Raw genomic sequence first — 71,266 nt, forward strand, 5'->3', positions numbered from 1 at the left:
GGAAGGACACACAGTGTGTCTCGTGTGACTAGTAGGAGGCAGAGGGCAGTTGAGATGGAGAGACTGGACCAGGCTTACTGAAGGGCGGGGTGAGCGGTTGGTCTGTTGGAATGTGGGGGAGGGAAAAATCTAGGAGGCAGTTGGGGGTGGCTGTAAGCAGAGAGGACCGTTGGAGTGAGGAGACAGTTGGAGAGAGATCGGCCAAGGGATGTGACTGATAGTGCTGTGAGCAGACCAAGGGTCATTGGGAGGGGATGCCAGGTGGAGAAAGAAGTAAGTCCTATATCTGCTGTGTTCGGGTCTGTGAGAGACACAGTTCAGATTCCTGCTCTCCAGAATCCCACAGTCCAGGGCCGGACTTCTGGATAGAAGGAACTTAGTGCCCTAATGGAGGGAGTAGGGATGAACCGCCCAAGGCTCGGGTTAGACTCGGGGTCCAGAGATTGGGGCTGGTTGAGTTTTGGGGAAAGACAGACATCCGTATGGACCTAGCCCACTGACCTTTGGAAATGTGGGTCTGTTGATCAATAGAGAAGACTTGGAACAAAAACTTGGCATTTGCTCCCACAACTGTCTGAGAATGGATTCTGGAGGGGAGAATGTGGCCTGAGGGTCATGGAGTGGACACAGGAGAGTCTTGGGTAGGGTCACACTGGAAGCCATTGGAGGAGAGAGACACTTGAGCCAGTCACCTGATTCACACTCCTCTTGGGCTCCAGTACAAGAGGATTCCTGCATCCTATTCCTCCATTATTATGCCGTGTCTAATCCAGGATAGAACCAATCCTAGAAGGTCTCCAGCCCAGACTCCTCTCCAGTTCCAACATTTTCCATGGATCCCTGTGGCCTCCAGCCCAGGGTGTGAATCAGATGTCCCTGGCCAAAGTTCTCTGCCTGATTTCAGGGCCTTGTTTGTGCTTTGAGCCCCCCACCCCCACCCCAGCTTTGTCTCCTCCTACTTTCCAACCTGTCCCTGGTGCCCTGGCCATGCAGATCCCTTTCCTTTCTTTTAATACCCTTCATCCATCTTTTTCTTTTGGTTCAAAATGAGGCCCGTCCCTCCACCAGGGGTATTCTAACCCACCCTCCTGCACAAGCCCCACCTGCAGGAATTCTCCCCAGCCATGAATCCACACTGATGCTCTCCTCCCTTCTGTTTTCCTAGGTTTAGAGATGATTCCACAGCACGGCTCAAGGTGAGGGGCTGCACTTGGCTGAGACCATGTATGTCTGTCCTAAGTTATAAATAACAGAAACTCCTTGAGCCAGGGCCGGGATCATAGCTATCCCTGGGATCGATACAGGCCACGCACTGACTGCTCTGGGGAGATTCCAAGACGCTGCCAAGCTCCCGTCACCATTTGATACCATCTTGTGCCCAAGTCCAGTTCTGGGGTTGGAGGGGCAGAAGTGGTGTGGGAGAAAGAGCACTGGACTGGGAGTCAGGGTCTTGAGTCTTCCATTACATAGACAATGGCCATCAGCAAATGGATTCCTCTGGGTTTTGATCTCTGCATTCATACAGTGTAGACGTGGTATTGGACCAGACTGTCCTGACTTCCTCTTCAGTGACTAGGACCAGAAGTTTCTCAAACTTGAATGTGCACACTGTTAAAATGCAGATTCTGGTTAGTGCATTTGGCATGGGTCCTAGGAGTTTGCATTTCTAACTGAATCCTGGGTGAGGTGATGTTGGTTGCCTGGGAACTGAACTTGGAGTTAACAAAGGTCTAGCTCAGTGGTTCTCAGCCCTAGCTGAATATTAGAATGGTCTGAGGAGTAGCTCCTTCCCCTCCCCTTCTCCATTTCTAAAGAAAAGTTCACCTGGAGGAGACTGTAAGGAACCTGATGTTAGGGTTGCATCCAAGGCACATTTAATCTGAATTTGCTGACAGAGAATTGAAGACCAATTAGTTGTTTTCAAGGAGAACGGTTTTTTTGTCTCTGTTGCCCCCTTGTGGTCACCTTGTGCACACATTTAAAACAAAAAGTTCATTTTCCATTAGAGACAAGAATATCAAAACAATAAAGAAAATAATGCTGCTGCCCATGGTGAATGGGCTTCCTCGTGACCCCTGGACCCACCTTGCCACGCATGAGTGCCTCCTCTGCACTGGAACTGAATATAATTCTTTAAAAGAGCTTCAGTCCTGTTTTCCTGGGATGTCGCAAATGAGTGAGGAAAATTCCATCATGTACAGGGATGATCCAGGAAAAAAGGGGCCTTGGAAGGGTGGCTGGCTGGACTCCAGACCCCAGCATCCACACTGTCCAGGGCCAGACGGGTCTGTTTCAGTTTTGAATCTCATCCTGAAGCCTGTGGAGTTGACCACAGCGTTGACTTGAGGGGCTGGGGTGGCTGTCAGAGGCCTTTGGAGACTGAGAAAAAAGTCTTTCTAAAAAGTCCTTTAATGGATGAGCGTGAAGTCATGGTGAAGACCCAGCCCCTGGACCCATGATTCTCCATTGCTGCTGCCCTTTTTTTGAAGCTGTGAGTTCATTCTCAGGAGCCCTGATGAAGTTCCCTGGGGCCTTGGGTCAGCAGGCTCTGTCTGCCTGCTCACCTGCAGGGGGGCGGAGGGGGGAGGAGTTCTGCCTAAAGAACTAGTGAGCCCTAAGAGCAGGGGAGGTGAGCCCAGCTGGGAGGGGCCCCCCAGAAGCCATGGTGCCGGGGCTACCCTGGCCACCCCTTCTTGCCCTTGGTTGGTTGATACCAGACACCACAGAGGAGCAGAGACAATTTTGCTCCAGGAGTGTCTATAAGAACACTTAAATTCTTTTTAAAATCACATCCCTGTCCTGTTCTCAGTCTTGACTTCGCCATTAATGGGAGCGCCCCAACCCTCCTCCCATCCTGATCACACCTACTGTGTACTGTCCCACAGACAGTGCTGAGCCTCCTGCTCCAAACCTTTGCTCTAAATACTCCTTCCCATCCCACTGAGGCAAATCCAATGCCATTGCCTATGGGCTTTTTTCTCCCCACCCCCATCTCCTCTTGCCATAATGGCACAGAATGAACTTGCTCTGTCCCCTGGATCCCCCCAGGCAACTTCACCAGTTACAACCCCTTTGCACTGTTTCTTCCCCCACCCCTACCTCCAGAGACAATTTCTCTTTCTTAGGGGGAAAGGGTGGTTTAGAGTTTGCTGAGTCCCCTGAAGCTGGTGCATAAGATGTTTCCCATGTGTTGAATTCTCAAATGTCCAGACTGGGGACAGCCTTATGTAGGATCCAGGAAACCAAGAAGTGTTTTTTGGCAGGATGAAGATATGAGTGCTGTTGGGTGCACTTCTGTAATCCCAGCGACTCTGAAGGCTGAGGCAGGAGGATTGCAAGTTGGAGACCAACTACAGCAACTTAGCAAGGCCCTAAGCAATTTAGTGAGACCCTGTCTCAAAAAGGCGGGGTGCTGGGGATGTGGCTCAGTGATTAAGTGACCCTGGGTTCAATACCTGGCACAAAAAAAAAAAAAATGAGTGCTGAGGGAATCATAGGAATCCCACCAGATGTGGACCTGGCCAGAGGGAGGTCTGGTATGGTGAGACAGTCACGTTCTCAAGGTGGAGAGGTGCTGTGGCTCACGGTGAGTTAGGAAGTGGGGAAGAGGAAGCAGCTGGGACAAGGGGGAAAGTGAAATGCCTTCTCTCTTCTGCACCTGCCTCAGCCCTGCCCGTTGCACTCATTTCCATCAAACCTTTGCCTTGAGGTTTCTTGGGCCATCAGCCTCATTCAGGAAACCTCTCGGGGGCCTGAACAGTGTCTGCTCATTTCTGGTCCCCAAACTGCAGGTCCCAGTGGTTGGTATGCAGAAAGCCATAATCGGTGATGCTGAGTAGATAAGTTTGGGGAGGCAGTAGGGGGAGCATGCCTGGCTTGTGGCGGGAGTCCCAGGGAGTCCTAAGGGGTGATGTGGAGTGGAAGGAAAGAATATGCCTGGAGCCCAACCCACAGCTCTCCTGAGCAGCATCCACAGAAATCTTAACACACCTAAGGTATGGGTCACTCAGCAATTAGCCAGCAGAGGGCACTCTGGTGCCACCTGCCTTGGCTTTCCTAGCCATCCCACAAGTCCTGATGATAGGATGTGGAATTCTGGAAGCCAGCTGGCTCCTCTCTGCACAGGGTGCAGGGACAGGCAGATGCCTCTCTGTGCAACCTGCCCTCCATGGGATGAGGATCTGGAAGGGTCTGATATGAGGTAAAGTGGCATGGGCCAAGAGAACTAGCTAGTCCCCACCTCAGTGCCTCTGCCCCTGCCTATCGCCCACGCCCGCCTGCTTCTCTCCCATCAAAGGGTGGGGCTTATCTATTCCAGCCTGTTTTGGGATGCAGAGTGACCTCAGTCATCCTGGGCTGTGGTGCTGCTGTCAGGCAATGGGATGCAGGTGTTGGACCTGTGCATTTGGAGGCCCATGTTGCCCTGAAAGGGACCAGAATCAAGAGGATCAACCTTCTTTCACTATTGGGCCTGGTCCCAAGTTAAGCATTTCCCATCCCCCTCTCCAAAAGTCACCTGTGCTCAACTGTAGGGATGAGGTTCCCAGTCCCAATAAAGCGCTAGGGTCCTCCTAAGAGACACCCGAAAGCAGACCTCTTCTGCTAGGTATCAGAATTGCACCAGGCAGCACGACAAACTGGTTTTGATGACATGACTGCTCCCTAACAGTAAAAAATACCCAAAGAAGGAATGAACGTCAGCCGTGGGTGCTGATAGGAGGAGCAGGGTGCTGGGAGTTTGACTTCACAATACTGTTTTACCCATTTTAAAAAGTCGGTTTAGCAAATGGGGGACATCTATAAAGCTGACTGGCTGTTGTTTTCTTAAAAAGATTTGAACATGTGTGTTTTCAAACTATTTTTAAAAAGCACCTCTGAACACAGTTTGGTTGAATGCAGTTTCTTGATTGTCACAGGCCTCTGACAGATGTGACGGCGTCTTTCCCAGGCCATCAGGGTGCAAAGAAAGAGGATGGGCCTCTGGGGCTCGGATTCCCACGCCTAGGGTCAGTCTCAGGCCGCAGTGTCCAGCCAGAGGAAAATCAGGTTGGTTCTTGCATGAGTATGATCCTGTCTGGCCCATGAGTAGTCACTTACTAGGAAACAAGTGCAGAGACAGAGGGGAACCAAGAGAAGATTTAATGGAGGAAAAATACTGAAACCTCAGGGATTCATCATGAATTACTCTCATTCATTTCCAGGTGTTTTCAGATTGCTGATCTGTCTGAGGAGCACAGAAAGCCCCCTGGCAGGCTCTGAGTAGGCAGGTTGGTGATGGTAAATACACCAGGTGGGTCTCGGAGCTGATTCGCTCACCATGAATCGACCACCGGTGTGCTGGTCACTTTCACCTGTGAGTATGTTTGGGGATGAGAAGGAGCTGACCGGGGACCTTGAGGCTTCCTACCAGGAGCTGTGAGCCAGCTCTGCACCTGGGGACACCTGCACCTGTGAGAGATTCAGAGCAGTGATCAGCTTCCCGCAAAGCCCTGAGGCCCGTGGAGGGTGCTGCCTCTGCTGGGCGCCTGCTCTCGTCCACGTTCATGTCCATCTCTCCATGTCTGCCTGGGGGAGCAGCTGTAGCTGGTAGCTGTGCGGCAGGATGTGAGGACCGACCAGGTATCTTCAGTGATCCTCCGGGCTCAGCCTTGCATTTCACTGTGTGAGCTGGATGGAAAGCCAAGTGTTGTGTGGGGGGTGGGCAGGGGGCGGGCAGGGCACTCCCAGGGTGGCCGCCCAGTGGGTTTCACGAATGTCTCAGAACCTGGAATACTGGAGCCATTCCTGCAGCCCTGCCAGTCACTAGCAGTGTCACCTTGGAAAGGTTGCCTTAACGTCTCTGTAACCCCCTTCTTCTCTGTCACATGGTGATCATAATAGTCGCAACTCAGTTGGATGGCTGTGAGGTTTAAATGAGGTAATATGTGCAAACAGCTCTTTTGAACAGGGTCCCTTTTATTTATAAAGATTAAAAAAAAATAGTTGGCATACTTCCTTTGAAAAGTACCTGACCTCAATATCTTTGAGTGTTGGAGATTGAGAGGTGTTCATGACTGCTCATAAGAAACTGTTGAATCCACCCACACCCAAAAGCTCCTCTCAATGTATGATGTACGGTACACATATTTCCCCCCTAGGGACGAAGTCTCAGCTTAACTAAGATACTCAGAGGGGTTATGACTCAAGATTGGATGTCCAGGGGATCTCAAGGGCCTGCCTTTCTCAGCCTTGGCACTATTGACATTAGGGGCCCTATTATTTTTTGGTGTAGGGAAATGTCCTGTGCATTGTAGGATGATTGGCAGTATCCCTCTCTTTTATCACCTCCCCCCCTCTCCTTCCCTAGTTTTGACAATGAGAACTGTCTCTCGACCTTGCTGAATGTTCCCAGGTAGGGGTGAGGGGGACAAAGTCACCCTGATGGAGAACTGCCGCTTTACCACGTTGCCCGTGTGCTGCGCTCTCTGTGAGCGGTTACGGGTGCTGTGTTGAAGTTTAGTGGGATTTCTTTTCTGAACTTGTTGATCTCTGCTTACTTCTATGCACTGACTGAGCGGCTCACTGCAGTCCCAGGAAATGGGTTTTTCAAAGTTGAAGGACTACAGACTTTGCAAACCCCAGCCCTGTTTGAAATAAAGTACTGGTTCCTACACCGGGCTGGGCAGCTGAGTCAACTGAAACCAAGGTCTTCTATTTCTTGTTGTGCAAACCTGAAGGTTTTTTACAGCCATAAATGCAACATAAAACTTGCAGTCCTTTACTGTTGGGTAAGATAAGAGCTAATGATTAAAATGAACCCGTGAATTCTGTGGGGAAGAAGATCTTGAGGTAATTTTCTTTTGTGGTGAATACATTTTTGTTTAATCGCACACCAGCGCGTTGGTGGACCCGGATTCAGACAGACACCAAAGGTGGGTCCTAAGGAGAAGTCTTCACAGGATACAGGTGGAAGCCTTTGATGTCCCCACTCTGTAGGAGGGGGCCTAAATGCTCTGGGTGGGAGGGCTGGGCATCATTTGGGGGCATCACATGATGAGTATCTCTGCAATTTCTGTTGTTATGCTTAGTCAACCTCCATAGACAAATGTGGCTCAGCTCTTCTTCTCTTGTTTGACTTCTTAAACATCAGCTCTAAGATCTCCACGTAGTTTCCATCTCAAGGATGTGTTGCTGCTCAGGAATGAAGAGTGTCTCCCCAGACTTGGGAAGCTTTTTTCCTGAATCCCTCATGGAGCTTGCTCCGGGGTGGTCCTCTTGCTGTGGGCTTGCCAGCACATTGGTTCCTCATTGTTGGGTTTGCCTCTGGTGCCTGGCACAGGGCAATGGAAGCAAGCTTTGGACATGCTGTTGGTGCAACAAGAAGCACCACTAGATCCTAGCATAAGGGGACCAAGTACTAGTTTTTGTCTTGAGTTGGTTGATGACCCGAGGTGTAAAAATCAACATGGAGAGAAGCTCTCAAAGGTATGCTTCAATAATGAGCATGATCATTTGAGCCTCCTTTTTGATCCTGTAGACCTGGGTCATCATTTGTGCAGTTGATCCTGAGTCCTTGGTGCTTAGGATTCCAACTAGCACCTTGCAATGGTTGTGCCCCAGCAGATATAGTGGATGCTGAGCATCTAGAGTTGGGTTAGGCATGTGCCCCTCAGCAGTGCTGCCTGCAAGGCTCTCTGCAGAGCAGGTGTGGCTGTTAACCTGGGACTCCCTTTGCAACGATGCTAGGAGGTTGAGTGCTGCACAATGCAGACTGGTGTTGCGGGTCATCGTTGACGTGTGGTATTGGAGATTCTGGCTTCCCATCTGAGCATGGTAGCCACAGGGCTTGGATATCAGGTTTGGAATTCATTGCAAATGACATCTCTTGAGACTACATCTCTTAAAATTGTGCTCACACCCCCGAGGATCGCTGTGGTCTAAATTTGAACAGTGTGCAGTCTCTTGCTTGCTGTGTCTTCAGCAGGAAAACATCTCATCCTCTGTGGGTGAGGCCCCAATCTCATGATTCTCACTTAGGGGAGTCAGGGGCAGATGCGGAGGACCTGAGGGAGTTGATGGTCAGATTGGCCCCAGATCTGCCATTTTTTTGGGAACAGAGTTGGTTCCTCTGTGACACTTTGGCACAGAGGTTCTTCTGCACTTACCTGCAGAGGTGAAGGGTTTCAGCAAAGCACAGATATGAGGTCAGGAGAGACAGCCCTGGGACAGGGTGTCAGGCTTGCTCAGCAGGCGCCAGACTCAGTCTAGGCTAAGCTCCCAGTGAGGGTTGAGGACACTGCATCTTGACTGGTCAGCAGCAGAAAGCAGTAGTTTTATTGTGTGTGTGTGTGTGGGGGGGCGGTCCTTATACTGGTCAAAACAGTGATTTGGAACCCCAGACCTTAGACTATGGTCTGCCTTGTACCCTCTTGAGAAACAGAAGTTCTTATTTAGGGAAAGACTGTGATTTCTCAAAGGGTCTACGGGAACAGCAGGTGGAAGGAAGGGGAGGCACAGGATGTCCTCCTGATATCAGGGGTGGTGGTCTCCCTGGTGGGGTGATCATGGAACTCGTGGAAAGGATGGGCAGCCTGTGATGTCTAGCTCTGTAGAAGAGAAGGGTTTCTTGCCCCTGTGGTGGGGTCTCTGCTGAGCCCTAGGAAGTGGTGTTGGGGCCTCCAGCCTAGACAGGGTTCCTCCAGCAGGAAGAGAGATTCCACAGTTCAGGCAGTGGGTGGTGGTGGGGAGTTGGGCCTGGAGAATGCTCTGCAGATGGAGGGCATCTCCCAGGAAGTCTCTGGTGGCTGCTGTTTCTGGGAGCTGCTATGAGGGGCATGGCTTGTGGAAATGTCTTGGTTTTTCCTACAAGATGCCTCAGGTGGGCAGTTCTGAGTAGCCAGAGCTCTTTCACCCTCCTGAGCCATGAAGGAGGGTCTGCGGGTGTTCCTTGTAGACAGGACTGTGCATTCTACAAGACCTTTCTGTTGCTCTCGATTTTATCCAGGTCTGGGATTCGATGTTTGTGCATTTTCACTTCCTCAAGCAGCTTCTTCTCTTTCTCCTTCCTGACCAACTGTCCACCAACATGACGTGCTGCCTGTGGCCTCGGGGGGCCTCATGGTTTTACCTTCATTTTCCAGATGAGCACTGACCAGCAGCAAGCCGCGCCGGGCCTCTTCCTCGCCTTCCTCCCTCCTCCATCAATTGCCTGCTCCGACCCCTCTCATTGGGGACGGAAGGCTGCATCTTTTTCCAACCACTCTCTTTCTTCTTGACTTTGTTTGTGTTGCAGAGCCATGACTTGCTGCTGATGGCCTTCTGAAGGCTTGTTGTGAGGTTCCTCTTGATTTTTTGATAGAACATTGGCTGCCCGCCTTCCTTTTTCTTCCTTGATGGCACAGTGAGAGCTCTTCTCTCCACTGGGAAGGGAACGGGGCTGCCCATTTTGAAACGTGGCAGACAGTATTTTGTCCTGGGATCATGATATGACTTGTCAGACTTCGAATTTTGTCACCCTGGTGTTCAATTGCTTTCTGACTTGTGGCGCATTGGATGCTAGGGGAAGGTGTGTAAGTGGGTGGTGGATGGACCTCCCCCCCTCCAGTCTCTCTTTGGTTGAGGGGTGCCCTGGGTGGGGGTTAGCTCCCCGGAACTTGTGGCCTAGGGCCTGTTGGGCCATTTCTTTCCCTGTCTACACTTTTGCCTATGCCTCCTCAGCATGAACCAGTTGTGGCTTTAACTGCTCAGTCTCTGATGAGACTTCCTATCTTGGGAGGGGAGTCTGCTGACTTCACTATGAAACCAGAGCCTGAGAAAGGTCACACTGGGAAGGGAGTCCAGAGCAGTCCCCTTCCTTTGAGGACTTAACAGGGGTCTCCTCTGCTGCCTCCCTGGGAGCTCGCATCCTCTTGGCTTCTCCTTTCTGTCTGTTGACAGGAAGCCTCGGGTGACATCCACCAAGTCCCCACAGTCCCCATCTCAGAGGAGCAGCAAGAAGGGGGTTCTGTACCTTCAGAGCCATCCTAGCTGCAGTGAACCCCTGGAGGGGGGATTTTTGGTCAGGAAGGACTCTTCAAAACTTTAAAACTAATATTCAGAAACCTTGCTTTTCCTTAACTCTAAGTTCAGTTTGCGATTTTCTGCTCTGTCAAATTGTATTCTTCCCCTTGAAGGGAGGTGGTGAGATTCTGGGTCACTTTCAGAGCAGTTGGTGATGAGAGTCCCCACGCTTGCTCATGATATGCTGACAGCCACAGGCTGACTCGGCCTTCGGCTGACTGTTGATAAGTTCATTTCTTCCTTTATATTCAAAAGGGGCAGGGCCTGCTGGAGGACCCTGTGTCCCATGCACATGGCCTTAGGCTTGGCTTAATGCTCTGTGGCTGCCATCTTGAGATTGGGGGTTTTCGAAGCAGTGGGCTCTGTGTCTTTTAGCCCTGGGCCCTACAAATCAATTTCTGGATCTGAAGAGGAGCCGCATCAGTGGGAAGTGTGCTCTTAGAAGATTACTGAGGGCAGTGAGGGGAAGAACAGCTGGTGTCCAAGAGAACCAGTGGTCCAAAAAGGCCGGAGTGGAGGGGAGAGTGGAGCCCGCAGGAACGGAAAGACTCGGGGGTTTTCTTACTAAACAGGAGGAGCAGGGCGAGAGGACGGGCATTTCATTTGGGATTCAAGAAGTCAAGAATGCTGGCACATGACCTGTCAATCTGCCAGATAGGACCGTGCTAGCCCTCAGTGTGCGTGGAACACGGTGCATGGCCTGTTAGCAATGCTCCAATAAATAAGTTGCTAAACAGCCACACCTTCACATCGGGACCAAATGAGTTTCTGGTCAAGGGCACGGGTTAAGCAAAAACCCGTGGGTCATGTGGTGTTGGAGATAGTTTCTTCTAAGTGACGGAGCCTGCCTGCACCTAAGAGCAGTAGGTTGGGATCTGGTGGCTCTCACCTCTGGGTTAACTCTGTGCTTGTGGAAGAGCTTTCTTCTCTCGGTTTCTGGCCCCCAACTCTGCAGTCTTTGGGACCCTGTCAAGTCCCATTTTCCTCCATCTTCCGCACCATGGGCTCTGTGGCTTGCCCACTGTTGGCACCTTTAAAATGTCCCCTGAACAGAGAGAGCACTGCTGGTGCAGCCCACCGCTTCTTGCTTTTTCCCTATTTTTCATTACCTACGATGCTCCGCACCCTGCTAGCATTCCTGCCCTGTCCCCACAACTGAACAAATGTGTAGGTGGTCTGTAAATGACCAACCTGCCTTCCTGGGGTGCTGCTCCCCGTGGGGCTGACCCTCATCCTTGGTGCCTCACTCTGTGTGACTTGCTGGAGAAAATCCTCCAGGCTGAGGCACCTTTGGGAAGGCGGTGATGCTGGGAGCCCTGGACAGGGACTCTTAACAGTGGCAACTCTGGCCTGGGCAACGTTGCAGGGTGGCCAGTGAAATTTTCCTTTGGAGAAGGTGTGCCCCGAGGGGTGAGCTCAGCATGCTCCATGGGTCCCGGCAGATCACCACTGATGGTCCAGGTAGGGTCTCTCTCCTCTTATTCCCTTCAAGCTGGGTTCCTCATTCTCTTGCCGCTGTGGGCGACCGTTGAGGTATGTCAGTGGTGCTTTTCTTGAGTGACCTAACAAACAGCATTGTTTGTTTAGGTGCTTGTGATTCACATAGATGGCATTATTTTACCAGTTCTTATTCTCTTTTCTTTCTCAGCATTGTGTTTTAAGATTTGCCCCTCCCCTCTGCACACTGAAAACTTATTGAGATTGCCCAAAGAGCTTTTGTTTATGTGGGTTAAAACTATTGATATTTGCTGCATTAGACATTAAAACGGAAACACTTAAAAATACTTCCCCATTCATTTGAATATAGCAACGATGGTAACATTGCAAGCGAAGGTAAATAATAATTTAGCATTATTATGAAAATAGTTTTTACCTTGCAGATTCCCTGTCCCAGTTAGGTGGCTTTTTGTTCCACAATATGAAAGGGCACCATGAAGGACTAAACTTAGAAAGTAAATTTAATTTGTGTTGCTTTATAATACCTGTGTCAAGAAGCTATGAAATGCATTCGATTGTAGCAAAATCTGCTCAGGTTTGGTGGAATTGCCTCTTTGGTTATTGATACTGTTGCCTATAATATGAAAGGTCATTCTGGATGGCAGAGATTCTGTTTCTTACCAGAATACTTTTTGGTGCTTTATGTGGAATTTATAATGTCCTAGAACAGATTACTTAACATCTAGAAGAAAAAAATCTTCACATATGAGCAAACTATATGTATAAGTTCTCTACTAAGTTTACTTATTTTGCGGTCCATGTATCCATAGGCCTTTATTTTTAAGACTATTATTTTCCGTTTGGAAGAGTCAGTGGTTTTTAGTGTATTGTTGGGCTGTGAAAACATTACCACTATCTAATTTTAATTCCAGAACATTTTCCAAAATGAAATCTTCATGCTCCCTTCCCTCCTCGGCCTGTGGCATCCCCGAATCTACTTTGTCTTTTATGGGTTTGCCTATTCTGAACATTTCATATAAGTGGAATTGTGCACCACGTGGCCTTTTATGCCACAGATTTTATGCAGTATGTGGTTCCTCTTAGCATAATGTTTTCGAGGTTCGTCTATGTCAGTGCATGCATCAGCACTTTGTTCCATTTATGGATGAATAATATTCCATTGTATGGATATACCATGTTGTATTTCTCCATCAGTTGATGCACATTTGGGTTGTTTCCACTTTTTCTGCCTCCTTTTAAGAATGCTATGAACATTTGTGTGCAAGTTGTTATGTGGACACGTATCTTCAATCCCCTTGAGTCTGTTTCTTTTGACATGTTTTGTTATCAACCAAATGGGTAACCGAGGCCCATTTCCCAGGCAGCCATGACAGCTCTTCAGATGCTGCCTTCTCAAATCAGAAAGAAATGAAGGGGAAACAACAGGGTATCTTTTTACACTGGCAATGATCTTTGGGATTTCCCAGTGGGGTCTTGGAAAATCACAAAGATTTGTTCTTTCAGTTTAGAAGCAATCAGGTTTGTTCAGTATATTCCTGTGGTAAGATCTGCATGAGAAGAGTTGTCAAAAGAAATGCTCAGCCTGCCCAAGGTTACATTTACACAGACAAAACGTGATCCATAATATTAAAGTGTTTTAGAAATTGTATATTTTGCGGGAAATCCTTGGAGATTGGTTGAGGCCCTGACTGCCCATAATATTGTTACTCTCAGGGGACACACTGAGAGGGGGATTTGCTGTGCTCCACTCTGATAAGGCTCTGCTGAGCTACGGCTGCAGCCTGTGTCTTCAGTAATAAATGACTGGAGTCTCATGGTAAACGGGTGCCAGGGGCACCTCAAACTGACCCATTTGAACAGACTTGTGGGTACAGGCTCCTGAGATGGTGCCACTTCAGCGGATGGAGTCGGGGCCCTTTTTAATCCAGAAGAGGACAGCTTCCCGAGCACAGACTGCTCACCCAAGATCCCATGGAACAGCCCTCCAGGCTGCAGGAAGGGGTGTGGGAATGCCGTGTGGTTATTGGTTTAAACTTTTGTTAATGTTGTTCAATGTTCTATTTTTAGGCTCTCTTCTTCAGCTCCTTGTAACCCACAGTGATTTAGTGGACTCTGCTTTGGTAAATGGAAATAAAACATGTAAAAATGCCACTTTGACTGGTGTGCGGGGATATTTTGACTGGTGTGGGGGGGTATCCCGGTTGCCTCTTACTCTCCTCTTTCCTTTGGGCCTGAGGTGGTAACACTGTAACACTGTCCCTCCCGGTTCACCCACGTGTTTGTCAAAGACCTTTGTGAACAGATCCTCCTTGAATGATCATTTGAAGTTGCCGTCTGTTTTCTACCGGGACCTGGACTGATTAGTAATTGGCACTAGAGATGGCCTTAGGAAACAGAGCCTGGATATTCTGGGATTGGGTTGATCCATTATTCAAGCGGGGTTGAGACAGCCTTCTCATCAGAGGGAAAATGGAACATGGATTCTCCATAGCAGGCGGTGACATCCCAAATCCTAGAGAATTATCTGTGGTAGCGATAGGGATGATAGGCAGGTAGAGGGTAAAGCACTGAGATTTCAAATGTTTGTGGCACTTGGTTTCTATGGCAATAAGAGGGGATTTAAAGATTTTGGAGTTGCCTGGATTCTATAGAAAGCACGCAGGGAAAAGAATCACAAAACCACAAACATACACTTGAGAGTGCGTGAACCAGATCTCTGGGGTGCTCTTGGAGAGTCATCTCCAGTGGTGAAGGACAAATGTGGTGGAGGACCAACCCCAGGTGACATGACATGTGCTGCATGCCTGCAGAGGTGAGTGTCTAACACGTGGACCTGAGACGGGGTGGCAGTGTCTCGACAGATGTGGGTAAGACAGAGGTTTGAAGCCTCCGTTTGTCCTGAACCTTCCTACTTTACTCCCAGAGGAAGCCCCTTCCCTGTCCAGTTTTCCTGGCCACTGTCCCCTGTGTAGGAACCTGCCCTCCTTGAAGTGGCTGCACGTGAGTCATTGGATCATGGGCTGATGACCCCTGGGCATGGTACCACCTTCTTTGTCCTCACTCCTCATTCACACCTTGACAGTTCCCCTGTCAACAAGCCCACCTCGAATTATCCCAGGACCATTGTGCCACCCGTTTCCTGTTAGCATCCCAATGGAGACGGCATGTTCAAAATCTGAATTCCCCGCCCAGCCTCTTCTAGGAATCATCCCACCTTGGCCTTAGGTTCCAGAGGATGCAACTAACTCCAGCTTACCGAGTCAAGGTTCTGTGGACTGTCTTCCTCATCAGCACTGGGCACTTCTATATTTCTGCCGTTCTCTGTGTTAGAAGCTGAGACAGTTGATGGGGTTGCCTGAAGAAAGCTTTAATCTATTTTCTGTTGCTATAATTGCATACCACAGACTGGGAAATTTTATAAAGAACAGAGGTTTATTTAACTTATGGTTCTGAAGGCAGAAAGGACCATGCACAAGATGCTGGCGTCTGGCAAGGGCTTTCTTTCTGAATCATAAGATGAGCATCAGATGGTGAGGTACAGCAAGCATGCTAGCTTGGGTCTCTTACCATCTTATAATGCTACTATTGCAATCATGGAGGCCCTGCCCTCATGGGCTCATCTAACCCTAATTACCTCCCAAAGAATCTACTTCCAAATACCATTGACATATGACTTTGGGGGTTGTGTTTCCAACACATGTATCCCAAACCACAGCCAAGGGTAACCTCTTAAAAAAATGTCAAAGAACCTTTGTGCCCTGGGGTCTGGACCATTCCTGTGGTGGGCCAAGACATTGGGGCTCCACTCCAAAATATAGGATTATAAGGATTTGTGCCTGGATTTCAATAATCTTCCAACCAAAAGGAAATTGAGTGAATCTAGAATGTGCCTGGAGGTATCGCCTTTAGCTACTGTAGCTGTTTAGTTTTGGTATAGTTTCCAAGCTTCTATTTGGAGTGGGAAATGTTGGGATCCTGGCCTCTCAAGGGATAGGAGCTGGATGAGGATTTTCCTCCAAAGGGTTGTGCTTGGAGTTAAGGAACAGATAAGCCTGTGCCCCAGCTCCTAGGGCATCTGAGAGAGATGAACCGTGCCACCCATGCTCCCCGCCACCTCAGTCCTTGTCCTCTTAGTGTGGAGAGAGTCTGTAGACCACTAACTACAGACCACTAGTTTGTAGATGGCACCATGGTGACCTGTGGGTTTGTTCCTCTGTCCCTTTGTCCTGATGTGTGTGTGCTCAGAATTAGCCAAATGGCTCATTTAAAAAGACCGTTTCTTCCTAAGAGCATGAGTTTCCCCTCCTCTGAAGGGAAAAGCATGCTGGGAGGTGGGCACCAGCAAAACTGCATCCCAGAGGTACAACAGGCAGACCCAGCTCTGCACCCACCATGGAAATGCCTTACCCTTCTTCCCCCCTCCAGGGAGCACTGGCTGAAGACCAGGGAGCCTGGATTCTGTCCGACGGCTCCCCTACCCACTCCTTCTATGTTCCAGTCTCTTTCTCTTCTCCTCTTCCTCCTCTTTTTTTCTCTCTGGCTTTTGGCTTCCCACCAGTGTTTCTCCTACATATCTTCTCCACTATTGTCTGGCTGGCTCCCTCTTCCCAGGGTCTGTATTTCTGTCCTTCCTAGCATCCAGATCCAAGCATTGGCTAGCCATATCACTACCTCTAGTCTCCAAGCTACGTTTCCACCAAATTTGAACCCCACACCTCTTGCCTGACAGTCCAGGCCTCAACCACACCCCATCTAGGATCATATATCTACTCTTGCCCAGTCAGTGGTGGGCGGGCGGGCAGGCTAGGCAGGCAGGCAAAGGTCATGGCCCACTGGGCTGTACCATCTAGCCCATGAGTAGACTGGGATCTTTCAGAAACTGGTGTGGCTGGGAAAGAAATAGGGATTAAATCTGATTCAGGGGCCAGGATCCTTGGTGGTTTCTTGGTGGGTTCCAGGATATCAAATCAAGTGACATTCCCACAGGTGACTTTGGAATCACACCAGCCCATATTTGAAGCCTAGTTATGTCACTTAGGAGTTACAGTACCTTGAACAAGTTAATGGTTTTTTGAGCCTTAGTTTCTTCATCTGAAAATAGTATCTATCTGTTGGGGACCACAAATCAAGTCAAGATGGCGCCTGGCAGTTTGCCAGGAGGAGTGGTTTGTGAGGCGACGCCACCGAGCCATTAAGATGATAGGGATTCCTTATTGGCTGACTGCTGTATCTAGATGATGCTAATTGAGTCAAGCTGTGTGTAATCAGGTATTTATACCTCTGCTGTTCTGCAATAAAGCGGCTCCCGCTACCTTGGGTGCAGGCTGAGTTCCCGCTGACACAATAAAGCAGTTCCGGCTTCAACCTTCACAAGTTGCTTGTCACCTCCCGGTTAATTTGTGCAGCCGGACTGCGGCATCTATCTCATGGAATTGTTGTGAAATCAAATGAGGTAATTCTGTCAAAATGCATCTTGTGGACAATAAGTGAGTATTTAAAAAATATCAGTTATTTTTCTATTCTAGGATCTTAAATAGCTCTGTGAACTCAAAGCTCAACCTGGCCCTAAACCAAGGAGCTTCTGATCAGGTGTTACTGGATTATCTGCACATGGAACTCCTGGCTAGCAGTTCCCTGTGTTTGCGGTTGATCAATTAGTCCCAGCACGGCCACATCCCCTTGGTATCCCTACTACAAAGGGAGGCGATGGTTTAGAAACTGGATTCCGTCTGCTGGATTCATAGTCTGGCCTGTCCCCAGCTGGCCATAGCTCAACCTTTGTACAAAATCTTCAGTTTCCTTGACTGTGCTGAGAACAGTCAAGGTAAGTCTTAAATGGTTGAGACCAGCAGCCAGGCCAGCTGTTCGGCATAAAACCCGGACTTAATCAGCTTTCAGCGAACTGGTGGCTGCTGTCACCTGAGATGTCAAAACAAACGGGGAACAAAGAAGTGACTCAGGTTGGCGCAGGGACAGGCAGGGCATGGCGAGTGGCGGCCGTGAACCTTGGGTCCTGCCTGCCGGTTCGGTGGTCCCGGGGCCTTGCCCACCCGCTGGAGAGCAGCCCCCCGCCCTTGGCAGAGGAGAGCGGCTGAGAGGCGGTGACCCCTCGGCAGGACACGAGCTCCCACCGCAGAATGTTTGCACTTTATTGTCTGTAAACTCTTCTTTGGTAAACAGAAGACCAGAAACCCAAGAGAAAGGGAGCACGCACGTATAGGAGGCGAGGAGAGGGCAGAGGCCCTCCGCAGCGGGAGCTCCGGGAGACAGCGACCCCAATACCGAGGCGGTGGGCGGAGCCGGAGCCGGGGTGGGCGTGGCCCAGGGAAAGGCGGGGCAGCGAGAGGGGGAGGGGCGCGCGCTCCGTTGGACCGAGAAGCCTAAATCGTACAGCGAATGAGCTCATGCATCACAGCAGAGAGAACGAGGGAAGCTCCACCCCGGCCCCCACCCACCTTCCATGCAGTTGGCGATCCGCGAGGGCAGCGCTCTGTGCCTGGCCGGGCTCAAAGAGGCCCCTGGCCGCCCGCCCGGCCTCCATCTCTCCTGTCCTGCTCTGCAGGCTGGTGGTGTGCAGGTTGCAGGGGTGGGGGAGGGGCGCTCACAATCTCTGGGTCTGGGGAGAAGGATCAGGACAGCAGGGGCAGGGTTTGCGGGAGGTGGGGAATCAGCCCCTGCCTCCCCTTTACATGGGGGGTTCGCTGCAGAGCACAATCTCCAGGTCCTTTCGGTAGAGCTTCCCCGCCTCGGCCAAGGACATGACGCTCTTTCTGTAGTTAGTGAGTTGTTGGATGTTCATTTCCTAGGAGATGGAAGGAGAGGGTGAGAGCAGGCTCGGTGAAGGGCCCCACCCCAAGGAGCCCTCCTGCGCATTCATAAACACACTGGCCTGAGACTTTCTTCCCATCCCAGGGCAAGTGGCTCACAGGGACACAAAGCCCAGGCTTTGGATCCAGACAGACCTGGGTTAAAACCCTCTCACTCACTGGCTGCATTCCTTTGGGGAGAGTCAGATTTTTCTGAGGCTCAGCTGCTTCACCTGTGAAGTGGGTGCCTCATTGAGGTGTTAGATGATTAGAGGGAGGAGAGAACGTGAACACTTGGTACAGAACCTGTGCCACGCACTTCAAAAAAGGGTATCCATCACGATGCTGGTTGCTATCTGTGCATAACTTGTAAACATCCCTCCATCTCACGGGGCTGCATTTACTCAGAACAAATCTCGGTCCCCACAGGTGATGGAGGGATGGCCAGGAAAGCTCCCTGGTCTATTTCCAGGTGGTCTGGACCATAATTCCCTAAGTCTCCCCCATGTCTCCACCACAAACAAAACTCACCATCCCACTTCTTGTTCACTGGCTTCTTGTGGGCCTCTAAGGTGATCCATGAACATACACTCATGGAAAACGGAGACCAAAATTAAACAATACTACACCTGAAATGCCTTATGTTGAATGTATGGTGTGTGAAATAATTGCTTTGAATACAAACAACCAGTGGGTCTGAAATATAGCAAAGTCACCATCAACACTGGAAATATCACTTAAACTCGATTTCCCTTCCTTCCTTTTTACTACCTTTACTCTTCCTTCCTGATCCTGCCTCCCTTCTCTTTCTGGTATTTCTCTCTCTCTCTCTCTCTCTCTCTCTCTCTCTCTCTCTCTCTCTCTCTTTTTCCGTATTGAAAACATTGGCAGATACATAAAACAAACAAACAAACAAAAAAACCCTCTCTCCATTCTGCTATAAGAAAACGGAGGCATAAAGACTAAGATACTCACTAAAAGGTTGGACCAGCTTGTCATAAATATCCTTAGTTTGTCTTCTGAGCCCTGAAGTCTACCTAATTATTTACCTGGCTTACCTGTCCTTGATCACCTCTTTTTCAGTTCCCAAAGTTCAGTCTTATTCATTGTTGTTTAGGGACATCCCCCCACATAACTGATTTCTGGTTTTGTACCACCACCCCGTCCAAGGGCACTTTGCAAGCATCTCTAGTCTGGGGGACATCTTTCCTAAAGTTGTAAAGTCCCTGGAAATGTCACCTGATTCATAACACTGGAGTGTGCCTTGGCTATCTGCCACTCAGGAACTAAGGAAGGGACCCTGCATTATCAACCCCATGCTTGAGAAAACTCCCATGGTGAAATGTGGCAGTGGAGAGACCTTGTGTCCTAGAGGGAGGGGCTGCTTACTTTCTATGTCTCAAAGTTTTGCTTGACACTGGGGAAGACGTTAGTGAGTTGCCATGGCCTTAGGTATGCTAAAAAATACTGAAGTCCAATCCCATCAGCCTGTCCCTTTAGGAGCCTCCAACATTAATCAGCTCAGAAACTTTATCATAGTCTGTGCAGGCACCATCAAAATGGAATTGCGTATACCATGTGAGCTCACCACAAATGGCCTTTCCTTTCCCAACTCAGGTGCTGTTCCGTTAGTCATGCAGCTTGCTCTACTGATTCATTCTCTCCATCCCCAGGTGCCAAATCTAGGGCCTGGTCCAGGTGGAAGGCTCTCAGGTAAACAGCTTCATTAATATCCCATCCTCTAACCTTCAGAGTTGTTTCTGAATCCTGACACCCAAATATTTGTCTTTGTTTCATATGTGGGGTCTGTGCAAGTCTATGCATGGTTCTTAGTCAAGAAAAAGCCTAGCAAGTTGATGACCAGGAAATTCAGGTCACTCTGAAATGTAATGCATGCCTCAGGGTTTATCAACCTCAGGTGTCAGACAGGGCCTTATGAAGAATAATTGTGCCTCATTAATTCAATTATAGTTAAAGACATTTTCCATTAAGGTGCCAGCATTCCTTGGACACCTAGGGTGTGCCTAATTTTCTACTGGGTTATGGTACCAGTTCACATACCTGGTAAGGATTTCCTTCTTCCTAGGAAGTCTTTGATTCCTTATATTTTCTGCCTCTTTCTAAAAGGACTTGTAGGACACACACACACACACACACACTGCAATATGAAATAAATGAAGGATGATATTCAAGATGAAGATAAAGAGATCAGAAAGCACTTGGAAAGACAGATAGACTCAAAGGCTGCAGCAAAAATTTTTTTCCTGAAATTGAGCATTAAATTTAGCTCTTGCTTGGCAGCCAAGGCAGTCAGACAACTCAAGGAATTATAGAGCTTGCAACGTCTAATTAAGGAAAGCAAAAAAACCATTTGCTCTGTGAAAGACATTTTCCAGGGGGTGAAGAAAGACAACTGCAAAGGCCTGGTCTCCTAGTTGCAGTTTTCTCTGATCCCTCAACCAGGGCACCAGGGTGAGCCCACTGGGGGTGTCTGCAGGATGCCCAAGAGCCAACCCCAGGCAAAAGAGTGAACTTCACTTCTCAGCCTTTTCTTTGAGATGAACAAACTCCTCGGTGGCTCCTTTTAACTCCTTCCCCAGCTCTGGATTCTGTACTGAATCAATTCCGAATAGCTGCTCCCTCCTTCCCAGTGGCCCCTGCCCTCCAAAATTTCTATGTCAAAAGTCTTTTTTTTGTGTGTGTGGGGGCAATTTGGCTAACACTGCCACAAGCTGGGCTGTGTCAAAACTGTCATTGCTTTGTAGCATTATTGGTGAGAGCCCACAAATGGAAGCAAGTGTCATAGGTGAGAAATGGACAGACTAAATGTAGTTTCCATACGCAAAAGGACGGAGATTCTGACACACTACAACACGAATGAACCTTGAGGACATTACCCTGAGTGAAATAAGTGAGTCACAGAGGGATTGCATGATCTCCCTTCTATGAGGTACCTTCCCCAGGGCACCTGGCCCAGGCCTCTGGTTCACTTGCTTACCTTCTTGTTCTTCTCATACAGATCCTTCAAAAGGGCGTCCAGCTCATTCTCATCAATGTAGCCACTTCCATCCTGGAGGTGGCAGCAGAGAGTCAGCTCAGAGCTCTGAAACCCAAGCCCCTGCACCCGGCCTTGCCTTTTGCTTCCCGCAGCCCGGATCCATTCCAGGGGTCTATCCCGAGGATCTATCCTTCCTGTTACTTTGTACAAAAGAGGCATTCAGACCATGTAATGATAGAATAATGTGTCACTCTGTCCACCAGCCAGTGAAGGAACCAGGCAGTTCAGGACAAGCCTTTTCTCATGAATACATATAAATGAGGTTCCAGAAGCATCTAATTAGCTCCTTGAGTCTGGGGGCTATTTCAAGTCAATTTCCTAGGCTGGGTATGTAGCTTAGTGGCAGAGTGCTTGCCTACCATGTGCAAGGGCCTGGGTTCCATCCCAGGCACTGCAAACATAAATAAATGAAGTCTACCTCCGACCCTTTGGTCATGGATAAGACCACAGAGTCACATGGGCGTGGTGTGGGGTGTGTGTGGAGGAGGTCATCACAATCCCAGCACTGATTCTAGTGCAGCCAACTGGCTCTGTCTCCAACGTGATCACATTTAGCTTCACCAGCCTCTTCTAACTATTCTTTGCTGCACTTTAAAGAAGCCAAACCCTTGGGCTCCTCAGGCCATGGATAGAGGAGGACACTTGTGTAATCACAGAGCAGAAGATGCTGCAGGAAGGAACCACATGGCCCAGTGCCCCTCTGGAGAGCTGATCTCTTCCCACAGATGAAATTGAGCCCTTCTGGCCAGGGCTTGGGGGTGGGGTGGGGGGAGGTTAGGGGCAGGGGTAGGGCCCTGCTTTTCCATCCTGTGTGGATTTGCTTCTCTCACCTTGTCATAGAATGTGAAGATGGCATTGAACTCCTCTGAGGTCAGCTTCATGCCCTGTAAGGACCAAGGTATTAAAGACAGGAGCCGAAGCCCTGGAGGGTGTGAACACGAGCATGCGCGTGAGGCGTGAGGTATGAGGTGTGTGTTGGATCGGGGCAAAGGAGGGTGGAAGGCCCCGGAGCTCAGAGAGATGAGGGGCAGGAAGGAAAGGAAGAAAGGAAAAGTGGCTCTTTTTACCTGAAATTTAAGCAGAAAGTTTTCCTGGACAGGCAAGAGTCTGCAAGGAAAATGTCAGAGCAGAGATTAGGAGATGAAACGCAGGGAAGGACCATGCAGACAGGGGCAGCAGTGGAAATGATGTCTGAGCACCTTGTAATTAGGAGTTGATGAAAAATTGAAGAGGGAGAGGGACAAGGTGAGTTTTGGCTTTGTTTTGGGCTTCATGATACCTGGACCTGCCACTCTTTCCACCCCGCCATCTTGGCAATGGGAATGGAAGACAGGAAGTCTTGTTCAAGGTGTCACAGTGGTGAGGGTAGGCACTTACCGGGACATCTCTGAGAGGCCCAGTTTGCCATCCCCATTCAAGTCAAACATCCGTAGCTGTTGGGGACAGAAAGAGGGGCTGGCGTTATTTGCTTTGACCTTCTCTCATATGGGGCCTTGACCTGCCACCTCCTTCCACTGAAGAGGGGGAGGAAGGCAGAGTGTGCTCATGCCTCCTCTCAGGTCACCTGGAGGCTAGGGACCAACATGGTCTCAACCAGTGACTGGAAAGGACAGCAGGGCCTTGGTTCCTGCTCTTCTCTCCCCTTCTCAGGGAGAGGGGTGGTGGAGGGATACCGGCCAACACCAAAGGCCCAACCTCTCCAGGTTTATCCTCTCCTGGGCCTCAGGGCTTGTCAGGGAAACAGATTGCTCCCACCCCAACCCCTCCAGCTCACACTGGCCCAGAAGTCAGCTTAGTGGGGATCTTGAAGGATGTGTGGGGCATGAACTCACATCCCTATTGACAGCTGCCACTGTGAGTTGCTTCACCCAGGCCAGAAGAACCAGCAAACAAAAGACCCTGCACACCAGGATTCTAGTGGCCTTCACCCCTGGGAGGGGGGACACTTCTGTTCACTCACTATGGTTTGGGTGTATTCCTGGAGCTTGGGTTCATCATACGGCCGGTTGGCCTTCTTCAGCAGGTCCGACAGGAATCCCTGGAACACAAAAGGCCTCTTCAGAGCTTGACTCACTATTCTAGTCCCTCATTCAGACAGTTCACATTGTTCTTTGAGGTCTACCAGTTATGTAGCTTATGTCCCTCATAATTTCTTGATCTTTAACACTTGTGCAGTGAACTTAAAGACCTTAGGTAGCTTTTGGCTGCAACCTTTTCCCATGCAATAGGTGGTAGAGACTGGCTCTGTCACACAGGGCTCACCAGTGCCCCAAGATCAGTGGTTGCCCAGAGGAATTTAGGGATGGATGTACCCTCCACTACATGGCAGAAGACCAATCTTTCTGGAATTGCCTCCAGGATGCCTGTCCTGGGTTCCAGGGTGGAGAGGAGCATGGGGTGGTTGAACTCTGTGGCCCTACAGCTCCACGTTACTGATTTTACAGGGCTTCTCCGAACAAGTCCAACAATCCAGTGCCAAGCTCAAGTACTCCTAAGCAGGCCATGAATCCATGCTCTTGGTCCAACGTCCCCGCCCTTCCCAGGTTCCTTAAACCCATGGCCACTCTAGCCTCTGGCTCATTCTCCACATTCTCCATACCTTCCCCAAGGCTCATCCTACCTTGAGCTCATTGGCTTCGATGTAGCCACTTCTGTCGGTGTCATACTTCCGCCAAGCCTGCAAGGGGAATGTCAGCCTGTTCATAACAATGTATCAAACCTACATGCCTCCTTCCATTTCTCCTTAATGGACCAGGCAGGATCTTATTGAAGGAGTAGAATGAGGACATAGGGATGGTCTAGCCCAGTTACAAAGGAGGAAATGAGGGGAAGTGTCTTAGTCAAGGTCACACAGAGAAGGAGAAAACTGCTTGAACAAGGTCACCCTACTCTAACTTGATGCAGGACTGGGTCCTTCTTTGGATCAACTTGTAACTGGTGTTGATGTTTTCTAAGGTGTTAAACCAAGTGGCTTCTACCAGGTCTAGAATGGGGATCTAGTGGATCTTATTTTTGTTCTGGGCACGTGGGTATCTTTTTTCTGCTCTGAAAGCTTCCCATACCAGGTGGAGGCTGGAAGTAAGGGGAAGAGCCCCCTGGTAAGGGAATGAACGGGCTCACTGTGCCCCCTCCTCCATCCCTCCACCACATGGCAGCCGTATCTGATGGTGAAGCAGAATTGGTAATCAGTTTCTTTTGTATGACTAAAGTCACTCCCCTACCTTATGATTAAAAACATCCTTTTAAAATAGGAAACCCCCTATCAATCCATATGGTTCAGGGAGGTTGACCCCATGTCCACAAGTGGGCATGTGACAAATGCCTGCCCAGTCAGATGCCCCCCTGGATGGATCCCATCCCACACTGATTGTGGGTTCTGATCTGAGTCTCAATTTGGTGTCTATTGGAACCAGGCACAACTTTCTGAACACAGAAACTGTAGTCTTCAGAGAGGCAGCAGTGACATGGGTTTGACTGCCTCTCTGTTCTGTCCGCTGGAGCAGGAACAGACATTACGCAGGAGACACAAACACAGTAGCCATGGTCTTAAGATATTCAGAGTTCTTTACCTCCCTTCCAAAGGTAGAACCCAGTTCTCCTTCCTTGGCTGTAGAGTGGATTGAGTGACTCACCTCTAATGAATAGAATATGGCAGATAAGAGAGTGTGTAACTTCTGGGACTAGGTCATAAAAGGTAGGTATGGCGGCTTCCTTCTCTCACTCTCTTGGGTCACTTGCTCTGGAGGAAGCCAGCTGCAGTGTCATGAGGATATTCAGCACTATAGAAAGGCCCAAGTAGTAAGTAACCAAGCCTTCCTGCCAATAGTCCTGTGAAGGAGCCTCTGTGGAGATGTCATATTTCCTAATCCCAGTCAAGTCTTCAGGGGACTTCAGCACAGCTGACATCCTGACCAGCAGTTTGTGAGAGACTCTGGGCCAGAGCCACCCAGCTAAGTTGTCCCTAAATTTCCCAACATAGAAACTGTGAGATAATAAATGCTTATTTAAGGGTGCTTTGGGGGATAATTTGTTACGCAGCAATAGATGACTAACACAATATCCTAGGAAAGTCTGGTCCTGTATGCACATGCACTGAGACCCCAGCCTTTTACCGAAGTCCTCTGGTGGAGAAGAGTGAATGTCTTGAGATGGAGGTTCAGGGCAGAAGGTGCTACCCATGTCTGGCCAAGAGGCCCAGAGAGCTCTGTTCCCCTAAATCTTGGGATTAGGTTGGTGTCTTGGATTTCTTATTTCTTAGATTCTCTTTCAAGTTTTGTTCTCTTGACTTTTCTTCCCTCTATCCCCTCTTGGCTCCAAATTGCACACCTGAATACTGGCTAGATTTGGTTTTCTGACAGCCATCAATCCTGTTTCCTGAACTTTATCTCTGGCTTCCCCCACTTCTCCACATACCCTCCCTGTGTTGACAGGAGTGTCAGCATTTATGGATAATTTAAAGTCTTTCTTTTACATCAAACAAGGTGGTGTGATTTTCATGGTGCATCAGCGCCAGGGCTCAGGAAATTTGGTCCTGATTTTTCAAAGCTAGGAAACAGGAACAAATTCCAGCAAAAGAGTTGATGTGCTGTAGACAACTTTGGTAGATGGTATTTGATTAGGCAAATTTGTTTTCTCTGAAGAAAAAAAAAATACCTTGGGTTCCACCAAAACATGCCTTCCTGTGCCCAGAAAACCCACCCTTGAAAAGGCACTAAGAGATATGTGCAGGCTTCCAAGTATGACTTCACCAACCACCTGCAGGTATTTAGAGCATTAGAAGTTAGCTCCTTAGTGAAGTCTTGACTGAGAAATGAAGCAGACAAACTCCAAGATACTGAAAAGGCAGGTGACCTGCGGGGACCCCAATCCTCCACAGAACAGAGCATCCCCAGACTGCTTTTCTGATTGATCCTGTCAGCAGGCCTGACCTCCCTCCCCAGACCCACCCCCACCGCAGCTGGCTGTGGGCTCTCACTCTTGACTTCTCTTCCCTGCCAGCGCCTGGTGCCCATCCATCAGGGTGTCCTTATTCTCTTCTCATTCAAGGAAAAGAGTTCAAGAGACCCGGGCTTTGTGAAATCTCAAAGAAGTCCTGAGGTGTCCCTAAAATTAGAAGTCAAAATGTTGTGCTGAGCAGCGGGTCAGGAGCTGAGAGCACAAGGCTTTTGGGGCTCTGGAAGGACCATTTCCTGTTTCTGGCTGATAAAAACAGAAAGAATAGATACCCCAAAAGGGATTGGTACTGCAGGAAGGTGGGGTCCCAGGAGGTGTGGCGGTGGAGGGTGCTTGTTCTACAGTTATGCTGGGGCTTAGAAGAATAAAAGTGTGTAAGAATATGGAATCATGCCAACTACACAGAGATAAAATACTAATAATCTTGAGGAGGGAGGGGGAGAGAAGCTTTTTGCTCCTCTGAAAGCATCTCTGCTCCCTGAAAGCTATCCTCATCCCTATTCGGACCAGAGATGGAGGAGAGGTCAATTTTTGTCCACTTCTCTACAGGGAAAGGAGGGGTCAGACACAGTAGTCCCTTCTCTTTGGACAGAAAAATGGACACTCATAAAAACAGGACCCCCCCAATTAGAAGAATAAGCTGTACTTATCTCCCCCAAAGTCAAAAGAACAACCAAGACAGAATCCAGGATATCAATTACCAGCTTATGGGATCTTTCCATCTCAGAAAAACTGGAGAGAATCCTTTAAAGCACCATAAAATTAAACCCATATCTGATGCTTAGGCAAACTGCTCTAAAAATGACTCTCCGCCTTGAGAATTGGTTCTTTCTCACCGACTTTGTATCCTTTCGGGGAGGTGGCTGCTGTGTGGGTTTTTGGGCTGGCTCTGCTGTTGTTCTCAGCAGTAAATCATGGGGAAGGGATTCCTGGTGACTGGGAATGGATTTTACCTAGTGAATGGCAACTCTGAGTCTCGTTGAAGATGGTCGTTGAGTATCAGAACACATAGTTTTCACTGTGGGAACAGGTTGGATTTCACTCTGAGAGACATACGTTATGAATGGCTTGGGTGCGAAGTCCCAGAAAAATGGTAAAAAATAATTGGTAATTGGCTGGATATCAGGATTAGTAATATGGATTGAACCATCCAGAACTTCCAATTTTTACATGTCAAAAAGCAGTTCAATATCAGCAGTTTTATGTGGTTCCATCTATCCTTGAATGTTATTCAAAAGACATTTGAGTTTTGTGTGCAATTCTTATTGCAAAGGGGCAATGCTCATTTTTAAGGGGGTTGCTGGAGCCCAGACCACAGTCAAAGATCAAATCCAGAAGACACTGGAAACTGGCGTTCTCACTGGGGGTTTCCAGCTTTAGACCGGCACATAAGTCTGTCCTTCCCAAACCTTGGAACTCTGACTTCCACTCTGACTAACAGGAAGGGTAGCGGTGGTAGGATGAGTTAGAGCCAGGCTGAATGAAACAAGAGTCTTCAGTCTGATGTCATTTGCAAATGCCACCATACATCCCCAAAGGGGAGATGCAGGTACATAGCACGCCCCAGTTGTCTTTGACCCAAACTTTTCATCTCGATCCCCACACTTTAGCAGGCACACGCCACCTGGGGATCTTGTTCAAATGTCAGCTCTGATTCAGCGGCGCAGGGAGTCTGCCTTTGTGACAAGCACCCAGGTGACAAGCACCCAGGTGGTACTAATGCTGCGGGGCCAGGCCATGGACCACACCCCGAGGGGCAGAATTCTAAGGGGTTTAGCATCTCCCAGGGACCCTTCGTGGGCATGAATGTGGGCCTGGCTTTGAACACGGGAGGAAGGCTGGTCCCAATACCTGGAGAGAAAGTCTCACCTCCATAAACTCAGCGCTGGAGCCCACGTGCTGTCTGAAGCACAGGAGGAAATTCTCTTCGGTTGGCAGGATCTGCGCCAGCTGGAGACACACAGAGCAACACCAACATTAAGGGGGGACCTCAGGAGGGAAGCAGAGTTTCCACAGGAAGGATGGAAGGGGCCAGTGGAGGGGCAGTGTGGAGGCCACGTTTTTACTGGCTGCCCTTCAAAGGGGAAGAAGATTGTTCTTTTACTGTAATCCTTAGGATAGGAGCAATGGGACAGACAGAAAGTGACACTCCTTTAACATGCAAGCACCCAGAACTGGGCAGTTTGGTGGTTGCCTGGGGTGAGATGGCCTGCTTCAGGTAGGAGGAACATTTGTGGGTGACAGAATGACTGTATCTTTTTTTTTAAATAAGTTAATATTCTGGTATAGATGGTCTATTGATGGACTGAAGATTAAAGACCTATATATCCATAAATTATTTTTTAAACATTATCATTTTTATCATCATTTTAGCAAAATCACTTATTACATTGCTATTTTTTTTTTAAATTTTTATTGTTGGTTGTTCAAAACATTACATAGTTCTTGATATATCATATTTCACACTTTGATTCAAGTGGGTTATGAACTCCCATTTTTACCCCGTATACAGATTGCAGAATCACATCAGTTACACATCCATTGATTTACATAGAATGACTGTATCTTGATCCATTGAGATGGTGATCTCATGGTCTAAAATCTAAACTCAAGAATTTTAACACTCTAAATGGATGCAATTTATTGTATGTAAAATAATACCTCAACAATTTGATTCTCAAAAGTTGTAAGTACGTTCATGCAGTAAACACTGCCAGCTGCCCACCAACTGGCCTTCCCCCTCTGCTCCCAGCCTCCTGTGGATACTAGCAAATCATCTAAGTCAGATAAATGTGATAATTCCACTCCCTCTGCCTGTGATTGGCTTACGGATAGGCCTGTGACCCAGTTCTGGCCAATAAAATGTGAGGGGAGGACTGCTGAGGGGACTGGGAAAGGTTTCTTTGCACCCAAGAGGGGCCCTTTCTGCTGGACATGGTGGGATCTGGATGTGGTACCTGGATCTGCTGCAGCCATCCTGCTGCCAGTTGAGGAGGAAGGTGTTTTGGAGGCAGAGAACTGCAGAGAAGCGGAGCTGCAGCCCTGGCCTCCTTTTCAGAGCACCAACCCTGCCCATGACCTTTGTCATTAGGAGCTTCTCTTGGTTTAAACTAGGAGTCAGTAAACTCTGACCCCTGGACCAAAGACGGCCCAAGGCTTGTTTGTAAAGTTTCACTGGAACATTCATTTGCATTTTGTCTGTGGTTGCTTTTCGGCTGTGGTAGAGTTGGAGAGTTTTGGACAAAGGCTGCATGGACCATAAACCCTAAAGCATTTTACAATAATTTGTATTTTGTACAAAGTCTGCTGATCCTGGTTTAAGCCCTTGTGACTGAGGATTTTCTGACTGCAGCACAGACGTCCCCAGCAGCTGTTCTGGTGCCCCTCCTGGTGCGTCAGGAAAGGGCAGAGAGGGGGCTAAGTGGGCAGGTGGTGTCTGCCAGAGCCCAGCCTCAGCCTACCTCATGCTGCTCTGCAGGCTGCAGCACCATCCCTCAGCGGCCCTGAAGTTTGCTAGCTCACTGCTCCTAGCTGCCCCCTGCACGAAAGCAGCCCTCAGACAAACCAGAGCTGCCCACCCAGGGAGGTTCCTGGTCTCCTCATTCCCCAGAAAGGGGCAGCTTGCTTCCAAGGACTGACCAACATGGTGGCCTCCAGGTGGGACCCACTCTGTGGCACAATCCACACCCTAGAGCTCCCCATGAGGTAGCAAGTTTGGCTCTGGCAGGCACCACCTGCCTACTCAGCCCGCTCTCTGCCCTTTCCTGATTCCCTTTCTTCCCTTCTCTTAAAAGAGTTCTTCTGCAAAGAATCACATCCACTTGAACTGGTGTCACAGACTTGGCTTCTAGGACACCGGGCTCTAGAGCAGCACCTGAAACAATTTACCTGGGGGAAGCTATGCCCTCATTCACGTACCACCATCTGACCCCTTGACCATGAACGGCACACTGATCACCAGAGTTTTCCACAGACATGTTTGTATATAAGCATATGCATGTATATGTATGTATGCATGGATGAATGAACACATGTAAGTATACAAATTATGCATAGTATATAAATTATGCTTATATGTGTAATTTATATATGTGTGAATTATGTATCTATATAAATCTTTCATAGTTGTGCCTTTGGATGCCTTGAGGTGGGTGGGGCATGAGCTCTCCTGTCCACCTGTCTTCCTCTCCCTACTCCCTTTAGTTGTGCTTGTCCCACACTTGTGCATTGACCCTGAGAGCCCAGTCCCATCACATGTTGGCTGGGCCTGGAGAATGAGTAGAGTCTCCTCTTTCCCTGGGTGGAAAATGTGTAAAGGGCGTCAGCTCTGGTTTGTCTGAGGGCTGCTCTCCTGCAGGGGGCAGCTGCCCTTGTTCTCTTTGGTCAGCCCCAAGCGCTGAGGGTGGATATCTTTAGGGCCTCATTGGTGGATATTGTTATACCCTCATTTGGGTGCCCAGCAGGAGGCATGTGGCCAGGAGAGGCACAGGGGTCAGACAGCCCTTCCTTCGCTGGGTCCCTGCACTCACCTCCGCCATCTCGATTTTCCCATCCGAGTTCTTGTCATATTTCTGCATAAACTCCTTCATCTTCTCCCCAAAGTTGTCACTCTTTGACATCTGTGGAAAGAGCAAGGGCTGATTTTGCTGCCACCTCGCATGGGAGCTGCGGATCTCAGTGCAGCAGTGTCGGGAGTCATCCTGTGTCCTGACTGGCACAGAGCTGGTACAGCCAGTGCTCTGAGGGATCTGGGCCGTGACCTTTTCCTTGTCACCATCCCTCCCAATCAAGTCGTTTCTTATTCAAGTCTCCGTCGCATAATTTTCAAAGTGGGACAGCACATGCTCTGTACCAGGTTGTTCACTACCTTCAAAATGGATTCAACCACAACTCCATCAGAAGGGTTCAGAGTTTCCCATTAGTCAGATGGGAGAACTGAGGCCCCAACATTTTAAAATTTTATTTCCCCACATTCTTATTGGTGCATTATAGTTGTACATAATGGTGGGATTTGTTGTTTGTACATGCACACGATATAACAGTATAATTTAGCCAATATCACTCCCCAGGACTTCCCTCTCCCTTCCCACCTCTCAACCTTTGGTCCCTTCCCTCTATTCTACTGATCTCCCTTTGATTTTCATGAGATGCCCCCTAAACCTTTCTTTTTTCCTCTCCAGCTTCTGCATATGAGAGAAAACATGTGATGCGACCCTTGACTTTCTGAGTTTGGCTTTTTTTCCTTAACATAATGGTCTCAAGTTCCACCCATTTTCCTGCAAATGACATAATTTCATTTTTCTTTATGACTGAATAAAACTTCAGTGTGTGTGTGTGTGTGTGTGTGTGTGTGTGTGCGCGCGCGCACGTGTGTGACATTTTCTTCATCTACTCATCCATTGATGGACACAAAGGCTGGTTCCAGATTTTGACTATTGTGAATGGTGCTGCTATAAACATAGGTATGCACGTATCACTGTAGTAAGATGACTTTAATTTTTAAGGATAAATACCAAGGAGTGCTATGGCTGGGTCATATGGTGGTTCCATGCCTAGCCTTTTGAGGAACCTCTGTGCTGATTTCCATAGTGGTTGTACCAATTTATAATCTCACCAACAGGTGTAAAAGTGTTCCTTTTCCTCTAAATCTTCTCCAGCATTTATTATCACTTGTATTCTTGATGGTTTGCCATTCTGACTAGTATGACATGAAATCCAAGTGTACTTTTGATTTGCATTTCCCTAATTGCTAATGTTGTTGAACATATTTTCATATATTTTTGGAGGCTCCAACATTTTACCAAGACAGGTTGTAATAGAACCTAAATTAATCCAGTGCCCCTGCCCAATATTTAATTGTTCATTTCTCTCTTTGAAGACTAACTAGCAATTCCACAATATTTCTTACTCTGGTTTTATGCCAGGAGGAATATGAGATGTCATTACATGGTGAGGGACAATTTAAATAGTGCATTCAATTATTCTGACTATAGAAAAACAACTTAAGTTCCTTTAGCCCATTACTTCCTGTCTTTAATGTAAGGCTATCCTGGGCGGGGGCTGTAGCTCAGTAGTAGAGCGCTCACCTAGCATGTGTGAGGCACTGGGTTTGATTCTCAGCACCGCATATAAATAAATAAAATAAAGATCCATCAACAGCTAAAGAAAAATATTTTTAAAAAATGTAAGACTGTCCTGAAGCTTTTACATCTTCCCCTGGTTTGGGATGCTGTGGATTATTTGCACCAAGGAGATCTTCCTCATCCCTATCAGTAATGAATCCATCGTGGGCACCTGATGCCTTTGCTTCACTTATCTGTCGATTTCCTGGGTTTCAGATTCCTAGTGAAATTCTACCTATTCCAAGGACCTTTTCTAAATCTCTTCTACCACCTTTACCTTTGGAACTAGTCTCAATTTGCCAATCTTTATGTGTTGGTCAATATTTATGTATTTATATTTACACCTGTGCATGGTGTGATGTTATGTATTTATCACAAATGTGGTCAAACCTTTTGAGTTTTACCATGGCCCCTTTGAGGTTAGTGGACTCTCCTTCTTAGACTCTAAGAAATGACTTCTCTCAAGGTCAACCAGTTAAGGATAGCCAGAATTTGAACTCATGGCTCCTGCTTCCAGGACTGATATTCTTCCTACCATTTAACAAATTGTTCTGAGACTCAGTCATGGGTGACAGCAATTGGGATTGTTGCTGGCAGACTTGAAAATCACCCTGAAGCTATCTGAGGAAGGGAATGACTAAGAGAAAAATTTCAGATTTGAAACATTCCATTAAAACACATTCCTCTGCCTAGTCCATGATCCTGGTGTCAGTTTTGAAGCCCTGATTTCTGTAATCCAAGCTTCATTATTGTAGTAATGAGGGTCGATGAGACAACTATTGATAAACCAGCCCATGAATCATCTCCGACCCTGCAAGCCCAGGGTTGCTCTTCTCACTGGGGTGCTCTGCTCAGCTTTGAACCAGGAGCTCCTGGGTGATTGTGACTCATCTGTGAACTGCTTCCCGAAGAGTCGTGAATAAGCAGTGGGTAGGACAGTAGACGTGCAGCAAGGGAGAGGAGAGAGACCCTCAAAAGACCTGAAGGAGCTGGTGGGAGGGAGTGGGCTCCATCTTTCTAGAACCAGTCATGGGAGTCACAAGAGACTGATTCCAATCACCTCAACTATTCAATATCACAGACCTTCACACAGAAATGACATTCCTTTGACTAAAGGGGCCTGGCTGTGATCTGGAGTCTCTGAGTTCAGGCTCAGAAGTTCAAGACACCTCCATGCACAAGGCTGGCCAGCACTGCTTCAGAACAATCCTCCATTTTCCTCCAGCTCCATGCTGAGGATCCCAGCCTCTGTTGGTCTACAAGGGTGGTTCTCTACTGGGGACCATTCTGTCCCCACCTAGGGGAATTCGAAGGAGGCCTCTCCTGGGTAGAACTAGGCACACTGCTGGACATCCTACAACACACAGGACACCCCTGCAACAAAACTAGCCCCAAATATCAATAGCGCTGAGACTGAGAAACTGATCTAGAATGCAGACACTGAAGACCCCTGAGCATCCAGTCTCAAGTCCTACCCCTCTGAAGCATCTTAGGGAGGCTGTGAACTCTGTCCCAAGGAAAAAAAATGTTTCATGCATACACAGAAATACAGCTATGTAGTTTTTTGGGGGAATATTGACCCTGGGCCCATTATGTCACCTCTCAATCCCAGACATCCAAGATATGGAGATAAGGTGCTCTTAGGGAGTGTTCTAATAATTTTTATTTTTATCCTTAGGATTAAAAGAAAAACTTGAAGCATCAAGGCCAGATGCCTCAGGAGCAGACCATGCTCAAGGCCACATGGGTCAGGGCACAGACAACCTGAAATGATGGGAAAGGGGCTGGGCTTACCATGCCAGAGCCTTTTCTTGCCTTCTCCAACTCTTGGAAAAAGTTTTCTAGCTCTTTACCTTCAATATATCCATTTCCTGTAAAGACAGAAAAAAGAAAAAAATAATAAGTGCCTTCAGCTAAATAGTAAGACTAAAGGGGGAGTGTGTTGGTATAACAGGAGTGCGGCAGGAAAGCGGGGGGATTCATGTAGAACTTCTCCCCACCAATCCCCCAACAGGGGTCTTAGCCAGCAGTGTGAGGGATATGGGTTCCGCCCTCAGGGCATTTCCATGCATAGATTGACAGGGGTCCTTGGGATATTCAGCCAGAGAACAGTGGGGAAACTAGCATCTGACTCAAGCTGGCAGAAGTGGATGGAAGCTGGGAGCTGCCACCTCAGCCTGTGACCTTCAGGGAAAGTACTAGGGGGCTCAGTGGGAGTCAGTCAACTGCATCAGGGTTTGTTAGCAGGTGGAGGGCTCTGGTCGGAGGCAGAAGTCAGGCCCCTGGGATTGGAAAGGTATATAGAGTTGAAGGGTGATCTCCCAGAATCCACCTTTACCTGGAATCTCAGAATGTGATTTTATTTGAAAGTAGGCTCTTTGCAGATGTCATTAGTTATCATGAGACCAAGCTGGGCTAGGGTGGGCTCTAAGCCCAGTGACTGGCATCCTTATAAGAAGGCCATGTGAAGACACACAGACACAGGGAAGAGGGTCATGTGACGATGGAGGCAGAGATTTAAATGCTGCATCTACAAGCCAAGAAAAGCAGCAGATCGCCAACAAATCAGAGGCTTGGAGAGAGACTTGCAATGGCCCTTCCTCAGGGCCCCTAGGAAGAACCAGCCCTGCAGACACACACCTCAATTTCAGACCTCCAGCCTCCAGAACTGTGAGAGAACACATTTCCGTGGTGTAGGTCATCTAGTTTGTGGTCCTTTTTATGACAATCCTCAGAAACGAATACAGAAGGACACGGTGAAAGGAAATTATCGAACCCATCTCATCTGCAGGATGGATTATTATCATGAAATGGGATTTCATATGTAAATCACACAGTCCATTATGAGTGTGCAAAAATGTTGGTATTGCTTGCATTCAATTACCAGAACCCGTGTGCAAGCAAACTGATCAGAACCAGGCAGCAAGGTCAAAGCCTGACTTGCTAGAAGATCACAAGTGGTGAGAGGTCCTGTTGGGTCTTACACCTTGAGCCCAGATGGCCCAGGCACCAGGGGCTATGGCCATGGTTAGCATGCTATGTTGGAGTGGAGGCATTTGTGGGAGGGAAATCAGGACTAAAACAAGCCTTCCTAGGCACTACTACTGCAGATTGGATTCTCCTGGGGATCTTTAAAAAACATGGTGTCTGACTCTCACCTCCAGACATTCTTATGTAATTGGCTTGGGGTGTGAACTAAGCATTGTGATTTTTTTTTTTTTTTTAACTCCTAGATGATTTTCATGGGCAGCAAAGTTAGGAAACCACTGGATCAAGTCAAGTTCCAAATCTGATCTAAAGCCAGTGAGCAAGGTTCCCACAGATGAGTTTCAACCTGAACAGGAAAGGGGCGATCTGCTTCTTCAAGAGAGATTGGAATTGCAGACATAACAAAAAAATAACCTAACTGAGGGCATTCGTTCTGGCCTCTGGATGGGGTGGGAGGTTAGGCTCAGCCTCTCCTCCTAGTGCCACCTGAGAACTTAAATTCCAAATAAATAACAGAGGCACCCTCTAGTGAAAATGCTACAGTAAACACTGTATGACATGTTACATGAGATAAATCATGCATTTTTGTCTGATTGCAATGTATGGAGGGAAAGACTTGAGTCCCCTCCCAGGACTGGGTGGTCATCTTTCTTCCTCTGCAGAAATTTTTGGGAAAGTTGGAATTTCACAAAAGGGTAATAGCTTAATGGCCTATGAGGCCTGCCAGAGTTGGGGAGGGAGAAAGAAAGGGGAGGAAAAGGGGCTTTCTGAGCAAAAGGGCAGCTATCCAGTTGATGATGTGCTGCGGGCTGGAGGAAGAAGTCACTTGGTCTCCTTGGTCACTCCCTGCAGTGACCAGGCCTTTCTCCCATAGCTTTGGTGCAGCTTCCTCCGGACTGAGAGGGCCAAGTCGTGTCCTTGTTCTCCAAGGCTTTGCAGAGTCAGACAGGGAGGTAGAAAGCTGAGCTGGGCTCTGGGTCCATCTGCAGCTTCCAGAAGCCTGAGGCTGTGGTGGGAGGTGCAGGGGGCTTGGAGCTGGCACCAAGAATGTGTATCCTGGTTCAATGAAGCAGAGGCCACAGGACCTGGACCCTGAGCCATGTGGGTGAGGGTGTGTCTGTTTGGGGAGTGTATCTGGAGGGCTCTTCAGAGCCGACAAAATGGGTCATGCTGCCGGGCACGGTGGCACATGCCTGTAATCTCAGGGGCTCGCGAGGCTGAGACAGGAGGATCACAAGTTCAAAGTCAGCCTCAGCAACAGCAAGGCGCTAAGCAAGTCAGTGAGACCCTGTCTCTAAATAAAATACAAATTTTGGGCTGGAGATGTGGCTCAGTTTTCAAGTGCCCCTGAGTTCAGTCCCTGGTACTGCCCCCTGCAATGTGTCATGCTGCTCTGTGGGGCTGCCCCTCCTTCTAGCTACCCCCTCCTACTCGATGCTCTGCTGTTTCTCCTCCAGCCCCTTCACCTACTAGGTCAGGGGTTGGCAAAGTTCCTGACCCTTCCTGTCAAGGTCCCTCGTTCTTCTCCTACCTCTATCATACCTCAGTTTCTTTAATTATAAAATATGGCTCATATGGCTGCTGTGAAGCTTCAGTGGGACCATAATAAACAATGCGCCTAAATTGCTGGCCCAAAGTGAGCCTCAAGAACGCCTGCAGCCATCATCGCCATTGCGGCTGGAGTCTCAGCCAGCCACTGGCTCAGGGAAGGCTTGGCCTTGGGCCGCTTGCTTCAGGCTGGGAAGATTGGCAGGGGCCGAGGGAGGCAGAGCGGGCTCCTCTGACCAATTCCAACCCCAAAGAGAAAAGTAGAAAGGCACAGACCAAGAGAAGTCACCTTCTCCTCAGGGGTTTTCTGGACCTTGTTACAACTTACAATAAGCATTTATTTTTACTCCATCTCCTTTGAAGGCTGGGAGGAGGTTCAATGACCTCAAGGAACTCCAGCAGCCAGTGCAGCAAAGTACCGCAGGACACTTCTGAATGCCCACAACCCCGGTACGGCAACAAAGTCTTTCATTTTTCAGAGCACTTTTGACTTCCTTCTTTGCTTCAAGCAGACAATGTGAGGCCTGACTATGTGTATGGCCTGTGTGGGTTGCCATGGGGACCATGGGGATGTACAGAGTTGTCCCTGCCTTCACACCACAGCATCTTCCTGGTGACAGAAGAAATCGAGGCACAGAGGAGGTACGTAACTTGCTCAGGATCACACAGTGAGGCAGGACCAGAACTGGAGTGTCCTAACTCCTGCTTGGGGATTCCTTCCTTCCTTCAATCCTTACTCAGCATCTATGGAGCATGCGTTTGTGCAGGCCATATGCTAGGTGCTGGAAGGGCAAAGGCAAGCCAGAGTGGTCCTGCCATCCTGAAGCTTATTTCTGACTGGGTGGGGTGGCAGAAAGGCCGACCCTCAGCAAGGAAAGGAATTTACACCTGGTACTTGAGAGCATGTGGAGTGCAGTGAAGGCTGGTGATGTCCCAGAGGTGACTCCCAGGCCTGCTTGGGCAGATTGGGCCAGTGCAGTCCTCTCTGAGCAGCCCCAGGCCCTGGGAAGAGGGAAGGAAAGGTGAGGAGCGAACTTAGAGGCAGGGTGAGGGGACCGGGGGCTGGGTTGGTGGCATGGCAGAAGGTTCCAGATGAGCCCCTCGCTCCAAGCTGGGACCACGCACCTGCAGCCCCCGATTTCCGAGTGCCCCAGCCAAGGCATGGAAATGCAGTTTGGCACAACATTTTCTGTTTTTTCTGGGACCTCTTACAGGGGGGGTTGGGGTGACTGGCCACCAAGCAAATCTCACAAGGATGAGCATTGATAAAGATGTGGTTACCATAGTAACCAGCACTCCTAACCTCCTTATCAAACCACATCAAGTGAACACGAGGGAGAGGGGGCAGGGTGGGAGCCTGGGACCCTTTGTCCTTTCTGAACCTACCTCTTGCTTCCATTCTTCACCATCATGTGCCTCAGTTTCCCCCATCTAGTGGGGGACAACACTACTTTGGAAAGCCTTGACTTTCCAAAGGAGGCTCCACCCTATAAGGGTTTGCTTGTTTCTCCCTGAAGTTCGTATATGCATATTTTCTAAGAGTTGAACAGGTAAGAGGTTCCTGAGTCTAATTCTGCCACCAGCTCTGTGCCTGTCCATGTTCAGCAAGTCAATACCCCTTGTTTTCTTTATCGCTACAGTGGACATAACTGCTCATGTCCTCTCTATAGAGTAATCATAAGAGCCACACAACAGGATGTTGTGAAAGCATTCTAGAAATTGTAAAACCTTACTTGAACCAAAGGTGTGTGTTTATGCTGTCTCCTCTAATTGTCTTCTGAAAACCCTTCAGCCCAGAGGGTTCTAGCAGAACTGCTTTCATCAGAGTACCGGTTCTCAGCCCAGGCTGGTTCCCGGAATCACCTGGGAAGGGTTTACACCATTGCCTGCCCTTCCCAGACCTTCTGACTTAATTGGTGGTGTGGGGTGTTTTCCAAGCTCTCTGGGTGATTCTAATGTGCAGTGAAGGTTAAGAACTCCTGTGCAGCAGCAGGCCTCACCTGTAAGGTGCTGAAAAATTATCTGGGGATCTTATTAAAATGAAGATTCTAATTTGATAATTTTAGAGTAATGCCTAAGGGCTTGCTGTTCAAGTGTGGTCTGTGGACCAGTAACATCAGAATTACTCAAGAGCCAGTTAGAGATGCAGAGCCCAAGGCCCCTCCCTATACCTTCTGAATCAGACTCCTCTTCCCCAGAGCAGTGATGTTCAGCAATCTGTTTTATTACCTGGCTCAGGTGATTCTTTAACATGCTAACATCTGAGATATTTATAGTTCTCAAATTGTGGTCTAGACAGGCAGCATGGGGGTCACTTGAGAGTCTGTGAGAAATGAACATCATTAGGCCCCACCCATGACCTATTGGATCTCTCTGGGGGCCATGGAGGCTCTGAGACCTATATTTTAGGGAGCCCTCCTGCATCTTAAGTTTGCGAATGCGTGGCCTGGATGTTGTGACCAGTCTCTTCTAGCTCACCAATCTGCTAAGTGCCCCAGAATGTGTAGGGCAGGGAGGTGGGAGGAGGGAAGTTACACGGTTTTGCACTTCCTAGTACATGGCATCCAAGCATCCTTGAGGTCAGGTCACTTGTTGGCTGCACAGACAACCAAGTTCAAATTGATTGAAAAGCTAATATCCCCATAACTTCCAGCCTGAACATTCTTTTTTTAAAAAGTATATATATATATTTTTAGCTGTAGTTAGACACAATATCTTTATTTATTTATTTTTATGTGGTGCTGAGGAATGAACCCAGCACCTCGCATGTGTTAGGCAAGTGCTTTACAGCTGAGCCACAGCCCCAGCCCCCACCTGAGCATTCTTTGGAATCCCACCTTTTGAGTCAAGAAATCGACTCCCAGTATTATAATTACTTTCCCTAAGGCACACCAAACAAAGCTTTCCGCTCCCCACCTCACCTGGTCTTCTTCACAACCCTGCCAGGTAAACAGATGGGCATCAACAATCCCACCTTATAAAGGGAACTTGGAAGGGGAAGGAGTTTGGTCACAGGGCTAACTGAGAGCCCAGACCAGCCTCTTTGCCTTCTGTTCAGCCTGGCCATAAGCTCTCTCCATGTCTGTATTTGTCTGGGTTTTTCTCTCTGTTAATTACACATATGTGCACGTGTATGTGCACGTGTGCGCACACCCCTATCTCCCAGTAGCTTCTGGAATAATAAGTCCCAGGGCAACCGCTATTGGATGAATGTTTGGACACTTGAATTTCAGTCTGTTCCTGGGCTCTGCTGCTTCTGGAGTGTGACTCTGGAGCTGGGCTGTGTCCCCTGAACCTGTGGACAGCAGGCTGCTGAATGCTGGGTTGAGCCCCAGGCATGGAGGAGACCAGAGGATGGGGCAGATTGGGTGAGGGAGGAGGCAGCAGAAAGCCAAAGTGGAGGGGAGAGGGCCGGAGCTGGAGGCCCCAGATGGGGCTGGCTCGGTGAAGGAGGGCATCTGATGCAATCTGCCAGGAGCCACGCCAGCCGGGCTGCCCGGGGAGGCTCTGTTCCTTGAAGAGCCTTGTGCCTGCTCTATTAATTCGGGCTCCCTAGGTATTGGAGAAGATTTCCCCGAGGGGTCTCCTGAGCCCTGGAAACCTCCCCGAGGGCTCAGCTAGCAAAAGCCTCAAAGATGGAAGGGGAATAAACAAGAAGAGTTGGGCAGGGACACGAGCCGGCGGGTGGCTGCCCAGGCAAGGCAGGCTGAAATGTCTTGTTTGTGAAAACCTGTCCCCTGGGCCACTTCCCTGGGGACAGACCCAGCACCTCTCCCTGGCTGGTGCAGTCACAGTCTGAGAGGCAGGACCATGGTCATCCAGAGGGCAGAGCTGGCACATCATGGATACCCCACACCAAAGGGCACAGCTAGTGAAAGGATTGGAAACTTGGGGGTGAAAGCAAAGAGGGGTGGGGACGTGGCTCCAGGACTACCCCAGGGGTCGGGGCAGGAGGTTCTTCTAAAGAGCCTCAGAGCCTCCCATTATGCTGGGCCGAGATGTCTAGAGACCCCAGAGATTCCCAACAGCGTAAGAAGAAAGCCTCTGTCAGATGATTTTAGTCTTGGTTCCCAGCCCCCAGCCCACTGACTTTAATGGCATAGCTGTTTTTATAAATCCCGTGACTCTCTTATGAATTATAGTTAACTTACCTTGTGAATATTGTATTTGCGTAAATACTTAATATCTGCCCTGTTTCTTGCAATCCTTTGTGGCGAGCCTTCCCTGGTCATATGTCAGGAGTCTTACTTGTCTTACCCAAAACCAGTTGTCCAGACCTCTCCCCACCTCTGAGAGGTGCTGCTGTTCCGGTTTTCCTTCCCTTTTCCCCTATGGGGACAAAAAGGAGCAGTGACCAGCACCCTAGGTGGGCAGATCTGGATACTGGGTTCTGGCTAGTGGTCCTTGGGGGTGTGTGGGTTGCAGGGCACTTCTGTTAGGACCTCTAGGCTTGGAGGAAGAGGAGAAGAGACAGGGAAGCACTCCTCAGCTCTGCATGGTCCTTCCTAATTTCCAAAGTCCTACAGAGCAGTGGGGCTCAGAGGACCTTCAGATAAAGAACCAGGCTAGGGGCTGGGGATGTGGCTCAAGCGGTAGCGCGCTCGCCTGGCATGCGTGCAGCCTGGGTTCGATCCTCAGCACCACATACAAACAGGGATGTTGTGTCCGCCAAAAAACTAATAAATAAATAAAATTCTCTCTCTCTCTCTTTAAAAAAAAAAAAAAAGAACCAGGCTAAGTCCCCGTGAGAGGTTTTGAGAGAACCCCTGCTTCACGGGGGCCACTTGGCAGTGGAAAAAGCCCATAAGAGTCTGGAAGGTGTGTGTATATGTTCTTTTAGGGAAGTGTCCAGAAAATTATCTTCTTTTTACCTCTTTATTGTTTTCTTGTATGTATAAGAAAACACGCCCTCGTGAAATTTTCAAATGTTACAGAAATTAACTTAGAAAGTTATTTATTTTAATTTGATCTCATCTCTCCAGAGGGAACTACTATTGTTTGGTTTTTCCCCCCTCCCCAAATATTCTCCAATGTACTTATGTCATTAACAATAAAAATGGCCTCATGGGGCTGGGGATATAGCTCAGTTGGTAGAGTGCTTGCCTCACATGCACAAGGCCCTGGGTTCAATCCCCAGCACCACTTAAAAAAAAATGCCCTCATGAAAGTATTCTTCTATAGGTTTTTTTTTTGTACCAGATATTGCTTAACCACTGTGCCATATCCTCAGTTCATTTTTTCTTCTTTTTTTTTTTTTTTAAGTTTTAGGGTCTCAGAGTTTCTCATGTTTCACTAAGTTGCTGAGGCTGGCTTTGAATTTATGATCCTCCTTCTATAGTTAAACAAACAAACAAACAAACATCTCGGGCATCTTTCCATGGCAGCACAAAAGCTCCACATTAGTATTTTTGGTTGCATAAGAGTCCATCGTAGAGATGGTCATCATTTACTTTTCTGATTCTCCTCCCCGCAAACCTTCAGTATTTCGAAGAACTTGTGAATGGGTTTCCTCATTCACATACTATTTTGCATGCGTAGGCTAGCTATTTTAACTATGTAGGGTAGATTCTTGGAGGGAGTGGGGTTCCTATACTTGGTCCTGTGGATGTCCACTTGCCTCTAGGAAAGGGCTCATCTTCTCCCCACACTCCTTATTGCTTCTAGAGGGATAGCAAGGACTACGACATTTCTTTTCGGAGTCACAACTTGACCAGCATGGAATGGTGGCCTCAGTCAGAACCACTCAGAGAGGGCGTATCAACTCTAACCTGTGTATCTCTCAGCCGCCTGGGTCTTGTAGCAAAGAATGACCAGGAAACAACAGAACAATGGCCTCAGACATGTGGGGGGTCCCCCACCATGGAGGTGACATGTAGAAGAGCCCTAGACCCCACCTGGCTCATAGGGTGGTTGGTTGTACCTTCCTGACCCCTGATGTTGACTTCAAGTGATAACATCTGAACCCTCCCAGTGCCTGGCTTTGGGAACCACTGAGGAGGAGTCACGGGTGGTACTTGAGACTAGGCAACCAGGTCCCCAGCCCCTTCCTGCTTTGCTGTGTGATCTTGTGAGGAAGTTTTGCTTCTCTGAGTCCCACTTCTCTACTCTCCAAATACCTGCTCTTTTTTTTTTTTTTTTTTTCTCCACCACAAGGCTAATGGTAATTTTGAAAACAATCTCTCTGGGCAAGGACACTAGGATGAGTTTCTTCCTCTGTTTTAGAACAGGCTGAGTGAGGGTCAGTGCCTCCTACCCCCCAAACCCACTCTCCCTGGGATCCAGCTATTTCTTAAGGTCTCCTTGTCTTTGTTTAGCAGAGCGTCCAGAAGGTGTGGCGAGGTGGCTCACTCTCTCTGGTGGCTGTGATTAACTGGGCTCCAGTGAGCTCACTCCAGGGACCTTGTGAGCTGCAAAGGAGGGTCCTAACAGAGGTCTTTAAGGCAGTGAGCACTAAAACTCTTTGAGTTGGGAAGAAAGCCTATGTTGCAAACAGAAGCCAGAGTTGGCCAGAGAGGGCCCAGGCACCCCACCTGGTGAGCTGTTGGACTCACCTGTAGCCTGAAGGTATTTAGGAGGGGAGGGATGGGCACAGAGAAGGTCAGAAGTGAAGGTACAGAACAAGGTGGCCCCCAAGCTACCTCTGGATCCTTCAGTGGAATCCCATTTTGGCTGTATGTACATTTCCATACCACCTCGATTCCATCTCTGCCACCTTAACCCTCTTTGTTTTCCTCCTCCATTGATCCAGGGTGCTCCAGTCAAGCCAAGGACCCCTTTCTGGGATAAAAGGAAGTGCCCATTGCCTCCGAGGCTAAGTTGGGGGCTCTTCTGTGGGCAAGTGGGAGGGAGATTTGCATCTGTCATCACAGAAAAATCCCCTCTTCCAACTCCAGCAGGTGTCCAGACCCCCACCTGGGTGGGGAAACAAGACTGGCCAGGCACCAGCACCACCACTAACTTGCTACCCAACCTGGCCCAGGTCAGGCCTCCTTTCTCTCTCTCATCTGCAGGAGGGGAATCTGCCCAAAAGCTTCACAGCGGGACTCAAATAGGGTGCAACGGTTTTGAAAAGTACAATATTTCAGATTGTTCATCAGCTCAAGGCTTTGCATGATTACTGAGAGGGCCATTGGTTTCCCCATGCAGAATGGGGAAAGTAGAATTGTGGAGTCCTCTGTTTATAGCTGACTCATCTAGGAGGCCAGTGGTATAACCTTGGCTGTTTGGTAACTTTCCTTGAATCATGCAAGTCTCTGGTGCAGATAAACTGGCAGGAGCATCCTTAGGGGACGTACATGCCATGTGGAATACAGAGGCTGCAATCTTATTACAGTTCTTTTCACCAAGTTTTATGGAAATACAACCTCTCCTTAGCCCCATTTTTCAGATTGAACAATCTACCTCCTCCTGCAGAAATTCACAGACAGTTCACCGTCCTACCCAGGTATCCAGATGCCCAGTTCTCTACCTCCACTTTTTTATTGCCTCCAAGGAAACAAAACTTCACCCATTAAGTCCCTAGACATTAACCCTTGCCTCCCCACAGCACTCTGAGCAGAGGATGTCTGTTTAGCTACCTCCACACTCTGCCGAGGTGAAGCAGGGAGGAGGGAAGAACTGAGTGAGCCACCACCTGGTAGTGCCTCCCATCCCCCTCGCTCTCAATCCCAGGATAAACACCTTGAGCCACCACCCTGCCAACGGGTCTGAGATGCCAGCACATGTTGGATGCCAGGACCTTGGAAAGGAAATCAGATGGCTTATTTATTTTGAAGTGATGGAGAAAAAGTCTCCAGCGACATCAGAAGCCTCTATGGTGGGGCTTCCCTGTATGTCTGAATTAGACCACCATAGATGCTTGGAGTCCCAAGTGCTAGGAACGATCTCCAAAGGCCATTTGGTCTGGACTGCACTTTTTGGGTTGGTCAACATCAAGACCACACAGTTTAAGGTTATAAGTCTGCCCACATCCAGAGACAGAGTCAACAAAAGCCCAGAATTATCATCATGAGAGAACAGGGAGGCTGGCACCCTAATCCTGTTCCAACACACCCACTGCTGCTCTGATTGGGAAATCCAGCCATGGGGCTGGAAAATAGACAAAAGAAGCCCAGGTGGGTGCTAAGAGGCCCAGGTGCCATTCTCCACTACTGGTCCTGGCCACGAGGCTTTCCCTTCAGGATGCCCCGAGTGCCCCAGCTTCCAGAATGGTGATGGGGCTAGCAGCACTCAGACAGAGGAACAGAGGGAAGAAATGAGTGGGCTTCTGAGACCTGTGGCCACAGCAGTTGGAAGCAAGAAGTTATCTTTAAGGGAAAGGTGGGGAAGATGGCAGGGGGAATCATGGGGTGCCTTTTCCTGCCCAGGCCGCCTCTCTGGGAAAGCTCCAAGTTGCCCAGAATGAGAATGCAAAAGCGGTGGGCTCTGTGTCCACCTTGGTCAGGGAGGAAAAGTTACTGACAGCTGTCTCCAAAGCATCTGAATGTCTCCCAGACTCGAAACCCCGATCCCAGCAGCCCAAGGGGAAACGCACACTACCCGCACTGACCCATGCCCCCTGCCCTTCCACCGCAGGTCCCCCGGGGACTAAGAGGCATCAGAAGTTGGGAGCTCTTACTGACCGTCTGCGTCAAAGTGCTTCCAGATTTCCAGGAACTGGGTCGCTGTCAGCTCCGCCAGGTGCAGGTAAGGGGGCTGCTGCTGCGGGCTAGCCATGGCGAGCCGCTCGCGGAGACCTCAGGCAGCACAGCGCTGTGGCTCTGCGCGGCTGGGCTCGGGCACTCGCGCTGGTGCTGCGCGCCACGCTGCCTTTATATGCGGTCCCGGGCTGCGCCACGCCAGGCCGCCAGCAGGGGGCGCGCGGGCTCAGGGAATCATTCAGGGGCGCGGCGCGGCGCAGCGGGGGTGGCCGGGCAGGGCGGGTCGCCCTGGCTCCTTGTGGCAGCAGTCTGCGCTGAGACCCTCAGCACTGGCCAGGGACGCCCGGAGCCCTTGCAGAGGAAATGGGCAGAGGCTGCACTTGCTTTCCCCCTCTCTGACCGTCTTGTGTACAACCACCAATTATTGCTAACAGTGGCAACAACAACAATAACAGTAGTAACAATCGCGACACATAGTAATACTGACACAAATTGGATCAAATATTCTGCAAACTTTGGAGTTCGCTAGGTCTCTCTGATGCTCCCTCTCACCTGACGCTTTCCAAGCAGGAAGAGCAGGGTCCACTTTTCTGATGAAGAACTTGAGGCTTCAGATGATTAAATAATGTGCCCAGCAAATAAGTGACAGATCTGGAATTTGAACCCAGAACTCTTCTCACACCCCTAACCCCTTGGAGGGGGGTCCAGACTTGCAGAAGGGCAGAGTTCTCAAGGCATTACAGGGAGACAGCTGGTACTTGCAAGGCCCAGAGAGGGTTCAGGGAGTGGGGAGGGGCTTTCACTGTCTCTGGGGCCTGGTCTGTCCCTCCTCTGGGTACCTCCCTCCATCCCTGTTACCTGCCTTGGCCTGGACATGCTCTGGGACTTTCAGATATTTTTCAAGGGGGATGGCAGAACTAGACCGCACGGGACTACTTTTTAACCATGCCCACCTATGGCCACGTGGGGGGGGGGGGGTCCGCCTAGGTACCGGTAGGGAAAAGGTCCACCTAGTGATGCTCTGAACTGGTCTCAGACAAGATAGAAGCAGCTATTGACCGCACATCCTGCAGAGGGCAGATAGGACTCCCCAAGCAGGGAAGGGGGTCCCCTCCCATCCTCACTGATGATCTGTGCTGGCCTTGCAGCCCCCTTACTCTCAGAGGGACAGCACCGTCCCTCCCTCTCCCTTTCCTCCCACAGAGTGACTGAGACATGAATTGGTGCTTATTAACATGTGCTAATGAGTGTTAGGCAAACTCCCCGTGTGCAAGGGGGAGCACAAGGAAGGAGGTGAGAATCAAAAGCAGGTCGCTAGGGGAGGGGGAACCCAGGAGACAGAAGGGAAAGTTGACCTTTGGGGACAGGGGTGAGCCCACAGGGAGCCTCAAAGGGAAATACAGAGTGCAGCTTCTAAAGCCACAGTGTTTGCCCAGGGCGCAGGTGCTTAGAGTTACTTGCAGGTACAGACTAGGAAGGGCCTCAATGTATGTCCCCACCACTGCCCTCTTGGGCCTAGGGGATCCTGAGCTGAGAAATTCACCAAAGTCATGGGCTCCTTACTTTGCCTTTGGGGAGGCAAAATGGTTCAGTGGTTGATAGTAAGCTCTCTAGAATGGGGTTACTTGGTCTGAATCCCTGGCTCAGCCCTGGCCCTCCAAGGATCAAAGCCAATGCCCTGCTTTCTACCTTGGATGAATTACACAACCTGTCTGTGCCTCGTTTTCTTGACTGCAAAATGGGAACATGGATGTTTACCTCTTAGAATTATTCTGAGGATTAAATGTTAGTGCTCCTGCTGGCCTTCATGAAACCAGTGATTGGTGGTGAGCTTAGCAAGAAATTCCAAGGAAGGGCTAACACTAAATCAAGTCCCAGGGGAGAGGCTGAGACAGATGACTTCTCTAGAACATGAGCTCTTGACCACTATGCAGTATAGTTCCTCAAGGGACCAGGCTGCAGCCTCTGGGTTTTGACATCTGTCATTCTGGCTTCTCTCAATCGCCTCCAGTCCCCTCCCCTGCCCAGGTCCCTAGGTGAGAGAGCTCACCCCTGGCCCTCTAAGGATCAAAGCCAATGCCCTGCTTCCTACTGGGGAAAGATGGTCCTGGGTATCACTCCAGGGTAGGTAGCCACTGTGACCTGCAAACTCTTCACTGACAGTCCTGCGTCATTCATAGTGGATGCATCCCTGGAGTCTGTTGCTGGGGGGCCCATCCCTAGCTTTTAAGGACACATGCTCAGGGAGGACTGAAGAGCCCCAGCCAGCCCCTTTGTCCCCAAGCTGGGTCCTGCAGAAGCAGTCACATGTGGGCATTACAAGTCCCTGCCCTGGAGTCAGATGGCTGTGGGTTTAAAACTCACTTGTTGTGAGGCTTTGGACAAGTTATGTAACACTTTGAACCTTAGTAAAAATAGAGGTGATGATAATAATACTAGTCTTACAAAGTCATGGGAGGATCAAAAATATTGGAGTTAAGGGGTTAACTAGCAAGACTCCTGGCTGCTGGCAAGGCTTAATGAAAAGGTAGGTATTATTATGAAAGCAGGCCAACTGCAGGGCTTTCTATTGTTGTTCTGAGAGAGTGGCACTTAGACCACACCTGGAAGCTGGGAGGCAGTCACCTCCTGTCTGCTTCCTGCTCAGCACTCCTCCCCCTCCAACCTCCAGCTGAGGCCCAGGAGAAGCCCCGGTGCACAGAGGGCTTTCTCTGAAGCCAGCAAACCTCTCCAGTTCCCAGGGCTACTGCAGAGAGGGGGCCACATGAGCCCACCTGGACCCAGGCAGCCTGGGCTGAGCAGGATTTGGGATTGGGCCACACGTGAAGGCAGACACGCTTATTCCTGACTTAGAACTGTCTGGAGTCCTGAGGAAGCAGCCAGACTGTCTTGTCCTGTCTAGAATGAAGATGAAGTGGCCACAGTCCTCTGCAGCCCTCGGAGGTTGCAGGGGCTCCTGGGAAAGGTGCACAGAGTGCAGATGAGGAGCGGAGCCAGACTCCACAGCTGGTGGGGCTGTGTTTAAGGTGGAGCTGAGAACTGCTCCTAGAAGACCTTTCCTCCAATGTGCAGAGGCCCTTGTCTGTTGGTTGCTGTAGTAAAATGCATAGACCAGGTCATTCATGAAGAAGAGGTCCACTTAGCTCATGGTTCTAGAAGCTGGGAAGTCCAAGAACACGGTGCTGGCATCTAGTGGGGGTAATATCATGACCAAGGGCATCACTGGGGGATACAGAGCAAGCATGATTGCTTGAGTCTCTCTTCCTCCTCTTATTAAGCCACTAATTCTGCCATCAGCCCCCACCCTCATGACCTCACCTAACCCTACAGACTTCCCGAAGACTCCATCTCCATATACCATTAGCATATGAATTCTAATCGAATTTCCCACTCTCTTAATCCTGTTAAAATGTTAATAAAATTTCAGCACATTGGAACCATAGCACCTCCTCCACCTCTAGCTGTAGCCAGAACTGGGGATGCTCCTACAAACCACAGGTGTCCTCATAGTTGAGAAAAGCTCCTCCCTCTTTTCCTCCCAGCCCCAGCCCCTCTCCACCTGGGAGGGGACATCTGAGAGCCAGCCAATTTGCAGTGGGGGAGGGGACAGCATTGCACAGAGAAGAATCTGGAGTTTTAAGCCAGACAGACCACATTTAAATGACCAAATGTGAGAGGGAAAACATGGAAGGAATCCTGAAGTGGTAGGAAGGGGAGGTGTACTTTGAAGCAGTGTAGGTAACAACAACACGACTCTTTATGTTTACATCTTAATGAATGGAGGCTCTTGTTCAGTCTTTTCAGATGCCTGAGGTTTTGCTCCTCTTCTAGGACTTCCCTTTCATAACCATGACAACAACTTGGCGAGGGTGACGAGGTGATGATCATGAGGACACCTTTCCATGGGGCTTTCGGGTATTCTGCTTTGTTGGTCCTCACACGGTCTATCTATGGGGCCCATTTTAAAGAGGAGGAAACCAGGGCTCAGAGAGAGGAACCCCAGTCAAGGCCTGGCAGGGAGGAACATCAAGAATACTTTGGCTCCTCCAGGATCCTGGGGTTTATGGCATCTTTGTGGGCCAGGTACCAAGTTCCTGGGCAATATCTATAAAATTCTCCACAGACCCTGGCCACTAGGGCCATAGAACCCCTCCCAGTGGCAAGGAGTGACACCATATGCACTGTTTCCAGGGGTGTCCACCGGTTCCCCTCTGGCTGGTTTGTCCCTTCTCTGGATAGGGCAGATTGGACACCTCCTCATTGTGCACCCCCCGCCCACTGACTGCATCCCAGGTGCTGTACCAAAGATTGGTGAGAAGACTGGCCCCCCTGACCCTCTGCCTTCGGCTCCCAGACTCGCTCCTCAGACAGGGAGGGAGGCCTGCTGACTACGGAAAGGTGAGACACTGGAGAACCAGGATATACAACCTTCCAGCCAGTATCCACTGGGATGCGGTAATTGGCAGAGCTCCTCAGAGCACCTGGTGTTATTTTGGAGCACATCAAAGAAAAGAAATCAGAACCTGGTACCTCCCTCTTCCTGCAAATGTTTCTTTCAGATATTGCTTCTTTGGTCTTTATAATGGTCAGGTCTGGCTACCAGGGTGCAGAGAGCTGGCCTCGCTTCCCAGAAAGGAGGATGAAAGGGATGCAGGAGCCCAGCAGTTTCCATGGAAACAGATCGAGGTGGTAGGGAGAATAGAGAGTCCTAAGGAACCCAGAGGTAAGTAGGAGCAGAACTTTTGAGTAACTCAGTCTGAAGACTGAGATCTGTGGACAAAATACCTCCGGGTAGCCACACCAGCAGTAGGGGCTATTGAGTCCCCCTCTCTCAACAGGCGGGGATGCAGGGGCTGAGAGTTCAGGCTCCAAAATCCCACAGGTCCCTTTCAGCGCCTGGATCTGCTGCTTACCAGCAGTTCTGCCCTGTGTTGGCTCTGTGGCTCTGGGCAAGGTGCCTACCCTCTCTGAGCTTTGATTCTCTCATTGGTAGAAGGGAGAGTATCCTTGTAGCTCCCTTGGAGGCATTTGTGAACATTAAGAGAGGTTATGTGTGTGAAGGGTGATGCAGGACCCGGAACAAAATCAGCAAACATTGCTACTGAAGGCAAGTGATGGGAAGTCTGATGTAACTGGTGCCCCCCATCCCCACCTGCCAAAGCAACTGGTTCAGGGATAGGCAATGAGATCTCATATCCCCAAACGTGAAAGAGTTGCTGGGCTTCCCTCTCTATTTGCAGATCATCTAGACTGAAGCTATTAGATCTGGAATTGCTGCAGCCATCTTAAGATTGAGTGAAATATCTAGAGTGGCCAGAGATGGGAGAGAGCAGAGTGGGGACCAAGGATGAAACCAATATTGCAAAAGGCTGGGCAGAGAGACTATAAGACAGGGGGACAGAAGTGACATTTGAATTGCTGGATCTAGCTGAGCCTGAAGTAGTATATTAGGACTTCAGAGTTAGATGAGTCAGTATATACTCACTAGTGTTTAAGCCCATTCATGGTAATTTGCTTTTGTTTTGTTTGCAACCCTGATAATCCACCATTGTCCTCATGGGACCTGGAATTGGGGAACCTTCAGGAACCAAAGCTGCTGTCTCCTTTTTCCTCTTACAGCAACAGGCAGGGCCACTCCTTCTCAGATCCTGTCCCCCTCCATAGCGATTTTGCCTTCTTCTCCCTTGACCAGCTTGTCTCTCTCAATCTTGGCTTTTCACCATCTCCGGCCTCAAACTATCCTCAAGATTCTACAGCTCCCTAAGCGGGCGGGGGCTCTCCATTGCCCTATTCCATATTCCCAAGAGAAGAATATGATTGGTCGAGTCCCCATTGTGGGGTGCTGTCCAGCTGTGCATGCCACCAAGGGTCAGGAGCTCATCCCTTGGTCTGGTCAGCTGTGGCTGGACTCAGGGATTAGGGGAGTGGTGCACAGTGCAGGGAGGAATGGATTTCCCTCAGAGGCAGCTGTGGGTGTGGTGGCATTATTGATACCTCTAATGCTGGGTGCGTAACAGGGACAACTCAAGCAGGTGACAGGACATGTTTGCTGTAAGTTAGGTGAAAAAACACTTCCACCAATGAGTCCACTTATAAAAGGGGGAGCCCCAGACAGGGATTGGCACACATTACTTTATAAAATTTCAGGTAGTAAACTCTTCTCTTGGCTTTGCAGGCCGTGGGAGCTCTGCCATTGTTGCAGAAGAGCAACCACATGGCTCTGTTTTAATAAAACTTCTTTTAGAAAACTGTATGCTGGCCCAGATTTGACCTGTGGGACATGGTTTACCGATCCCTAATCTGGTAAATGAATTCTAGGTTCTCCCCTGCTCCCCCTTAAGTTTTCGGTACTGGAAATTGAAGCCACAGATGATCTACTACCGAGCTGCATTCCCAGCCCTTTTTATTTTTATTTTGACATAGGATCTTGCTTAGTTGCTATGACTGGCAACAGCTTGCAATCCTCCTGCTTCAGTCTTCCGAGTCAATGGGATGACAGGCAAGTGTCATTGCAGCAGGCAGGGATTCTAGGTTCCCTGTAACCTCTCCAGGCTGTAGTTTCTTCTTTTGTGAAAGGAGCACCCTCACAGAGCTGACATAGAAAGATTGTGGTAATGACTCAATAACGTGATGCATAGGGCTATACGGAGAAGGGGGATGTTGGCTACCTTTCTGCTCTTTATTCTCGGGTGAAGCCTTAGAATAACTGGATTCTGGACCCACCAACTTGCTTTGTAAATGTACAAGTTGCTGAATCTTCTCTGAGCTGGAAGCCGATGTTCTGTTTCCATGAGGTGAGACAGGGCAGTAAGGAAAGGGGTGTAGTAAAATTGACCAAATTATGTTATAAACATGTAACATAATATGGCAGGAGGAATCCTACTATGTAATTAAGATGCACCAGTAAATAAATTTAAAAAAAAATTAAGGGGGTGGAGGAGGTAGAGAAAGACAAGGTCCAGGCAAGAGGGACTGAAGGAAGTATGGCAGCAAATGAATCCAAATCTGCGGGGCCTCAGGACGAAGCTGGCTTGGCTCTGCTAAGGGACCTGGCAGGGAGCCCTGGGCTTGATTTGCAAACAAATTTGCTCCACTTCCTGCCAGAACAGAACTTCCTGGTGGCCGGGAATTTGGATCCTTATACCCAGGATGGAATAAGTGTCCCTAGAGGGGCAGTGTCCCATTTCCAGGATTCTCCAGTATGTGGCAGGATATTAGGATGAGATGCTAATAGATAAAGACAACAATTATGGATTTTCTAAAAATTGTGTTCATTAGTTGTAATCAAAAATATTTGTTAATCACCTACTTTGTTCCAGGTACTGTACTAAGTCCTAAGGATTCAGTGGTTAGCAAAACAGAAATGGTCCCTCCCTTCAGGAGTTTAAAAGTCCAGTGGGGAAGGCAGACATTGATCCACCCAGACAATCAATATATAAACAGAACCAGAAGGTATGAGAGGGATCCGACCTTAGCTAGCATTAATGAGGCCGCCTGAGAGTGGACACTCTGGGAATTTGAACAGGTATACAGAGGCCCAATGGAGGAGGGCCTGTGCGAAAGCCAAAGGGACTGGAAGTGCAGTGGGGTTGGTGACATGGGGCAGGGGTGACCAAGAGAGATGGCAGGGTCAGATCCCAAGGAATTGGGAGCTGTCAAAAGCATTTTCTTTGGGGGAACAAATGTGACCAGAGTTTCCTTTCTATAGGCTTCCTCTGGCTTTTTGGGGGGTAACCACAGAGGAATTTCAGTAGATACAGGGAGACCAGCTGTGTGACTCCTGTAGCTGTCCAGGAGAGACGGGTGTGCCTTGGACTTTTGGGGGAGGGGCAGTGCCTGTGGACCGAAGTGGTCAGGAGCTATTGAGGCAGCAGATGGGATTTGGTGATGAGCTGAAGATAGAAGGAGAAGGGAAAAGAAATACCTCAAGGGTGTGGGTACCTGGGATGGGGGATGCTGGCCGGGGACTTCATCTAGAAGGGAGTTTTGTTGAATGTGTTGAGTTTGAGTTTGCTTTGAGTCAATCTTCTGTGTCTGTGTCCCTTCAAAAATCTATCAGTGAGGCCTAATCCCTAATGTGATGGTATTGGAGGCAGAGTCTTTGGGTGGTAATGAGGTCAAGAGGGTAGATCCCTGAGAAGATTTATATATATATATATATATATATATATATATATATATATATATATATATATATATAGTTGTTGATGGACATTTTTAAAAATTTATTTGTATGTGGTGCTGAGAATCAAACCTAGTGCCTCACGCATGCTAGGCAAGCGCTCTACCACTGAGCCACAACCCCAGCCCACCCCCCAGAAGATTAATGTTCTTATAAAATGCAGAGAAGACACAGGTCTGTCTGTCTGTCTGTCTCTCTCTCTCTCCCCCCTTCCTCCTTCCTTCCCTCACCACCCCCACCTCCAAGGATATGAGAAGAGCACCATCCTCAAACCAGCGCACAGTTCCTCATGAGATACCAGATCTACTGGTACCTTGACCTTGGACTTCCCATCTTCCAGAATGGGGAGAAATGAACTTCTGTTGTTTAATCCACTAAAATATAACAATGGCATATTTGTTAGAAACGAAATCACCATCTCAGGGAAGGTGTGGACCAGGTAGGTGGGTTCATAGACGTAGAGCTTGGAGCCGAGGTCTGGGTGGGAGGGGTAAGTGTGGGAACTGTGGGAGCTGAGGGAGGGCCCTGCACCACTGCACTGGGCCTGGCCTCCTGCACTCGGGATGCTCTTTGCCTTAGGGACTGGTGGTGCCCTCCCTTACCCTGCAGCATCCTTGCCCCACAGCCATCAGGAGAGGTGACAGCGTCAAGGTTGAAGGGATCCTTGGTCTCGCTCTTCAAGTCCCCCATCCCTCATCTCACCTGGGAGGAAGGAGCTCTTGCTAAGGTGGACAAGCTGGCAAGGACCATAAGTCGCAAGTTCAATATATCTCCTCACCCCACCCCCCATCCATCTGAATGAATTTGTGACCCAGCTGTGCCCAGCCCTTTTCTGTCTCCCCCTCCAGAAATAGGTAGGGACCTTGTCTGTTTCACTTATTGCCTTGCTTGGCTCCTCAGCTCAGTCTGTGCCCCTTCTGTGCTCAGTGAGTAATCGTTGAATGAATGAAAGAATGAATGAAGGCGGGAGCGAGGATGTTTCCATGAATAGAGTTAGGACCCCTCTGGAAGCTCTAGCAGTGACCCTGTGCATGCACCTGGCAGCTCAGCTCCTGGCAATCAAGCGCAGGCAGTGAGCCTTCCTGGGCTCCCTCAGGAGGGCAGCTGCTAGCCCTGCTGGGGGCCGCAGTGCCTTCTGGTGAGGAGGAGTGGCCTGGCACTGTCCTCCCACCTCATTCATTATGCCCCAGGCCTGGCTCAGACCTCTTCCCCTCTGCCTTCCTGATGGCGTCACTGGGAATCCCCTCACAGGCAGGCCACAGGCGGGGGTCAGAGTGAGCAGGCCTGGCCCGGAAGAGGCCAAGCAGGGCTGGGTGCCTCCTGGTGTCTTCAGATCTGGCTGCGGTTGCTGATGATGGAACACAGGAGCCAGAAGCCTGGGCCAGCCCAGGGCAGGAAAGGGAAGGCCATGTGGTTTTGCAGGAGTTGCAGAGCTGGTTAGTGATATCTGGGCTTCCCGGGTCTCCTGCTCCTAGAGATGCCAATGGCGCCCTGCCCAGGTCCTTCTAATAGCAGTGTCCATCTCCCAGCTGCTGTGAGTGTTGGGAGCTGAGGCTCACAGCTGCTGGAGAATTGCCACTGAGCCCAGAAATGTTCTTCCCACCTCCACCACAGGACAGCCCGGAGCCAATCCGAGATGGAGGCCTGGCCCTGGCCTCTTGTTATAGAGCGCCCTTGGGGATCAGGCTGAGGCCAGACTTCTGGGGGACCCACACCCTTACTTGGCTTCTTCCCCTGAACAGCCTTCTCCCTCCCTCCTTACAGGCTCCCCCTGGGAGCCACCTTCAAGAACTGACCTGCATGACAGTCCTCATCTCAGCCCTGCTTTTACAGTTGATTTACAACATGCTCTTAGGCCAGAATTTGTCTCTCACCACTTGGGGGCCCAGTCCTTCAGTCTAGGACCCCATGTGCATTTTCACAGGGTGCTTCCAGCTACTCTGCTCGGGGTGCCTGCAGAGCGTTCCAGCACTGCCTGTATCAGCTGATGAACATGGCTCGAGACCTCTCCTCAGAGTTTCTATTTCCACATTTGAAGAATTGTGATCTGAATCCAACCTTGCTGGTGGCTGTGAGTCAGGGAAAGGCAGGGGAGCCCAGTGGGTGGCAGAGAACCCAGTTTGAGAGCTAGACAGACCTGCCACCGTGTGTGTTTTCAACTTCTCCAGCCTCCGTTTTCTCATGCATAAATTGAAGATGGTAAGTGCCAATCAGGCTTGTCACCTGAGCCGGCCCACTTGGTGAACACTAGCCACAGCATTTACACAGCACCTGGTACAGAACAAGAAGTGAGTGTTGTTTTAATAATGGGAACAATATGCCTAAAGTCAGATGGTAATAATAATAATAATAATAACCCTGGTAATTTGAGAGAGTGTCCCAGGAATGTGACAGATGGACCCCACGGGGCCCGATACGCCAGGTGTGGACTCAGGATGGGCAGCAGATGGAACCACCAAGGCTTGCTTCTCAGTCAACTGGCATGAACCCTAGGTCAGCACTCTTCAGCAGCCTGCCACCAGTGCCTTGCCTGCACACCAGCTCGTTTGTCACCCTGTCATTGCATCCACACTTGAGAGCAGATCCCCAGGGACCATGGACAAAGCACGCAGAGCAAGGCCTGGAGAAGGGAAAGCAAGGATGGCACTCAGCAAAGACAGACCCAGGGCTTGTCCTTGAGGAGAGGCCCTTTGGACAACATGGGAAAGGACCAGGGGTTAGCAAATCTCAGCCAGCAGGCGATTCAGATTCCTCCTGAGTTTGTGTGGTGGCCTGCAAATTGTGGCTTTTATATTTGCGAATGGTTGGGAAAATTTAACAAGCATATTTTGTGAAAATTGATGAATTCACATTTTAGTGTCCATAAGTAAAGTTTTATGGGAGTGCGGCCACCCCCACTCCTTGATTTAATGTCTGTGGGTGTTTTGTGCTATGCTGGCAGAGTTCAGAGGTCGTGCAAGAGGTTGGATGGCCCCAGGAAGCTGGAAAGGTTGACGCTTCTACCTTTTCCATATATATTTATTTGTGTTTGTACCGGGGATTGAACATGGGGCTCTACCACTATGCTGCATCCCCAGCCCTCTTTTATTTTATTTTCAGACAGGGTCTTGCTAAGTCTCTCAGGCTAGCCTGAAACTTGCAATCCTCCCACCTCAGCCTCTCAAGTCACTGGGATTACAGGTGTGTGCCAAGACACCTGGCTGTCCAGCCCTTTCCAGATAAAGTTTGCTGACCCTGACTAAGAGCATCGGGCTGACCAGGATTGGCTTCTCCTCTATTTATCTCCCGCCCCCACTATTCCATCTCTTTTCAGCAACCTTTCCCCTTAAATGCTTGATACTTTCTTAACGCCTGGCTAATGCAGAGGGAAGAATCTGATTAGTAAATTCACACTAAGGTGTTGGTGACTTAATGTATTGCACCCTCCTTCTCCCAGGAGGACTAAAGGAATGAATCTTTGGTAGAACTTAAAGAACTGTGGAGTGTGTGTGTGTGTGTGTGTGTGTGTGTGTGTGTATGAGAGAGAGAGAGAGAGAGAGAGAGATTTGCAATTACAAAGGATAGACACTTGGATGCTTCAGGGCCTAGGACCAAAGGAAATAGATACACAGGTCCTTTGGGGCCTGAACCACCCAGGACAAGGTGCTGCTCTTCCTGCTGTGACTCAGCCCCTATGTACCAGGCTCCTTTGATAAACCAGACGGCATTGGGAGGACAGTGACTCTGAACATGTCAAACAATGGGGTCAACACTGCTCCCCGAGGTGGAGCTCAGGAGGCCAAACCCCCTTGGCTTGGCCCAGAGGACAGGGGACAGCTGGCCTATGTCTCTGCCAGCTTCTATGCTGGCCCTGGAGGCCTCTGGGGCTCTGGGTACCAGCTGCCGGCCTTTGTCTAGCAGCTCTACCTTTGTCCTCCCCTTCTCTCTGCTGCCTGGAACTGAAGGTCACTCACAGCCAGAGCAGGGCCACTTCAGTCCTGTGACTGCTGCTCAGCATTGCAGGCTGTGGCATCAGCCACCCACACCTCAGGCTTTAATTGTGTGGGCAGCTTCCAGGGCTTCCCCCGCCTGCCCACCTCTAGTCTTTGTTCTCCAGGTGACACTCCAACTAAAACCAGGGCAAGCTTTCCACAAAACCAGCCCAACTGTGGAACTCCTCATGGAAATCTCTACACTGAACCACACCCGTGGTTCGCCTTCACCTAGGGCTTCCCACCCCTCCAGCCCCTCTCCTCCCCACCTCTCTTGGCCTTCACTCTGTCCATACCAAACTCCTGGAGCTTGCCAGGAGGCCCAGCTGTCCTGTGGGCTGTGACCTGTCTTAGGAAGCTCCTTCCCCAGCCTGGCAACTCCCATTGCTCCTGAGCTTCTTCCTCTGCCCTCCCTGGTAGGACACCCACTAGGGCTCTGGTGAAGGTCCTTCCAGTGTTACATGCTGGATTCACCAATGATCCTCGTGTCCCCAGAATTCAGACCATGACAACAACATGATCCATGAAGCTTCCCTTTACCACTTTCCATGGGGTTGTGCTGAGCACCGAGGGGACATGATCTCATTTAATTCTCAGCAGCAAGTGGGCGTCACACACTTCCTGCCTCTGAGAGGGTGGTTTCATCACAATGCCCATGAAGTATGTAGCGCAGGACTCCTGCCTGGGAGGCTTGATATGCGGGAACAACAATGAATATCCAGGGCACAGTGCATCAGAGCTCCACCCAGAACCCCTCAAATCCCTGTCGCAGGTTCTGAACACCCCCCTCAGCTTCTGTGAGCTTTGCTTCTAGCAGCACACATGCTGCCGTCTTTAGGGACTGCCTGAGCCCCTTTACCTGCAAGGGACCCGGAAGTGCTCCATAGGACCAGGCAGGGGACTTGGCCTGACTCCAGGCCCTTGCTTGGCCCCTTTTCCTTGGCTGTTCTGCTTCCCCACTCCCTTACTGGCTCATCCTGGCAGCCTTTCCTTGAGACCCCAATCCTGATTTCAAGTTCTGCTTCTGAACTTGAAGAAGTAGGATTGGCAAACTTCCTGAGAAGGGCCAGATAAACGTTCTAGGCTTTGTGAGCCATGTTGTCTCTGTCATCATGACTCAGTTTGGCCATCACAGCACAAAGGCATTCACTGATGGCAGGTAAATGAGTGTGCATGGCTGTGTTCCAATAAACCTTTATTTGTAGAGACAGGAAATAGCTCAGATTTAGTACCGAGGGACACAATTTCCTGACCCTTGACCCCCTGGAAGGTGGGTCCTCTATTACATCCCTAGTTTTATAAATGAGGAAACTGAGGTACAGAAGGTTTACACACTGGTGAGTGGTAATGCCAGCAGATTGGTTCTTTTGTCCTCAACTGAAATGCCTCCTGTAATAGGGGTTCAATCACTTTGGGTGAGTGTCATGGGTCCAGGTGTCTCCCAGGGTGAAAGAAAAAGAAGGTGCAGGTGAGAAAGTTCTGGTTGGTTTAATGCAGGCTCCCTCCTCCATCTAGAGGAAAGGGCAGCAGATGTCTGTCTGCCTACCACTGAAGTTCAGGATGACTTCCATTAAGTTATTAATTGGTTCATTTGCCTTCTGAAAGCTTTGGGTGGACTGAGAAGGACTCCTAGAATCCCTTGTGAAAGCGACGTGTTGGAAAGGTTTTTAAAAATAGCCAGCCCTTTGACAAGTCGAGCGCTAATTACTCTGATGCTCTGGCACCCTGGCCGCTGTGCCGCTCAGGCAGCGTGTGCCCGCCACCCCCAGCTTTGTATCGCGAAGTCTTCCTTGAGAAGGGAGGAGACACTGCCAGAATGCCTTGAATTTTCCTACTCGGGCCATGGAGCTGCCTCATTATAGAAATCTCCAACCTGAATGCGACTCTGATGGGGTTTCAAAAGCAAAGCCTTGCTTTCTGTACATGCCAGGAAGTGGATTGGGGGCAAGAGGAACCCAGACCCCATGTCCAATGGCTGGCCAACCTGGAAAGCCTTCTGGCCAGCTGGGGGTGCACGCGAGCAATCCCATGTGCATGCACGCCCTTGCAATTTTTTTTTTTTAAACAAAAATCCTTTATATGCATCGTAGTAAATGCTGCCGGACAAAAAGAAGAAAAATCACCCACCAGCCCACCCCTTGTGTTAGCTGTTATGAACATCTTGGTCTATTTTTTTCCAGTCTCTTGCCTCTGCTTATATTTACATATTATATGTTTATTGCAAAAATTAGATCCAACTGTTTTCTTAGTTTTAATGACATATTTTGACCATTTCCCATGTTACTGCACATTCTTCCGTAGAGTCTTTTTAAAGAGCTTTGCCAACGTGCATTCTAACTTCATTTGCTTATTCCCTGTTATTAGAGAAAAGCTATTGTTTCCAGTCATTCCCTGTTATAAACAAAGTAGCTAATTCTTTGCTCAAGTCCTTGATGATTCTTTTACATTTTCCAGCATGGAATCACGGGCTAGTGTAGACTTGGGAAAACTGGATTTTTTTTTTTTTTTCTGGATATAAGAGAGGAAGCAAGTAAGGGCACATGTACTGAGGATTCAGTGGCTGTGTTTGAATCCATTTGGTCTAGAAAAGGTTTGGGAACTGGGTGCAGTGGCACACACCTGTACTCCCAGCTACTTGGGAGCTTGAGGCAGGAGGATTACAAGTTCAAGGATAGACTTGGCAATCAGCAAGACCCTGCCTCAACATAAAAAATAATAAAAAGGGACTGAGGGTGTGGCTCAGTCTTAGAGCGCTTGCCTGGCATGTGTGAGGCACTGGGTTCAATCCTCAGCACCACATATCAATAATAAAATAAAGGTTCATTAATAACTAAAAAAAATAATAAAAAGTATTGGGGGATATAGCTCAGGTGGTAGAGTGACCCTGGGAGTATCCAGAAAAAGAAAAAAAATAAAGAAAAAGAAAAGATGTGGCTTGGGATGTTTGGGACTTGGGACATACTACTTAACCTCTGTAATGTGAGAACAATAGTACCTCACTATCATTACAATAGCACAATGAAGATGTGACTTCCTGTAACCTCCCTGACTTGATTCCCTCCCTGGCTTGTCCTTGCTTCTGCTGCCTTATGATACATTCTTCTTCCAAATTTCCATGTGGTCCTCTTTCTCAGTCCCCTTAGTCTTGGTTCAGATAACTCCTCTCCTGACCATCCCCTCTCCATCATTCTCTGTCCTTTCAGTGGGATTTATTTTTTCTTAGACCACTTATGACCTCCTGAGACATTACACATCTATTTGATTTGTCTGTCTCTCCTCTAATCCCAAGAATAGAAATTCCTTGAGAACGAGAAGTTTATTATTTTGTTCATGGCCATGTCCCCAGTGTCTGAATTATACTGATATGATAGTCACATGGAAGGTGCTCAGGCATCATTTTTTAAATGAATGAATTTTGCATGAAGTACCATGCTCAGTGCCAAGCCCTGGTAGGAAGTAGCTACTTACCTTCTGGCAGGGCTGAGTGGGGGAACTGGGAGGTTGAAATAGCATGTTCCTGTGACTCTAAGTAGCAGTGGAGACAGGAAGTGGGAGATGTCCTATCCAATTCTTAGCTGTCCTTGAGCGGGCAGTGGGAGCTGTGGCCACAGGGCCATTTCTTCCCACCTTCTGCTCCCTTCTCCTTGGAGACACTATTCTTCCACCCCCAGAGAGCCTTGTCTCAGCTCAGCTTCTCAATTCCTAACTAATCATCTCCTGAGATGTTTCAGTTTGAACAGATGCAGCCCAGAAAGAACCAAGAGGGTTTCCTTTCCTTGCACTTATTTTCTTCTTGAGCCACATCTTTCCTCTTTCACCCCATTCTCCAGGCCCTAGCTGTTGGACTCTTGGCTTCCCTGAATGCTCTCCCCACCTCTTGGCATTTACACCTGGTGTTCTCCTGCCTGGGATGCTTTTCCTCCTTCCCACCCATCCCCCGCCCCATCCCAGAGAACTCTTGCACCACCTTCAAGACTCAGCTTAGGTCTCACCTGGAAAACACCCGTGTCCTTCCTCCCAGGCTGGTGCCTCTGCAGCCTTCATCTGCCTGCTCTTGTTCTTTTCCTTACATTGACTTATAATTCTGTTTCTTATCAGCTCCCCTAACTAAATGTCTTGGTGGCCACAGGGTCTCGGCATTGTTCATCATGTATCCTTAGCACTTTGCCTGACACAGAAATTGATGGTGGGGAACTTGGCACTGGAAGCGTCAGTGGGAATGTCTGGGTGGGACACTTGCTCACGGCCATGTGGTTCCTTGATGCCTCTCAGGCCAGGCACTATCTGTGGTTTCTGGAGAGAGCATCCCATCTGTCTGAGGGAGTGACATCCTCTCCTCTGTGACCAGGCTCTATCATGTTCAAATGCTTTCACCCAGTTTCTATAAATGAGGACATTTCAGTTGGGCGGCAGCTGCCATGGTAACTGTTTGCATTTTAGAACTGGGGACAGTCAGGGACCTGGTAACTTTTAAGAGGCTCTCTTCCAACCATGCTGATGTCTGAAAGCCCATTAGTAAGAAGTGACTTTTCCCAGGCACTGGATGATAAGAGGTCTCAGTGCTTCCCTCTCTCTGGGAAGGAATCTTAAGGGTTTTCATTGTTCATTTTGGGGGAATCTCCAACTTCTTCTCTTGAATTTTGGGATGGTTGGGGCTCAGACAAGGCAGGCTGTGTTCCTTCGCTTTTCATTGCTGTGACTAATACACCCAATAAGAACAACTTAGAGGAGGAGAATTTCATTTGGCTCATGGTTTCAAATCATTCCATGGTCCACTGACCCCATAGCTCTGGGCCCAAGGTGAGACAGAACAACATGGCAGCACAAAGTGGTGGAGGGAATCTGCTCAGCTCATGATGGCCAGGAAGTAGAGAGCTTGAGTACAAGGAGCCAGAGATATCTAATCCCCAAGTGGATGCCCTTAGGGACCTGCCTCCTCCAGCCGTTTCCTACCTGCCTACAGTTTCCACCCATTAATCCATTCAAATTATTCATCCGTCAAATGGATTAATCCCCCTGAGGTTGCAGCTCTCCACTCACAATCTAATCATTTCACCTCTGAACATTCCTGCATTGTCTCACCCACGAGCTTATCCAAACCATGACACTGGCTGAGGTTTTCTTTGGCATTCCAACATGATAAGGTTGGAGAGGGAACAAAGTAAAGTAGGGAAAGGAAAGTCACTTCCACTTTTTATTCTTTCTTCAGTCAAACTTCCCAGTAACCATCCAGACTCACTCTCTGGAGCTTATTAAGTGCAGAGTGATTCCTTCCTTCCTTCCTTCCTTCCTTCCTGAACCCAGGGCCCTGTGCATGCAAGGCAAGCACTCTACCAACTGAGCTATACCCCCAGCCAGAGTGATTTATTTGAAGCACTAACTCACGTTGCTTCCTCCATTATCACCATCACCATTCAGACTGTGCATGTGCTCTGCCTAAGTCCCCTGAGGCCAGATGCACAATGCTTCCTGGGATTGTGCGTGGTGGTAGCCTTGGTGAGCACTGTAACAACACAGGAAAAGGAAAATCCTAATGCTTCCAGGATTTTGCACTCAAAAACCGTGACCCCTGGGAGACAAAAGGAATTCATAGGTTAAAGAATGAGAGGATATTGAATAATTGAGACTAAAGATTTCTTCAGCCCAATCTAGATAAAGATTCCTTGGGCTGCTGGAGAGGAAAGCCACAAGTGCATAGAAATTAGTGGTTCATTGAGAAAAGGATCCTGCGCTCTGCTTCAAGGGCCAAGTCTGGCTAAGGGCAGCAGGTGTGACAAGAGTCCTCAAGTTTACTCAACCCAGTCACAGTGACTCACGGGGCAGCAGAATGACTTCAGTGCTGTAGATCTGGCTTCAGAGCCATCCAGGGAGCTTCTGACTGAACAGCCCTGTGTTCAATTCACGGATGAGCCATGGCTTAGCAGGCTCCTGCAAGAACCAACAATGCTGGTCACGTGATGCCTGAGTCCAGGGAGGCCTGAAGGGACAGGGGACAGCAAGAATCACATCTCCCACCCCTTGACACTCCTGGAAACTTATGTACATGTGTGGGGAAGTAGAATTGGGTGCCCTCATTTTGGCCAGGATCTACTGTCCTTTCTCTGGTGCAGTAAGAGGGCAGAATGGAGATAATGTGGTATTAAAGACAAATAAGGTCCTGCTTTTTGTAGTCCTGAGTTTTGGATGCAAGACTTACTCCAGCAACAACAAATTGTTTTTGAGAGTCTTAAAAAGAAGCCTGATTGGGTGTTGCTAGCTTTTGCTAGAGGCTTGTTCACCAGGGCTGCTACCTAGAATCTCCTGGAAGTTTTGCAAAAACACATGAGCCTGGGTCCCACTTCAGACTTGGGGGGGATCATCAGTGTTTTCAGAGAGGGGCTGGCCTGTGCCTCCTGTTGAATTCCTGGGAAAGAGCTGAATTTGCTGTGTTCTCTTGGGAAAATTTCTTCCTCTTTTTCTTATTTTTATATCCATTAAGTTGGGAAAACCCTTTCCTTCTTGTAAATGGACCTGAACATTCAGAAATTCTTAGATGAAAGATCTTAAACAGAGCAATGCTGCTTACTTAAAAGTATTTCATTATTATTGTTTAAAAGTGGAGTTTTTCTTTGCCACTTAGAAATGTATTTTTAATTATTTTATTATGTTTTATTTATATTTATTTTACTTATGAATCTATTAACAAATTAAATAATGGTATGATAATTAATTTTTTTTTTGTAGCTGTAGATGGACAGAATGCCTTTATTTTGTTTATTTTTATGTAGTGCTGAGGATCGAGCCCAGTGCCTCATGCATGCTAGGCAAGCACTCTACCCCTGAGCTACAGCCCCAGCCCTATATGATAATTTTTTTAAAAGCCAATTATCTATAGGGGATTGGAAGGAACAGGTGGAGGGGACAGGGAGAGAAGCTAGACTTCTAGGAGTGTACCTTTTCTTTATATTCAGAGTCATTTACATTTACATAACTTCAGAGTCATGTAAATGTTTTATATGATAACAAAACATAATTCACTCAACAATGAAAATTACAACCCATGAAATATGGAAGAAATGTGAAACCAGTGAATCTAATTGTGTGTCCAGTTGGAGGCAATCAAAGAGAAAGGATTTCAAATTACTTTTAAAACACAGTATTTTAATTATACACATGTAGTGGAATATGTCCCAAGGAAAAAAAATCTAAAAAATAAAAATTTCAGTAAAAATACCATCAGAAATAATATTAGTGTTTATGTTAGTTCATTTTCTGACAGAATCAAGATTTTCAGCAGAAGATAAGCAAATATGAAACTAAAGAGTTCAAGGAAAATTTCTGTAATTTTAACTTTGGAAATACCTGCTGAAAACTTATGTCATGTCTTCTCTTTGAAACATGTATGTGTATGCACGTGTGCACGTACGTACACACACACACACACACACACACACACACATACTTTGTATTTTCTACATCTGGAAGTCCCAAAAGGCCTACAAGAAATGATCACTTCCTAGCAACAAGAAGTCCAGAATTTAGTTTATAGTTTCCAAATACTATTCCCTACAATAGGGGAACATTTCAATAGAATGCAGCATGTGGACCTCATTTTGATCCTGATTTGAACAGAATAACCATAAAGAAACATTTATGAAAAGGTGGGGAAAGTTTGAAGACCAATTTGATATTTGATGAAATTAAGGGATTATGATAGTTATATTTTGGCTATGTTTTTAAAGATACCTTATATTTTAAAAATATATGCTGAAGTATTCACAGGTGACAAATCTTGAATTTTCTTCAAAATAATCCAGTAGGAATGGAAAAAAAAAAATTGGGTGAAGGATAGGAGATAAAAGATGGTCATGTGCTGGCCTTTGGTGAAGCTGGACAAGGGTTACATGGGGGTTCATTGCACTGTCCTCTTGTTTAGTTTAGTTTTGAAAACTTCAGTCAAAAATGTTTAAGTAGAAATGAGAAGAAAAAATGGGGGGCGGGGGAGGAGAAAAGGGAGTAAGAGAAGAAAAGAGGGACATTCCCCAGATTTCCCAAGTTGAAGGATTCTCAGGTTGTCCACAGAGACAGAAGCCCAGGCAGCTCCAAGCACAGTCACTGCCCTCTGCTCCAAAGGTCACAGAGCCAACGGGACAGAGAAACACGTGATGGTGACCCAGGCAGTGATTCGGAAAACATGGCAGTGAACTGGATAATCCATTTAGAGGCAGCTGGCTGAGCTGCCTGATGGAAGGGTGGCCATGAGCCTGGCACAGGTGGACAGGACAGGGTAAGGGAACCAGCTATGGGCTCTGACCCCCTTTTCTCTGGTCATGGCTTTTAAAGGAGCACATCTTCCTTGTTTTGTGTGTGTGGTGCTGGGGATTGAAGCCAGGAATTTGTGCATGCAAGGCAAGCATTCTACCAACTGAGCTATATCCCCAGCCCCACACATCCTCCTTTTTAAGGTGGGTCAATCCTGTTTAGAAGGTATCAACCAGGATGCTATCAACTGAGTCAGCCTCTGGAGGCCCTCTTGTGATCCTGGGTATTTAAAATACCTTGTAACTTTCGGATTATGAAAATAACATATCCTAAAAACATAATGTTGAGTGAGTCAGACCCATCAGAATGCAGACTGTATTGATCTATTTATATAGACTTCAAAAATAGCAAAATTAAGCTTTGTTTTGAGAGACGCGTTTAGGGGCTGATGTTACAGACTAGAGTGTGACAACTTGATAGTGTTGATGGTCATCTACAGGTGGGAGGGAGGACAGTGAGAGGGTCACACAGGGCTTCCCGAGGGCTGAGATATATAGTCCCCTGTGATCGTTCCACCTACCCTGACCTTGAAGATCATTTTAGAAGGGGTCTGGTTTGGTGATTAAGAAGATGAACTTTGGAATTTCAGCAGATCCAAGCAGGTTTCAAATCCTGGCATGGCCCACATACAAACCTGAGAATTCAGGCAAGTTACTACAATCATCCTCTTCTGTGAAATAAGGATGATACAGTACTTGTCTTAAGGGGTTGTCGTGGGGATAACATAACATCATGCATGAAAAACACCTATTTTCAGTCAGTGTTAGTCATTCATTTAACTCATTCCACTCTTTAAGAAAAGCTATGTGTGTATATTATATATGATATCTGTGTATTATATTTATGTATATACCATTCATATGTTTTTATGAAATTGTGACTGCAGTTCTTAACAATTCTTCTAACTTGAGACAATTTTTTATAAAGTATTGATGCCTTTTTGAGTTGAACTCCTTAGAGATACAATTCTATATCAGAAAGCCTGAATATCGTGGTACAGCATCCAAAACTGTCCTAACTTACATTTGCCAAAGAGTTTGATGATCTCTCCAGGGGCCTTTGCTTCACCAGGTGTACCTTCCCCTTTCTCCTGGTTAAAATTCTTTTTAAGAACCCCTTTGTTGATGTATGACTGACATACAAAAAATTGAACATATCTAATGTATACAACTTGATGATGGGAGGTAAGTACACAGTTGTGAAGCCATAGCCACAATTAATGCCCTAAATCAATCCGTCCATCACCTTCAAGGGTTTTCCTCCAACTCTATTGATGATGATGATGATGATGATGATTACATTTAACCTAAGATATACCCTATTAGGGAATTTTAAAATTTATAATAAATTGTTTTACACCATAAGCACTATTCCTTACTAGGACTTATTCATCTTGTATAATTGAAACTTTATACCCTTTGACTCACATGTTTGCATCCTCTTCCCCCAGCACCTGGCAACTATTATTCCATTCTTTGCTTCTTTTGCGTTTGATTAACTTAGATTCATCTGTCTGTGACTGTCCATCACACACATGACTCTATCATGTGAACTTATTTCAAGTATGTGTCCTCTGGCTTATTTCATTCCATGTAATGCCCTCTACATTCACCACATTGCTGCAAACAATAGGATTTCCTTCTTTTTAAATATGAAGTAGTATTCCATTATAATCTACATCACATTTTCTTTACCTATTAATCTGTCAGTGGGCATTTAAGTTGCTTCATGTGTAGGCTGGTGTGAGTGGTGCTGCCCTGAACAGGGGAGTGCAGTTATCTCTTTGACATGCTGATTTCATTTCCTTTGGATAATTCTCCATAAGTGGAGATTATAGACGTTCTGTTATTAAATTTATGAGAACCTCCACAGTATTTTCCATAACGGATGTACTAATTTACATTTTCATCAACACTTGCAAGGTTTTCCTTTTCTGCACATCCTCACCAACATTTATCCTTTTTATTATATTAGCCATCCTAACAGAGGTGTGTGTGTGTGTGTTTGTACTGTAGATTCAACCCTGGGGTGCTCTACCGCTGAGCTACATCCTCAGCCCCCTCCCCCTTTTTTAAAATTTTTGAGTCAGGGTCTCACTAAGTTGCGTAGGGACTTGCTAAGATGTTGAGGCTGACCTTAAATTTGCGATACTTCTGTCTTAGCCTCCCGAGCTGCTGGTATTACAGGTGTGTGCCACTGTGCCAGGTTTCTTGAGGTTTTGATTAGCAATGTTGAGCACTTTTCATGTACCTGTTGGCCATTTGTATATCTGAAAAATGTTGAGTTAGCTTCTTAGTCCATTTTAATAAATTGAGTTTTTTGATTTTTTTGATGTTGAGTTGTAGAATTCAACTTATATATTTTGAATATTAATCTTTTATCAGATATGTGGTTTGAAAATATTTTCAGGCATTTTGTTGATTGCTTCATTTGCTGTACAGAAGCTTTTTGGCTTGATATCATCCAATTTTTAATTTTTTTTTCTTTTATTGACTGTACTTTTTTGACCAAGGCTAATATCAGAAATTTTTTACCCATTTTCTTCTAGGAGTTTTATGATTTCAAATATTATTTTAAGTCTTTAGTCCATTTTGAGTTGATTTTTGTTTATAGTGTAAGATAAGGAGGGTTTCAATTTAATTCTTTTGCATGTGGATACGTACAGTTTTCCCAACTCTATTTATTGTAGAGACTGACTTTCCCCCATTTTGTAGTCTTGGCACTAGTGTCTAAGATGTTTGACCTTGTATGTGTAGATTTATATCTGGGTTCTCTATCCTATTCCATTGGCCTATGTATCTTCTAAAATGCCAATATTATACTGTTTTGTTTATTGTCAATTTGTAATATATTTTGAAACCAGAAAGTACAATGACTCCTGTTTTGTTCTTTTCACTCAAAATTACTTTGGCTACTTAGAGCCTTTTGTGATTTAATATGAATTTTAGAATTATTTTTTCTATTTCTTAAAAAATCCCATTGATAGGGATTGCATTAAATCTGTAAGTTGCTTTGGGTAGTAGGAGAATTTCAACAATATTAATTCTCCCAATCCATGAACATGGGATATCTTTCCATTTATTTATGTCTCCTTAATTTCTTTTATTAATATTTTATAATTTCAAGTATACAAGTCTCTTAAAAATAGCAAGTCTCTTACTTCCTTGATTAGATTTAGTTCTATTGTATTCTTTTTTTGACATTATTGTAAATGGAATTGTTTTCTTAATTTTCTTTTTGGATAATTCATTGTTAGTGTATGTAAACATGTTGACTTTTGTATATGATTTTGTAGCATGCAACTTTGCTGAATTTGTTTATTATTAGTTCTAATAGTTTTTTTTTGGGGGGGGGGTGTGTCTCTGGGGTTTTCTACACATAAAATTGTGCAACTTGCAAATAGAAATCATTTTACTTCTTCCTTCTGATTTGGATGGCTTTTCTTTCCTTTTTCTTGTACAATTTAGTTAGGATGGCCAGTACCATGGTGAATGGAAATGGCAAGAGTGGGAACACTTGTCTTATTCCAGATTTAGAGAAAGTGCTTTCAGTCTTTCATTAGTGAGTATTATGTTATGAGCTTTTCATATATGGTCATTATTGTGTTCAGATAAATTCCTTTTTTACCAAACATGTTGTGCATATTTATTGTGAAACAATGTTGAATTTTGTAAAAAAAAATTGTCTTTATCTACATGTTATATTTATCTTTCATTTTTCAATGTGGTGTATCACACTGATTGACTTGCATATGTTAAACCATCCTTGTATCCCAGGGATAAATATTAGTCACAGTGTATGACCCTTTTAAGGTGCTATTGAATTTGGCTGGCTAACATTCTGTTGAGTATTTTTGCATTCATGTTCATCAGGGATATTGACTTTTCTTTACCTGTGATGTCTTTTTCTGGTTTTGATATCAGGGTAACACTAGCCTCATAAAAACAGTTTGAAAGTGTTCTCTTGCTGATTGTAATTCTATTCATTGTTTTGGACCTAACCCTAAAAATTAAACCTTCCATGAAATCTTCCTTGAGTTTTCTATTTGGGGCAGGAGAGAGAAATCCTTTACACAGGGATTTCTGTATTATGGAAGCCTTAGCAAAGATACTCACCTCCTACCTCCTACCTCCAAAGCACAGGTATTTAATCAATATTTACCAATATGGATGATGAATAAGTCCCAAACTTGTTTCATGTTGATTTAGAAGCCACTGATTATGAGTCTCAGGTCAGGGCTCAGGCTGGGAATAAACTACTAGGTGCTAGTCCCTGAACAGAATTGTAAACAGTTGGAACTAGTAGGACTTCTCCCTATCATCCAAAAGCTGAAAAAATTTTGTTAGTTCTAACATACAAGGGTTTATCCTTACCTGTAGAAAAAGTGAAGAGGTTGTTGGCATAAGCCTGATAACATCCCACAGTGTTATCAGGCAGATTCTTGTCTCTTTACTTTGCTACCCCAGTGTGTAGTTATCCTTAAGTAACCCCATAGTCTAAAATGGCTGCGGGTACACCAGCCATTAGATATTCATGCCAGGCCATAGTTCAAGTCATAGAGGGGGATTAAAGGGAGGAATGCTTTTATATTTAAAGAATCATTTCATACAACACTTCCGCTTATATCTTGTTGGCCATACCTCATCACTTGGCCATACATATGTTCAAGAGAGTCTGGGAAATATTACTGCCCCACTACAGTTGGCATCCTGGTATGGAGCAGGAAGATGAGCACAGTTGTTGGTTAAGTTCAAGCAGTTGGCTTAAGCTCCTTGTCATGGTCCAAAGGCTCTGTGGACAGGACAGGCAGTGTGGCTGGCATGGCTCTCACCTGTAGGGGTTGCTGGTAGAGGCCAGGCCTTTATAGGGGTGATTGAGGGTGACAGTAGGATGATGTGAGAAAAGTGTCATTGTCACAGCCACATCCAACATACCCTGCCGTCTTGCAATGTCACCTATCCTGCACTGCAGTCATTTCCTTGGGTCTCCTTCCTCTGACTCTGGAGTGATCTTTGAATCTTGCTTGAAGGTGACCTTCAAACTCCAGCCCCAAATGTGATAGACTGGTTTATAGGACCCTTTGGAGTGTTCTCAGTCCTCTGTACTTTTCAAAGCCCTTTGCACACATGGCTCTATTTTATTCTTACCAAAGCCCCATTGGATAGTGAGAGGTAGTAGTTATTGGTCTTGCTGTGAGCCGTG

The 71,266-nt window shown here is 47.9% G+C and overlaps 1 protein-coding gene across 1 annotated transcript; it reads right to left on the minus strand.

Moving 5' to 3' along the window:
- Positions 1-17,770: 17,770 nt before the first annotated feature.
- Calb2 (calbindin 2) lies at positions 17,771-45,686 on the minus strand. The gene is made up of 11 exons (XM_027933221.2): positions 45,593-45,686; positions 34,230-34,306; positions 30,843-30,932; positions 28,183-28,263; positions 23,981-24,037; positions 23,321-23,398; positions 22,738-22,793; positions 22,428-22,467; positions 22,191-22,244; positions 21,301-21,372; positions 17,771-18,298 (listed from the first exon to the last, which is right to left on the minus strand). Exons 1-11 carry the CDS (start codon positions 45,684-45,686, stop codon positions 18,182-18,184), a joined length of 816 nt encoding a protein of 271 aa, XP_027789022.1. The 3' UTR covers positions 17,771-18,181.
- Between the last annotated feature and the right edge of the window lie 25,580 nt (positions 45,687-71,266).

The sequence above is a fragment of the Marmota flaviventris genome, chromosome 18 (assembly GCF_047511675.1).
Source record: "Marmota flaviventris isolate mMarFla1 chromosome 18, mMarFla1.hap1, whole genome shotgun sequence".
Lineage (NCBI taxonomy): Eukaryota > Metazoa > Chordata > Mammalia > Rodentia > Sciuridae > Marmota > Marmota flaviventris.

Bases quoted from the DNA above. Each gene is read 5' to 3' on its own strand.
- Calb2 (XM_027933221.2), bottom strand. From the start codon at position 45,686: ATGGCTAGCCCGCAGCAGCAGCCCCCTTACCTGCACCTGGCGGAGCTG. The intron at 22,245-22,427 runs GTAAAAAGAGCC...TGGTCCTTACAG, and splicing joins ACTTTCTGCTTAAATTTCAG to GGCATGAAGCTGACCTCAGA. The intron at 21,373-22,190 runs GTGAGAGAAGCA...TGCCACCTCCAG, and splicing joins TCTTCACATTCTATGACAAG to GATGGAAGTGGCTACATTGA.